Source organism: Tachysurus vachellii, chromosome 4, assembly GCF_030014155.1.
Source record: "Tachysurus vachellii isolate PV-2020 chromosome 4, HZAU_Pvac_v1, whole genome shotgun sequence".
Taxonomy (NCBI): Eukaryota; Metazoa; Chordata; class Actinopteri; order Siluriformes; family Bagridae; genus Tachysurus; species Tachysurus vachellii.
This window is the reverse complement of record NC_083463.1, coordinates 24,019,933-24,080,880: the sequence shown is the minus strand read 5'-3', so window position 1 is coordinate 24,080,880 and position 60,948 is coordinate 24,019,933. Positions and strand designations below refer to the sequence as shown.

Sequence of the window (60,948 nt, the reverse complement as noted above, 5' to 3'; positions counted from 1 at the left end):
ACACGTGGTCACTTCATGTGTTTTCTCTGATCAGATAGCTATCTGATTTGTTAAAACTGTTCCATTTACATTAGGCCACATAAATGTATCTTGGCGAATCAGATATCAATCCGATCTTTCTACTCCCGCCAAAAATGCAAATATATTTACCTCAATTCCGGGGTAATTGAAATGGAACACACTTTAGTATATGCGGTTTTCATAATGCAATCAAAAAGAAGACGAAAAAATTGTTACGAAGGTTATGCTACAAAAAACAGCATTTACTGTTTGCTGCATTTTCGCTGGGGGCAGCAGTGCATTTTAAGACCTAAAGAGACACCTGGGTGAAAGATCACGTGCGAGTGACGTACGTCCGTTTGGGAGGAGTATAGCGCTGACGCATGTGGCTTGAACAACCACATTCATTTACACCTGTCCAGTTTCATCTGAAATGTGTCCCAGACCACCTCCTGAAGTGGTTTGAATGATTGGCATTTAGACCTGGTCTTTTTACGATCAGATAGCTATCCGATCACAGAAAACTCATGAAGTGACCAGGTGTAAATAGCCCCATTGTTTCATGTGAAACAATGACATGTGAAGTGGAGATGAGTGGTGCTCCTGTGGGCGAGCCTTAGTGTCAGCTTTGGCTTTGCAACTATTCCACCGAGTCTTTCTTTTAGCCTCAAAATCCACAGTTGAAAAGCAGCAGAAAACCATACCCATGGAGTGTTGGGCAGCATAATGCTCTTTTCAGGAGAGACTGGGGATCTTTTCAAGATAGAGGGAATCATGGATAACTCCTAATATCAATCTATTTTTAAGAAAAAATTGAACTTTCTACTGTCAACCTGCCAATGACCCAAAGTACAAATACTGCACTATAGTCAGAAAAGGAATGGTTTCAAAAGAAGTAGAAGAAAGTTTTTGGAAAGCCCCTTCAGAACTATATTTCTGATGCACAGAAGGTGCACAGGAAATCCCCTCACAGAGAAATAAACATAGTATTCAGACACTTCCTTTTTTTAAAAAAAAAATTTATGCCTAGTGCATGTCAAAAAATTTTTTAATTTGTAGAACATAAAAAAGTATGTATTCATAAGCATAAAAATGAGCTGGGACATTCATAAGCATTGTGGTTCAATTTTGGCACATTCCTCTTGTTAAATCATGTTCTCCAATTATTAAGAGCATGTTGTGAAATCTTTCATGGCATACCTGTCTGGAGATGATTACGTGCTGTATTCTTCTACCAGTCAACTGATTGCCTCTTTAAACACCCATCCCAGTCAGACAAATAGTGACAAGAGTCTTGTCATTAAAAATAATTCAGTCACAGCGATTAAAGTTGAAGCAACACATTTTGTTCCATTATATAATCAAATGGAAAGGCATAAAATTTCTCAGGAACAAACTTATTAAGCAACACTCAAATGGACAAAGCTACAGAGTCATAGTTCACACAGTAAACATTCCCTTCCAGTAAATTTGTTTTAAAAATATGCAGATAAAAAGTTTACAAAACTACAACTAACCATTTCAAGACATATGGAATATTCCAGACAGGGCATAGACGTTTACCATGCAAAGAAACATCTATTTTTAACTGGTTGGTTTGTGGCTTCTCTACTCAAATCAACATTGCTCCCAGGGCTAACTTAAGATAAACTGGCAGAATTATCATTTATCCCCAATTGAAAATCAGGGTACAATCCATTAACTTTAGTGGCTGTCAGAGTATCTTTTGGACCCAGAAATCTAAATTTCTAGTGGAGAAGCTGCAGTCTTTGGAACTACAGTTGTTAGTCTAGCTAGACTGGCTAATGTTATCTAAATTAGTATTACAATACTACATGATAAAAGGACAATAAAACAACCAAAACTGATATGAATAAGAAGAAAATGAAAAGAAAATTTGTAGCTGATGTTAAATTTAATTTGTGAGCAGATGGTAAACTATTGACTATACAATGAATTAATGACTGTTGCTGAAATGTGCTCCTCATTTTCACAGCTTAGATGTCAAAATCAAATTGCACAGGTCTCTGCACTGATTGGGCAGAACTGCATACATTCACTTAATACACAAATGTACCAAATGCCAACCATCTATTTTTATCAGTTTGTTATATCTACTACAAATGGCTTAGGTCAGAAAAATGTCATAATTAGTTATCTATACATAATGATGTTTAAAAAAATACAAAAACAAAATATATGTAAAAAAAACACATTTTTTTAAGGAAGAAAACCTATCACTGTATCTCACTTGAATTCACTGAGCTCCTAAGAGCAACCCATTTTGTAGAAGTAGTCTGCATCTCTAGGTGCTTGATTTTATACCCTTGTGGCCATGGAAGTGATTGGAACACCTGAATTCAATGATTTTGAGGGATGTGTCAAAACTTTTGCCAATGTAGTGTCTGTAAATGCATTCATATTTAAATCATAATTGTGCAATACTAGACATGGTGTTGTGTAGTATATTCAATTTTAATCATTTCAAACATGCTGTGACTACTGAGTAAAATATTATATATATATATATATATATATATATATATATATATATATATATATATATATATATATATATATATATATATATATATATATATATATATATATTTTTTTTTTTTTTAAATATTATTTATTAGTATTTTTAGGGGTGTGTGTGTGCCCTGTGTTGGGTTGGCACTCCGTCCAGGTTGTATTCTGCCTTGATGCCCGATGACGCCTGAGATAGGCACAGGCTCCCCGTGACCCGAGGTAGTTCGGATAAGCGGTAGAAAATGAGTGATAGAGAGTATATTTAGTGCCCCTTTTCAACATTTGTAGTAGTTAACCTTCAGATTTGGAATATTAAGCTCATTCATTGTATATGTTTATAATAATAATTGGATGGATTATAGGTCATTAGATATAGTGTAAATCTTCATAAATATATTATGTACAAATAAAATAAACATCTAGAGGCAACAAGGTGACCAGATTCATTTCACTTCATCTAGTTTCTTATCACTTCATTTTTTGGAATCATGGTGCATTTCTTTGCTCAAAGTTAAATTACATGACTATGCTGGACATATTATGAACCTACTGTAGTCTGAGATTTCTCATTTCAAGCATTGCAATTTTCACTTCTATCTGTCAAGTTTATTATGTATAATTTTACATAATAGTATAATAGGAAACACTAGATACAATTTCACTTATACGTTTCCCTTCTTCAATTCTCTTCGGAAAGTTTCCTGTGCCCAGAGTGTTATAAAAGTGTCTTTCCCTGACCTACAACATTTAAACATTTTCTATTCTTATTATTATTTAATGTATAGTCTCTCTCTCACACTCTCTCTCTCTCGCTCTCTAACGAGATGTCCTAGCCACAACATGCCTATATTTCTTAAACAAATGACACTATAGCAGGTTAATAGTGTCAAACATCATGTAAGCAAATACTGGTAGTAGAGAAAGTTTCCTTTGTTGAATTTGATAGACATATTAGCACCAGAAGAGGGCCATATTCTGCCATTATTGCAGCAGGTTCAGACTATTTCTTATTCTGTATCAAATGTCAAATGAATTTCATGGATATGGACATGGATATAAATGGAGAAGAACCTTGTGAAAATGAGAAATTCTTCATTCATGAACAATTTCTTACCGGATGCAATGGTAATAGCATCTAGGATTGTGCATTAATGTGAATGTTTATGCAAGTAATGGAAATACTATAATCATATAAAACAAATACATATATAATTATTTCAATAAATACATAATTTCATAAATTTAAATAGAATATATTACATAATAAATAATAATAATAATAAAATAGTACCAAATAATCTACATAAAATTTAAAATGAATTAGTCTTAAAATGTGCTCAAAATGTGCAGATTGTAATGCCTTAGAAAGCATTCATCTGTGTTATATCTTTCAACCGCACATATGTTGCACCCTCTAGCATTCAAGCACACACTGTAGAGTTTTTACATTATTTGCATATGAATAGAACAGGACAGTTGTGAATTGGTACATAAACTTCAAACCATCCACCTAAAAGCAAAGCCAAAGAAAAACAAGAAAATTTGTTTCAATACAGAAATAATACACTTCAGATTTTGCCCAAGAGTCTCTTTTGTGTATTTAGATTTAAATATAGTTAAGACAGCAGATATTTTATACTTTTATGTTTAAGGACAAAGTATAGAAATGATTATGGTCTAAAGTGTACATGTGTGACAACATGCACAACAGGAGATAGGAATGCAGTGAGCAAGGGTATGGGTTGTGAGAAGCATTTGATGCCCTGCCTCTTTTCTCTTTGTCCTGTAAAAGGCAGTTCTTGGAATCGGGTGTCGTTTCTGCTTCTCGAAGCCTTACAGTTTAGTCAGAGTCATGCTATCAGGAGCAAACAGACATCTGCTTATGCACAAAGAGACATATGCTGCTAGAAAGATTAACATGGGCAAGTTTTCCTTTCAGAGGTAACCTTGGTCTGGAATAGGACACTCTGAGTCTGGTAAGACAAATGTTCTATCATTACTAATGCCAGTAACGTTCTTAATTATGTATTCATTTCTTGTTCATGTGTCAAAATCTTGTTCCCATTCTTTAGAGAGTAAATAGTTAGTGTCTAAATAGCAAACACCATAAATGTGCATTTAAGCCTTCATTGCTTATTGTATCACTATATTGTAATGTTGGTATGTTGAGTGTAAAATTTCCCATTCTGCAATGCTCATCAGTTTTGCCAAAATAAGCACAAATTTCTGTTTTAATGTTTCCTTCATGCCAGAAAGTTAGAATGCAGAGATATTCATTGAAAGCTTAGATTATTGATTTTTCTTTAACTTTCTTAACTGAAGAATGATGCAAAAGTGCAATATTTTTGGAAATTATCACAGAGAAAGCTGTTTAAATGATGCCAGTGCAGATTTATTGATTTATTTCTAAGAAATATTTTACTGACAGCTTAATTTGAATTCATACAATTAAAACAAATGTGTTGAAAATAGTTACACAGGTCTTATTTCCTACAGATATTCTGAGTGTACTCAGTGACATCACATATTGAGTTAAACTCAATACACTCAAAAAACACAGCACACCATGTGTTGCTATAGTAAACCCATCAGTGTTTTTCTATGTGTCTATCATAACAGTTTGTTACTGATAAATTTTATTATATTATAAGAAGTTTATTATAAATGATGTAACACAAAGAGCCACTTAAGCACACTGATTTAACATAAACAAATACATTTTAAACTTGCACATGCACTTGAAATTCAGCATTTTTAATTAAAACTTCATAAACCTTTAAAAAAAATCTTCACAAAAACATATCTATGTTAAGCACCATTGAAACAGTACTCCAAAGTCTGAAACAGTTTCCAACATATAAATTACAAACAAGGTAAATGTGCTCATGTTACAAATAGAAATATACTTATTATGAAGTAAAAATTTTCAAAACATTTAGAAAAAATAACCATCAAGGGCATATATTTCATGCACTGACCTAAGGTGATCTGCTCTCATTAACAAAATATATTCTCATTAACTATTTGTCAAAGACACAAAATTGTAGTCTGAAACTCTGAACCTATTAAAAATGTTATATCTAGGTGGACATACTGATACTATAATGATACAATATCTAAAGATTTATAATCCATCCAAGTCAGCAGCCAGCTTTGCCTTAAGGGGACCATGTTTTGCTGTAACCATATGCACTTTGCTAAGAGGTCCATAAATATATTTATAGTCATTATACTCAGGTAATTCTGTCAGGATAAAGAAACTTAAAATATTTGAGGTGATCTCAGTTATATAGTCATATATGTGTGTATGTATATATATATGTATATATAGTTGTGAGGTGGGGCTTCCATGGATTAGACTCGATTGGATTGAGAAAACGGGGAATCTGGAGGCCATATCAACCCCTCAAACTTATTGCTGTGCTCCACAAACCATTCCTGAACCATTTTTGTTTTGTGGAAGCGCGCATCAGTTCTGATGCTCACATGCCCATTGTTGGTGCTTTCGGTGGTGGACGGGGGTCAGCAATGGGCACCCTGATTTCTTCTCCAGATATTTACATTTACAGCATTTGGCAGATGCCCTTTTCCAGAGCAATGAACAAAAGTAATATATATTATTTGCATATCTTTCAAAAGTAAACTAGCCATAAGTCTAGCAAATTAAAGCTTGGGCAACTTATCCTTCAAACTGTAGCCACATTTACTTTACAGAATAGTGCATCAAATGTTCCTGGCTGTTTCAGAGGTTTTTAAATAAATTTGTCCAAATTGGGTTAATTGTCAATTTGCATGACAATTTGCATGAGTGACATGCATGCACTCTAATACAGATTTTTTTTAAATGACTTTTTGACAACATTGGCTGAGGTGAAATGTATCTACACATGAGATGGTGTGCGTGGCATAGTTCTATAAAATACAATTGGAAAAAAGCTTGTAAAAACACTTATGCAATGCAATGCACAGATATATAAATTTGTTGAACAATTGGAATATTTTGGAATAAAAAACATTCTACAATTGATGTAAATGAATAGAAATAGGCAAGATGAATAAATACTCCTCAATAGGAATGCTTGTTAAAAAAGAATAATCTAGTATATACAATAATTCAGTCAAAGGTTTGACAAATAACAAAGTATATATAAATATATATAATATATAATATTCTGAAATCTTATTAAAATTTAATATTTTACCTTTATTAATCTGAAAGTCCTGAAAAATTCTAACAGGTTATAAAAATTATTAGGCGACAAAACAACTCTAAAACTGAGGAAAAATCAGCACATTAGAATGATTTCTGAAGGATCATGTGACACTGAAGACTGGTGTAATGGCTGTTAAAAATTCAAATTCAATTTATTTGTATAGCACTTTTTACAATTCCCATTCTCAAAGCAGAAGTATGGAAACAGAAGAGAGAGAAAAAAAGAAATTTATATTTAATAACAATAATAAGAAAAAATAAGGATAAAAATAAATCAATGAATATATACAATTAAGTTTAAAATTAATTTAAAAATATTAACTTAAAATTTAAAATACTATATATCTATCCCTATCCCTAATGAGCAAGCCAGAGGCGACAGCAACAAGGAAAACCTCCCTGAGATGATATTAGGAAGAAACCTTGAGAGGAATAAGGCTCAGAAGGAAACCCATTCTCATTTGGGTGACACTGGACAGTAAATAATGTAAATGTAAATAATGTCCTTTCTACAACATTTTATAATAGTGCAACCGAGAGATCCTGAGGAACTAATGGGTCATTGCAAACTCTGAGTTCAGCATAAACCTGATTGCTTGATAAAGACTAGACCATACAGCTGACTGACACAACATGAAGGCATGAGAGTTTCTGGGCAGCTCCATCCACAACAATTCCCTGAGACACTGGCTGACCATGCAGATCAATCCCTGGCAGGGTGACCACCCAGCGACAAGACTCCAAACAGGTGTAGAACATCAGGATTGACAAAGTAGCTCCGTAAGAAGAGATGATCAGGCTAATGAGCTCGGGAGTGACAATTAAGTGCTTTATAGTTTAGTAATAGTATTTTATAATCAATGCAAAACTTAACTGGGAGCCAATGCAATGATGATAAGATGGGGTGATATGTTCATATTTTCTGGTTCTAGTTAAAATTCTAGTTGCTGCGTTTTGGACTAATTGTTTATGCTCCTACTGGAACATCCAGACAGTAAAGAATTACTGTACAATAATCCAACCTAGAGGTAAAAATGCATGAACTAGCATTTCTGTATCATGTAATGACATCATATTTCTTATCTTAGCAATATTTCTGAGAAGAAAGAAGGCTACACTTGTGATCTATGTGAGCTTCAAATGAGAGTCTCAAAATCACACCAAGGTCTTTTACTGCTGATGTAATAGAAAGACCATCCAGAGTTACTCTGTAATCAGAAATCTTACCTCTGGCTGCCTGTAGACCTAGTAAACGCACTTCTGTCTTGTCAGAGTTAAGCAGGAAGAAGTTAGTAAGCATCCACTAATGTCCTTCGCACATCTTCAATCTTATTAAGCTGGTGAGTCACATCTGACTTAGCTGAAACATATAGCTGCATGTCATCAGCATAACAGTGGAAGCCAATACCATGTTTACGAATAATTGCACCAAGGGGTAGCATATATAGGGAGAAAAGCAATGGATCTAAAACAGAACCTTGCGGAACCCCGAACATTACCTTAGTTTGTTTAGAGTAGTCACCATTTAGATCTAGGAACTGATATCGATCTGTCAAATAAGACCCGATCCTGGAGAAGGCTGTCCCTTTAACAGCAACAACATGTTCTAGCCTATCAAGTAGAATAGCATGGTCAATGGTATCAAAAACTGCACTAAGATCAAGCAATACCGGCAGAAACAAAACCCTGATCAGAGGCCAGTAACAGGTCATTTACAACTTTAACCAGCACTGTCTCTTTGCTATGATGAGGCCTAAATCCTGACTGATACATTTCATGAATATTATTCCAATGTAGGTACTGTATGAGCATAACTGCTGAGTGACAATCTTTTCTAGGATCTTGGAGATAAAGGGGAGGTTTGATATACAGTATGCCTATAGTTGGCTTGGGTCGAGGTCAGGTTTTTTAATCAATGGTTTGATAATCGCTATCTTAAAAGATTTCGGCACATAGCCAGTGCTAAGGGAATAATTTATTATCTTTAGAATGGGTTGGATAGCTACTGGTAGTAGTCTGTTTTAAGAAACACGTGGGTAGGGGATCCAGTATGCAGGATGATAATTTTGAAGAGGAAATCAGTGAAAATAAGTCAGTCTGTTGAAGGGGATTAAAACGGTCTAATTACTGATCAAAAACAGAAATATTATCTATGGCATTATCTATCAATTTGTTTGGTATTAAATAATTGGTCTGAATTTTCTGCCTGATGTTATCAATTTTTCCATTGAAATAATTCATAAAGTCATTACGTGCTACAAAAAGAAGGTGTTTTTATTCCTATTTAATTTTGCTACAGTATAAAATATAAATTAGGATCATTTTTGTTATCTTCAATAAGTCTTGAAAAATACGCGGATCTAGCAGCACTAAGATTTTTTTTTTTTGTAGCTATGAAGGCTTTCCTTCCATGCTAATCAAAATACTGTTAATTTACTTTGATGCCATTTATGTTCTACTTTCCTAGCTGATTGTTTTAAAGTTTGTGTGTTTTCATTGAACCAGGGTGCTAGTTTTTTCTCTCTAATTACTTTCTTTTTAAGTGGAGTTACAATATCTAGGGTGTAGCAAAACACTGACTCTAAATTCTCAGTCACCTGATCGAGTGGGGTCAGATGGTGATCCAATCATGGATGATAATTCTGGGAGACTGTATGTAAATGTCTCTGCAGTAGTAGATGTAAATGCACATTTAACATGGTGACGTGGCAAATTGCAAAATCGTGTAATTTAAATGAAATGAGATAATGGTCAGAGATAGCTTCTGATTGAGGCACTGTGACTATATATTCTATATTTAATCCAAGAGTTAGACCAAGATCAAGAGTGAGAGCTCCATTATGAGTGGGTCCTATTACATACTGGTTAACCCCTACTGAATCTAAGATGGAAACAACTGCTGTTCTTAGAGGATCTTCTAACTTATCAAAATGAATATTAAAGTCTCCAGCAATTACTGCTTTGTCTAAAGAAACAACTAGGTTTGAAATTCCATCCATCCATCCATCCATCTTCTACCGCTTATCCGGGGCCGGGTCGCGGGGGCAGCAGTCTGAGCAGGGACACCCAGACTTCCCTCTCCCCAGACACTTCCTCCAGCTCCTCCGGGGGAATACCGAGGCGTTCCCAGGCCAGCCGAGAGACATAGTCCCTCCAGCGTGTCCTAGGTCTTCCCCGGGGCCTCCTTCCGGTTGGACATGCCCGGAACACCTCCCCAGGGAGGCGTCCAGGAGGCATCCGGAACAGATGCCCGAGCCACCTCAGCTGACTCCTCTCGATGTGGAGGAGCAGCGGCTCTACTCTGAGCTCCTCCCGAGTGACCGAGCTCCTCACCCTATCTCTAAGGGAGCGCCCAGCCACCCTGCGGAGGAAACTCATTTCGGCCGCCTGTATCCGGGATCTTGTCCTTTCGGTCATGACCCAAAGCTCATGACCATAGGTAAGGGTAGGAACGTAGATCGACTGGTAAATAGAGAGCTTCGCCTTGCGGCTCAGCTTTTTCTTCACCACAACAGACCGGTATATCGACCGCATCACTGCAGAAGATACACCGATCCGCCTGTCGATCTCCCGCTCCATCCTTCCCTCACTCGTGAACAAGACCCCAAGATACTTAAACTCCTCCACTTGAGGCAGGAGCTTTCCACCAACCCGAAGGGGACAAGCCACCCTTTTCCGGCTGAGAACCATGGCCTCGGACTTGGAGGTGCTGATTCTCATCCCTGCCGCTTCACACTCGGCTGCAAACCGTCCCAGTGCACGCTGAAGGTCCTGATTTGAAGAAGCCAACAGGACAACATCATCTGCAAAAAGCAGAGACGAAATCCCGTGGTCCCCAAACCGGACTCCCTCCGGCCCCTGACTGCGCCTAGAAATCCTGTCCATATAAATAATGAACAGGACCGGTGACAAAGGGCAGCCCTGCCGGAGTCCAACATGCACCGGGAACAAGTCTGACTTACTGCCGGCAATGCGAACCAAACTCCTGCTCCGGTCATATAGGGACCGAACAGCCCTTAGCAAAGGGCCCCGGACCCCATACTCCCAGAGCACCCCCCACAGATCACCACGAGGGACACAGTCGAATGCCTTCTCCAGATCCACAAAGCACATGTGGACTGGTTGGGCAAACTCCCATGAACCCTCCAGCAACCTGGTGAGGGTATAGAGATGGTCCAGTGTTCCACGACCGGGACGAAACCCACATTGTTCCTCCTGAATCCGAGGTTCGACTATCGGCCGAATTCTCCTCTCCAGTACCCTGGCATAGACTTTTCCGGGGAGGCTGAGGAGTGTGATCCCCCTGTAGTTGGAACACACCCTCCGGTCCCCCTTCTTAAACAGAGGGACCACCACCCCAGTCTGCCAGTCCAGAGGCACTGTCCCCAGCCGCCACGCGATGTTGCAGAGGCGTGTCAACCAAGACAGCCCCACAACATCCAGAGACTTGAGGTACTCAGGGCGGATCTCATCCACCCCCGGTGCCTTGCCACTGAGGAGCTTCTCAACCACCTCAGTGACCTCAGCTTGGGGGATCGATGAGTCCTCAACTGAGCCCTCTGCCTCTGCTTCCTCAGTGGAAGACATGTCGGTGGGGTTGAGGAGATCCTCGAAGTACTCCTTCCACCGTCCGAGAATGTCCCCAGTCGAAGTCAGCAGATTCCCACTCTCACTGTAAACAGTGTGAGCAGGGCACTGCTTCCCCTTCCTGAGGCGCCGGACGGTTTGCCAGAATTTCTTCGAGGCCAACCTTTAGTCCTTCTCCATGGCCTCACCGAACTCTTCCCAGACCCGAGTTTTTGCCTCTGCAACCACCTGGGCTGAAGCTCGCTTGGCCCTCCGGTACCTATCAGCTGCCTCCGGAGTCCCCCGAGCCAACCAGGCTCGATAGGACTCCTTCTTCAGCTTGACGGCATCCCTTACTTCCGGTGTCCACCACCGGGTTCGGGGATTGCCGCCACGACAGGCACCAGAGACCTTACGGCCACAGCTCCGCGTGGCCGCGTCGACAATGGAGGTGGAGAACATGGTCCACTCAGACTCAACGTCTCCAACCTCCCTCGGGATCTGGTTGAAGCTCTGCCGGAGGTGGGAGTTGAAGATCTCTCTGACCGGAGACTCTGCCAAACGTTCCCAGCGGACCCTCACAGTACGTTTGGGTCTGCCAAGTCTGTCCAACTTCCTCCCCGGCCATCGGATCCAATTCACCACCAGGTGGTGATCAGTTGACAGCTCCGCCCCTCTCTTTACCCGAGTGTCCAAGACATACGGCCGGAGGTCAGATGAAACAACCACAAAGTCGATCATCGACCTCCGACCTAGGGTGTCCTGATGCCATGTGTACTGATGGACACCCTTATGCTTGAACATGGTGTTCATTATGGACAAACTGTGACTAGCACAGAAGTCCAATAACAGAACACCACTCGGGTTCAGGTCGGGGGGGCCGTTCCTCCCAATCACGCCCCTCCAGGTGTCACTGTCGCTGCCCACGTGAGCGTTGAAGTCCCCCAGTAGAATGACGGAGTCCCCGGTCGGAGCACTTTCCAGCACCCCTCCCAGAGACTCCAAGAAGGTCGGGTACTCTACACTGCCATTTGGCCCGTAAGCACAAATAACAGTGAGAGACCTCTCCCCGACCCGAAGGCGTAGGGAAACGACCCTCTCGTTCACCGGGGTGAACTCCAACACATGGCTGCTGAGCTGGGGGGCTATAAGCAAGCCCACACCAGCCCGCCGCCTCTCACCGCGGGCAACTCCAGAGTAGTAGAGAGCCCAGCCTCTCTCAAGGAGTTGGGTTCCAGAGCCCAAGCCGTGCGTGGAGGTGAGCCCAACTATATCTAGTCGGTATCTCTCGACCTCCCGCACCAGCTCAGGCTCCTTCCCCCCCAGCGAGGTGACATTCCATGTCCCTAGAGCCAGATTCCGTGTCCGGGGATTGGGTCGCCGAGGCTCCCGCCTTCGACTGCCACCCAATCCACATTGCACCAGCCCCTTACGGTTTCTCCTGCAGGTGGTGGGCCCACAGGAGATCGGCCCCACGTCACTCTTTCGGGCTGTGCCCGGCCGGGCCCCATGGGGTAAGACCCGGCCACCAGGCGCTCGCATGCGAGCCCCAACCCCGGGCCTGGCTCCAGGGTGGGGCCCCGGTTGCGCCATACCGGGCGACGTCACGGACCTTGTTTTATTCTTCTTCATAAAGGGCTCTTGAACCGCTCTTTGTCTGGCCTGTCACCCAGGACCTGTTTGCCTTGGGAGACCCTACCAGGGGCAAAAAGCCCCAGACAACATAGCTCCTAGGATCATTCAGGCACGCAAACCCCTCCACCACAATAAGGTGGCGGTTCAAGGAGGGGAAATTAAATTTCAGGCGGTTCAAGGTTTGAAATTAAATCTGCAAATTCACAGAGGAATTCAGAATATGGCTCAGGAGGTCTGTAAATAACAATTAGAGGAACTGACTCAGTACACTTAGTTTGGTGGCTATATATGTTATGTTAGTATGCAGAACTTCGAATGAGTTGAAAACATGTCTAGATTCTTGCTTAATGCCTACCTTATCATCAGGAATAACTGCGACACCTCCTCCCTGCGACACCTCCTCCCTACAAACTACCACCTGTTTGTAGTTTTTTGTTTAGCTAGGGAAACAGACACAGTCTCTATATTGTGACGACTCAGTGCAGCTAGTAGACGGTCAGATTAGCCAGCTTGTCTGCTCCCTGTCCCTGGCTCTGGATTGTCACCAATTAACTTAAACTATGTGCTATAAGCACCACCTGGACATCCAGCAGTTCAGTGACCATAACCTGCTGTAAGCTACACCGCCACGCCGCATTGGGTTGGGCCAGAGCATACTACGGCATTTGCTAATTCCCTCAGAACCAGGAGTTAAATAGAGGTGCAGATGCACAAAGGCACCTAAAGGGGATTCTAGAAGCAATTCTTGATTCAATCTAGTATATGTAAGAATATGTCTAGAATATGTAATTCAGTAATGCTACAGCATATATACAAAAACCTAATATATGGTTTATATATGGTCTTTTTCATTTTATCCATACAGTAGCTGACTCTGAAATTGAATACAGTTACAGTTTTTACATATTTTATCAAGCTTCAACAACTGGAAACATATTTTAAATGGATAATATGCAAAAATAATATGCTAGTTGTATGATGAAAATAAATAAATAAATAAATAAATAAATAAATAAATATATATATATATATATATATATATATATATATATATATATATATATGTCATGTACAGTTGTCACAAGGTTACATATATCAAGTTATATAAAATTCATCAACGTTAAAACCAGTTATACCACTTAAAACCAGAATAAGGTGTTAACATTAGATTATGACAAGTAAATTATAAGTTGATCTCTCTAATAGCAACATGAAAGAAAATGTTTTAAAACAGCCTGTTTTTTAGACATCAAATTGATCATGTATGTATCTTATATATAAAATATCTGGAATATCTGCTTGTTGTGAGGGGTCTTGTGAAAGCACCTTATTTTATATATATATAGTACAGTATATAATGTTTGTCTACATTACAGGGGTTTGGGGGATGTCAGTGAAGTTGCGTTTTGATTGGCCAGCAAAATATGGCATGGTGCAGAGAAGTTGCTCCTTCACTGGAGTTAACACACTGACCAACAGACATAGGTAAGTCTTATGTCTTTATAACCTCCAAATGGTTTCCAGCAAGCTGTTGGTGCTTTATGCACTAGTATGGGTATATTGTTATGTGAGTGTTTGTAGTGAGGTGGGCTTTTTTCAATATGTCATGTACAGTTGTCACAAGGTTACATATATCAAGTTATATAAAATTCATCAACGTTAAAACCAGTTATACCACTTAAAACCAGAATAAGGTGTTAACATTAGATTATGACAAGTAAATTATAAGTTGATCTCTCTAATAGCAACATGAAAGAAAATGTTTTAAAACAGCCTGTTTTTTAGACATCAAATTGATCATGTATGTATCTTATATATAAAATATCTGGAATATCTGCTTGTTGTGAGGGGTCTTGTGAAAGCACCTTAATAGATGTATTTGATGTACAGTATAGCAACTGTAATAATGGGAGATCACATTAAATTATGTTTAAGGCGATGTGCATAGTATGATTAAATTTCCTCTTGGTATGATAGAATTAGCATAGAGAATTTAATTGACTGAAGAAGAATGACTCATTGATGTTGTGTACGTAGTGAGACGTTTTGATAGGGCATTCAAATCCAGAGAGAGCTACAAGAGTACAGATATTTTGTTGCAGATTTCAGAGACAAATGAGATAGTACAAATGGTTACATATTGAACTCTTTTTCTTTTTTCTTGTCTCCCTTTCCCATCCCGTCTTTCCCCAAACACTCCATAGGTTATCTTATGCTCGTACTTCTCTTCGCACCAAAGGCCTGCCAGGAAAATCTACAAGAATCCTTTCTTCTACTCAGGTGGTTGGCAGTATTTGGGGACAGCAACCTGAGCAGGTGGACAGAGTTTTCCAGGCTTTACAGAAGGGGCTCAAGTATGAACTAATTGTTTTATTGTTATACACAGCTAGTGTGTTGATATTCTGCCTAAAATAGTAAATAAAAATTGAATGTAATATAAAGGAAATCCATTATAATAATTAATAGCTTTTGGAAATGAAATAAGCTTTTGGCTCATAGGGAGTATCTTGAAGGTCACAAAACAGAGCTGGAATTCCTCTTATCCCAGCAAAGAGACTCTACAAGGAATTCAAGACTGGTAAGACCATTAGCTCCATATTCCTTGCTGACTAGCTGTTCATAAAAATATGAACAGTTGACCACAACCTGTTAGGATTATGATTGTAAATGTAATTATAGGTTGCATTAGCAAAATTAAGCAAAATATATATGATTTGAAGGTTTTTTATTTTATCTTTTAGGCTTTTTTCTATGACTTAGAGAAGGTGAGTTTTTCTTTAGTTCTGCACACTTTATTTCTTTATTTATCTTTTTTATTTATATTTGAAGTTTGGGTAAACTGGATAAATGTCTTTTCCCCCTACAACAGGATATAAGAGCCTTGGAAAGATACATACGGAGACTGGAGTTTCAAATTAGTAAGGTAAAACTTTTATTTTTAGCCCGCAGCTAAGTATTTATTACATGTGTGGTGAGATCCATGCATAAATACATTAGGATTAAAGTGAAGTTCATTAACAGAGGTTTTTCAAGACACATACATTATGTGAGAGGATGAAGATAATTTGGCTCGGGTGAAGTTTTAGGTGTATATATCTTTCCATTCACACTAAAGGGCAAATGCAATCAAGCAAGAAGGGATTCAAATAATACAAATGTTATTATTTAAGGCAATTTACCAACAACCAACAAAAACATGTTTATTGAGTACAGAAAAATGGTATTCAGTGTTCTCTGTAACAAGTGGATTGTTAGTTTTCCAGTCATGTTCCCAAGGGGACAGATTTGAGTGATGCACGAATACTGCTTTAATCGTCCATTCTGTATAGTTTGATAAAACAGAACAGAATGAAACATTCTCCAGTTTAAGCTACTATAGATAAAATAATATAAAACACAAAGAGATAAAAGTAAGAAAAGCACACCTGACCATTAAAAAAATTATTACCTATTATCATGTCATACCAGCAACATAATTTTCATCAATCCTCATGGATGTAACCTCAGGATTTCTTATTTTTAATAAAGCTAGTGTTTGCTGTAAAAATTTCCAGGTCTGCATTGTGTATATTATTGTCTTACACATACAGGTGGAAGGGTTATATGAGACATATTGTATCCAGTGGAGATTATGCCAAGGAGCTGTTAATATGAAACGAGCATTTTCACTCTCCCCATCTTCACGGGAATCACGAGAGAGCCTGCTGGAGCTGAACCGCAACCACAGACACATCTTAGAGGTATGTGTGACAGTCACACACACACACAAACACACACACAAATAATACTAATAATATTTCTACAATATCAACTAACTTTTTGAATGGATGAGCTCTTCCTGCTTCTCTGGCCAATATAAATAAAGCTTGGCCATTGCACCAGTAATTCTATTTTCAAATTGAATTTTACATAGTTCAGTTGCAGGCTAGCTTAAATTTTTCGCTTAAAGTTTCTTGAGTTGGTAATTTCTTGTTTCATTCTTTTCTTTTTTTTCCTCTCTCTCACCTGGATCATGATTGATTAGTTAATGGAACATATAGCCCAAAGTAACAGTGTGCTTTGTATTTTACTATGTATTTATATTTTAATGCTGTTGGCTTGCAACTCTATATAAATTGTCTTCCTAGCTGAAATAGACACATGAGTGTGATATCTAACTTCACATAACATATCACTGTTGCAAATGTTAATATACTCAACACTTTGAAGATATTCCTGATCAGCCCGTGGTTCCTGTCAGCCTGTGGTTACTTCATAGCTATCAAGATTATTATTAGTTGTGCAATTACTTGTTGATACAAGATGAAGGCACAGCACCATAGTAAATTTTAATAAACTGCTGATGTTTATAGAATATGTGTTCAATGGAAGGAGAATTGGAGATCCTACTGGGAGAGTTGCAAATAAAAATGAAAGGTATAAATCACCAATTTATGGTTAGATATATGATACTTACCCTACATTCTGCCACTTTGTGTAATAAATCCTTTTCCTGGCAGGTTTGATTGGTTTTGCTCGTCTCTGCCCAGGGGATCAATATGAGGTAAATATGACTTGTGTAGTATCCCCACTGCACTTATATGGATATACAATGCCATTTGGCACCCATTATGAAAACAAGCAATTAATCTCTAAAAAACTTCACATCTAATATATAATATTTTGGGTTTAGATATACAGGTGCACTGCATATTTTATTTATGAAAACATAAAAAATTAAATCCTTCCCACAAACACATACTACTGTATACTGAAGAGATGAAGAGAACATGAGTTCCAGACATTTGGTATGCTGTATCTAGGCAAAGTATCACTGATCCACCCCTATATTTTAGAGTTGGTGCAAAGTACTTTATGTAGACTCATTTTGCTGTCAATGCTAATGGTGTGCAGACCAAAAAACAATTGCTTTACTGGGTCACAATGCGTGATACCATTTGTAGTTCAAAGGACAGTTGTTGACTTTCAGGCTTGTGGGATGCGCTCTGGAAGGGCTTCTTTCTCTGAATACTTTCAAATAGCTTGTTTTTATGAAAGTGTCTTCACATCCTCCTTATTTTGTGGGTGACACTGTGTTCAATACATAACAATTGCATTTGTGTTTCGTACTATTGAACCTTTCTGTTTAGTAGGTGATATGTATTGTTAATTTTAATTGTTTATGTAAATAAATAGTTTATAGTTTTTTTTAAATATACATTACTAAATTTGTGCAGGTCAAATAATCATCCAACTCTTTTGTGAGGTTTCTGAGTTCTGTTTTTATTGACAACGGTTTATATTCAGTGAGGTTGTTGAGACTGAGAACAAAACAAAAATAATATACTTTTATAATGAATAATGATATTTGAATGATAATTTAATTGCATTTATTCACAATATTGTTTAGGATGTTAATAACTTTGACACATTATTTTGTGGTAAATAATAGTTCTAGTCATCCTGGTGGAATATGGTAAATTAGTAGAATAGTTGTATACACATATACAAACCAAACCACTCTCACTATGTAGGTATTAATACGATTGGGACAACAGCGATGGAGAATCAGAGGGCGGATACAGACTGATGACCAACAGCTATGGAATGAAGAGCAAATGGTTTTCCTCCCTCATATTCACGAGAGCTTTGAGATCAAGGTGATTTATGCGTACCCACACACCTGTTCAAACAGAACTGTCTCTAAAGGCTCTGATGACAGAATAGTCCCTTATATGCCATTTATGATAGCTGCATCAGGTATTACATGACCATAGGCAGGTTTCAGCTACTTCTGAAGAAATGTTAACAAAATTTAAAAGGACATTTTTTCACTTGTAATATAATGATATAGATTTTTTATTGCATGCAATTTCCATTAAGAAATTCCAATAAACGTAAAATACATTTCAAGAACAAACAGCTTAAAAGAAAACAACAGGAAAATGCACTTCTGCAGTTTCAGGTTTAAGGAGCGCAGGGCAGGATATAATCATATTATTTGCTGTGCAATCAGGAACTGTGCAAAAACTCAGCTGGATGGTGCATTTTAAAAGTGATTCTTCAGTACATTTTGATATAATCCTTTAAAAATTGGTTGTGATTATAATAACCATAGAAGTTATTTGTAAAGCATTTAAGATTTTACACATGACACTGTAGGTTTATTTAATCTCTTTCTGTCAAAAGCTTCCTTGCATACCTATTAAATATTTTTAACAGATGTTAAAATATTTACACTTAATAAAATATACTTATATAAAATAAATATTTATACTTGTCTAATGTTTAATGTCTAATGTTTAAATTTGACTAATGATAGTTTAGACAAGCATGCAGTGATAGAAATTATTTTATGGTAATGAACTCAAGTTAATGTACGGAAGCGTATTGCATTCACTTGAGGAAAAAAAATCTACTCTGTTTTTCTGAATTAACGACTTAATTATCTCAAAATTATGAGAGAATTTTTCAGGAAAAAATTTTTTTTGCTCTGTTTTTCTGAATTAACGACTTAATTATCTCAAAATTATGAGATAATGCTTCACGGATATAAGATGATGCATCTGAAATGCATTCAGGCTGGCTATGTGGTGACACAAGAGACAATCAGGCAATTGTTGAAAATACTGGATCCCCATGGAGTGCAACTGAGGCGCCGGAATCGTCTTCGGCGACGTTTGTATCATAATCCAGGCCGAACTTTTTATGGCATGTTGATTCATATGATAAACTCAAACCATATGGGATCTGCATCAATGGTGTAATCGACTGGTTTTCACGAATGGTGATACGGCTACCGTGAAGTATACCATATCGGTTCAACTGATCCTGGAGAAACACAGCAACGTCAAGCAGATCAGAATGTTCTTTTCGTCTGAACAGTAAAATAAACAGTAAAGTAAAATAAAACCGGATTAAACTTGAAAGGCGGGACATGTTTACTTCCATGCAATCCACATTAAGTCGTTAATTCAGAAAAACAGACCAAAAAAATTTTTATTCATGAAAAATTCTCATAATTTTGAGATAATTAAGTCGTTAATTCAGAAAAACAGAGCAAAAAAATTTTTTTCCTGAAAAATTCTCATAATTTTGAGATAATTAAGTCGTTAATTCAGAAAACAGTAGATTTTTTTTTCCTCAAGTGAATGCAATACGCTTCCGTATTAATGTGATAATGAGTTGAGTGTGTGTGAGATTTGAAAGGGGTTGAAGGGGGTGTGGCATCCTAATGGCTTGTGAAAATGATCTCCTATTTTTTGTGAAGAAAAATAGTCTTTTGGCATATTTTGAGTGATAATTGTATTAGTGTACTCTGATGTTATGAAGAGAAGCAGGTGAGGACAGGTTTGCAGGTCTAGTAATATATGATCAGCAAAAACATCACTGGATTGTGGCACTGTAATATCAAGAATATCATGTAGGGATGATATGATCCTACTGTACATTATAGATTTTTTTTTACAGAGGTTCATAACACAAGCACAATTACAGTTGAAAATTAATGGAGCTCATTATCATTTTCTTGCCACATTCAGGTATTAGCTATAGTTGGAAAGTAACCTTTTTAGGGCTTTATCTTCTGGTACCTGGAGCAAATGCTTCCATAATAACCAGACAAATAGAGTTGTGCTTACAATTCTAGGAGAACTGCATTTTTATTCAGTGGACCACTCTTGCATTTCTTAATGACTTTCAACCCTTTGAAATCCTAGGGTGCATCCCAGATTGCAAATAATAGGGCTTTCAATTTTTTCTCTCAATTCCAGCTATCACAAACATACAAATACATTACAAAATGCAAATACACACAACAACTGTTGAGCCGCACTTTACTATGTGGAATATAAGTCTCCATCCAGTCCTGTGAAGTATTGGCCCAAGTACTAATTTTGCAACAATCAAAATGTCTGTTGATGTCTGTTGCATCAAAATTTACCTTTGTGCCACAATATTATATTTTCCCCCAAATGTTATGGAATGTAGATTTATTTATTGTTTTTTTGCTAATGTTCAAGGAGTGAATAGTAATGCAAGATGTGAGATGTAATGCATTGTATGTGTTGGCTTGTTGAGTGGCTTCAACAAATGTGCTTGGTTTGGTCTCAATGATGCCATGCAAAGGTCCCAGCCAGAAAGTGACTGACAAACTGCTTCAGTTCAAAGCGCTTCTCTGACTGCATTGGGTGAGGTTTCGGGCAGTGACTGCAGTCAGAGAGTTTTGGGTTAACATAAAGGGCTGTTCCCTTTCTTCCAATGCTACGAAACATGACTGCAAGCAATACCTCTCTGGAGCCCAGACCAACCCTGCACAAACACAGCTCTTCTGACAGCTGAATAATCCAGCTGGCTCTCTGGTGGCACACTACAGGTTTCCCTCTCTAGTAAGAAAAGTTTGGATGCAGAGCCACTCATCTATCTTCTATCTTCTAACCAAAGATGTCCATGTATGCCTCAGAATTATTCTGGAGATCAGGTGACAAGGGACAGGGAACTTCCCGGTGGAGTTATGGGAGAGGAGGAAGTGGTCTAGAGGCTTTCTAACAATCCATGGCCTGCTGGTCTGTGATTTGTAATTTCTTTACCATAACCAATTATTTCACTGAAAGTATAACCAAAATAAATGAATATAGCCCAGACCTTATATTTAACCCCTGTTTGTGATTGCAGAATAGAAATGCTTAGTGATCAACATCATACACCACACATCTTGGCATGCGTTGCAAAGTAACATAACCATCATATGATGATATGTGTCCTTTAGGTAACAGAGGTAAAGAACCTGAGCTCCAACTTAGTTGGAATGGTGACATGTAAATGTGCAGACTTCTACAGTGCACATCCACAAATGATGATTGTTGACATTACGGAACTGGCAACCATCAAACTCCAACTGGAAGTGGTCTGGAAGTAAGTAGTACATCCTTTGTAAAATATTTTCTTAACTCAGTATATTTTGCAGGCCAGATGGAGGGAATTTTCAGGTCTAATTAAAACCTTACATCCAGCATCACATGCTGTCAACTGGAGAAATAAAGAAATATTTCATGGCTATACTATTTTTGCAGTGTACAATTTACAGTTACAATTTATATGATTTCTTTAATACAGCTAAAATCCCAGGTGATAGCAGTTGATATTTGACATTATCTCTTTAAATTCTGAAGTCACTTGCCTAAGACTGCAAACTGTAAGCTATTGTAATTTTGTTCTGAGCTTGTTTTGCCCTTAGAGTGTTTAGACAATGGTTACCACAGTGGCACAAAAAGTTTCTATTGCCTTACTCAGTCTTACTTTATATGCAGTCCTTTTGACAGTGGCATGGTAAAGTATCTCATGTCATCTGCCAGTCGACAGTCTACCAACAGCAGGAAAATACCGGTGAGCAACTATGCACCTCCTAACACTCCCACCTTCTCAGTCATATACTTTTAAGTGAAATGTGAACTTGAAAAAAGGCCATGCATCTATTATTTGACAGTCTATGCTGCACCAGTTTCAAAACACAGATGGCTCTTTCTCCATTGGCTCACATGAATCCCGGGGTGTGTTTCTGCTTAATTACCTGACTGAATCTGCCCAGGCAGTCTCTCCTTTGGTCTATGAAAGGGCCAGTCATCCTCCAATCTTCCCTGACATTTCCATGGATTGTCAGTCAGTGTATGATGACCTTTTACAGACACCCCTTCCAAAGGTAGAATTCATGCAAAAATCAATTAGAAAAAACATAGTATTCTAAACACTGCATGATCTTCTAATTTTCAATTTGCAATCTACAGGGTGATAAAATTGATGATATGTCTTCGGAGCCCAAGAACGGCTCTCCTGTTCGAGGTGACAGCAAGCGGGACTCTTTAACTCTTTTTCCATGTTACAGCACTCCTGACATTCTTCAAAAAAATGGTGTGGTGGCCACCAATCAGGAATTGGAACCAGTGAAGGCAAAAGTGGCTACAAATAATCACATAGACAAAGTTGAAAAAGGGGTAGAAGAAAAGCAAAAGGTCCTAGTGATGGGTGTAGGGAATTCCCAAAAAAGAGCAGTGGCCATGAAGGTTGGACTGTTGCAAGCACAGATTACTACTATCTTACAGGAGATGAGTTTTATCAAGGAGATAAAGCATCTAAATCTACAAATACAGCAGCTTAACCAGGTCTTAAAGGTGAATCAGGTCTTAAAAGTGTTACCACCAACTCTAAAATGAAGTTTAATCATTTATCATCCATTTGTATTGAATTTATTCTTTCTATGTTTTAGAGGAACATCTACATTCTTCAGACCTCCTCTAGAGAGGCACTAGATGTTGAGGAAGAGGAAGTTCTGGGCAGTTTTGACTTTTTGTCCTTTGATTTCAACACAGAAGACACCAACTCCTGCATGAGTAGCAGCAGGCTCATGGACACTAGGTACAGTAGACTAGAGATTATTTACTAATGGTAGAATTTAGTTGGTCAGTCACTGAATGTAGAAGATGGCATCTGTATCTGATTTAAAAAAAAAAAAAAGAGACATATACATACAAGGGGCATAAAAAGTGCAAAGTAAATTCAATTAAATGTTATTTGTATAGCAGATTTAACAATAGACCATTTTACTCACTGAGAAGGTATGTGGAAGGAACATCCTTCATTAGAAAGCTAACACTTATTAAAGTAATGCAATTACTAATGATGGAGGAAGAATGACATCCTGCAACTAAAACCCAAGCTGAATGTTTGCATTAATTAGTGTTCACAAAGTAACTTCTTGTCTGAATGTAAGCTAAATATTAGATATAAATAATATTCATTCATTCATCTTCTACCGCTTATCCGAACTACCTCGGGTCACGGGGAGCCTGTGCCTATCTCAGGCGTCATCGGGCATCAAGGCAGGATACACCCTGGACGGAGTGCCAACCCATCGCAGGGCACACACACTCTCATTCACTCACACAATCACACACTAGGGACAATTTTCCAGAGATGCCAATCAACCTACCATGCATGTCTTTGGACCGGGGGAGGAAACTGGAGTACCCGGAGGAAACCCCCGAGGCACGGGGAGAACATGCAAACTCCACACACACAAGGTGGAGGCGGGAATCGAACCCCGACCCTGGAGGTGTGAGGCGAACGCGCTAACCACTAAGCCACCGTGCCCCCTATATATAAATAATATTATTTAATATAAATTTTTATCCTTTGCTTGTTGTCTTTAGAAAGCAAAAGCATACTTTGAAAACCTTAACTGTAAAAGAAAAGTGCAACATGAAAGTAAAAAGTAAAACAAATGAAAAATGGCAATTTGACAAATGAAAAAAGAATTTTTTTTTATATATATTTGTAAATATTGCTGACTCAATAGTAATACCGTATTAATAATTTCAGTTTTACTTTTTTTCAGGTTCAAAGGGAACACTGTGACAAGCCAAGAGGCTATTTCAGAACTGTCGTCAGAACAGCAACATACAGGACACATGGCCAAAAGAACAGACAATGAGGACAGACGTCCACTCAGCACTGGGGAATACACTCTGGATCTAACCTTAGAGATCCACCTCAGCATCTGTATTGCACTACTGAGAGTAAGAAAACATAATATGCCACATATTTGAAATATCTTTTCCAATTGCTTGGGTCAGTTTTATTACAGTATTGTGCCATGTATGTATGCCGCATGCATGCCGTAAACCATAGGGAATACAACAGGACATATAGTGTCGCTTAAATGTTTGTGAACCCTTTTCTATTTCTGTGAAGCATTTCTATATTTCTGCATAAATATGACTCAAAAGATCATCAGGTTTTCACGTCCCAAAAGCAAACAAGGAGAACCCAGTCAAACAAATATATTCTACTTGGTAATTTTTTTATTCAGGAAAATGTTCCAATATTATACATCTGTAAGAGGCAAAAGTATGTGAATCTCTAGTTTTAGTAATTAATTTTAAGTTCAAATTAGATTCCATCTGATTTCAGTCAATGAGATGATAATCAGGTCTCCACGAGTGTCCTATTTTATTGAAAGAACAGAGATATATCAAAGACTGATGTTCATGATGTGTTTGTTCAAGGGGATCACTGCAAAAACAATGGAGATTTCTGAGGACTTCAGAAAAAGTTATTGTTGCTCATCAGACAGCAAAAGTTTACAAAATCCTCTCTTAAAAGTTTGGACCCTGATATAGATTCTGTACAAATGGAGGAAGATTAGTAGTACATTCCCAGTGGTTGTCTGAAAACGGCGGTGTTCAGGCCCAAATCCGCTAAAATAAAGCTAGCTAAAAACACAATTAAACATGACAAACATCACAAACAAGACCAGGAAACACTGGAAAAAAGAAAAGAAACCAAAACTTAAAAGACAAGACAGAGCACACAAAAACAATACAAAGAAGAGGATTCCACGCTGCCAAAGGCAATGTGGCACGGATTAATAGGAGACAATTAGACACATGAGGAACAGGTGTGCTGAGGCCTGAAGGAATTAGACAGACCAGGGTGGGGCAGAGATGTGAACACAAAACCTAAACACAAAAAAACACATGGTACCAGCAAAAAGTCCGGGCTAGATCATGACAGAAGTGGTCATCCAATAAATAAAATATCCAAAATCAAAACATGTAATAGTCTGTTGAGGCAAGAAAGGAATACAGGGTAACATCTAAGTAACTGAGGGCCTCTTTTACTTTGGCTTATGATAATGATCATGAGTCTGCCATCAGGTGAACACTGAACAACCTGTAGATGAAAGTGATGTGACTGCAGAATTCTTTTAGTTGTGTGATGTTTGAGGGATGTCTTGAATGCACAGTCCATTTCAAATCACCCGACATAATCTCAACAGGATTTAGATCTGGGCTTTGACTTGACCATTCCAGAATTCTCTATTTTTTGCTTTTCAGTGAGTTATTGGTGGATTTACTACTATGTTTTGGGTCATAGATATGTTCCAAGTTAGGCTTAAGCTTAAATTTTTTTGACAGATGGTCTCATGTTCCTCAAGCACCTTATGATACAATGTAGAAATCATAGTGGATTCTATGATTATGAGCTGGCCATGTCCTGCTGCAGCAAAGCATTTCCAAACCATAACACTTCCACCTCCATGTTTCACAGTTGGTATGAGGTTATTTTGCTGAAATGCTGTATTCAGTTTATGCCAAGCATGCCCTCTGTTATGGTCTCCAAATAATTAAAATTTATACTAATTCTTCGAAAGCTCATTATTTCAGAAGTCTTGGCCTTTAAATGTGTGTTCTTTGGCAAACGTCCTGCCCTCATGTTTTGTTAAAGTTTTCCTACATCTACCATGACAATTAAAGTTGTGCAGTCTTTTTCTGATTGTAGATTCATCTACTTGGACATCAACTATAGTAAGAGCTTGCTATAAGTCCCATGGCATCATTAAGCATCTTGCGGTCTGCTCTTGGGGTGAATTTGCTTGGACGGCCTGATCTGGCCATGGTGGCAGTTGTTTTAAATGTTAAATGTTGTGTTAAATGTTGTTTGTGAGGGTGTCCTTACTTTTTCCTCACAAGAAATTGGATTTTTTAAAATTACATTTTATAGATCATTTAACAAAGACATTTCTTTGGTTTTATTTGTTTAGTTAATTTACTAGAATCTTCCAGTATTGTTAAAATAAAGATCAACTGCCCATATGTTTCACTATGGTAAAAAGCCACAGGCTTTCATGGAATGTCCTAATTTTTTCACATAATTGTGTATATATGTATATATATAGCTTCTATGAGTTGCTTGGCATGAGTTGTTTAGCTATTAATCCAATTTTAGTCAATGCATTGTCTTACAGGAACTGAGGGGGACTAATTTGGAGTACATGCAACAGTACATCCTGAAAGAAATATCACATCAAACTGATGTACTTAAAATAATTGCTTCTTTTACACAGAGCAAGACTCCTGATGTATCAGCAACAGAATGTAAGTGCCTAAATGAATAACATCTAATTGCTTACAATAATTGTGTGTTGTACAATGGTGGTTTTGCTCCTTTTAACCTTTTAATTAAGCAGTAATCAATATAAAATAGATCGTTTTATAGTCAATTAACATTCGACACAAAAAAGTTATCACTGTAAACACAAAATGGTAGCATCCTGTGAATATATACACCAATCAAATATGACATTATACTCACAAACCGGTGAAGTGAAGAAAACTGATTATCTCATTACATTAGCACCTATGAATGCATGGGATATATATTAGGAAGCAAGTGACCAGTCAGTTCTGGAAGTTGATGTGCTGGGCACAGGAAAATTGGGCAAATGTAAGGATCTGAGCCTTACACTTTGACCAAGGCCAAAATTGTGATGGTGAGAGGACTGGATATTTCTTGTCTGGTATTTGTGGCATGCAGTGGTGAGTATGTACCAAAATCCAGTCTGTGGATGCTTCATGTCACAATTTAGTGAGGATTTCCTGCTCATGTATTGGTGCCAGTTACTACAACACATCTTTAAGCCTTCCGGAGTCCATGCCTCCAATCTAACAGATTACATATCGCTAACATACAGTACACTGCTCAAAAGTGGCATCAAGTTAATAGCCAGAATTTCCAAAGCCTGAAATCACTTCCAGCATGTGAATCAACAAACAAGATTAATGTTAGCTGTTATCGATCAGCTACTGTAATTTATTGGTGTAGATTACCTCTGTTTATTAAGTAATAGAAGATGAAACATGGTGGAATTAACATGTTATCAAGAAATAACAGTGAATTATATAAAGGCTTATTTGTTCATAATATACTATTAAAATTTTATTTTAAAATCCTAGTAGGTTCACTTTCATAAAAACAATCTATTAAATTATAATTAATTATTATTATTGTTATTATTATTATTATTATTATTAATTGTTATATATTATTATCTATATTTTCTTTAGTGTGGTCTGGGGCACCAAAGCTGAGAAATGTTATGATGTTGTGGGATGAGTGCTGTGAAAGTGCTCCAGCATTTTGTTGCACTGCTGACTCATTTCTCAGGATACTACGCAAGAGGTTCATTCACAATGTGAAAGCCAAATTACCAGGCCAGGCTGATACAGGTTTCTATTCTATTCTATTGTGTTCTGTTCTATTCTCTTGAATTATTATAAAATTAATTCACCAACCTATTTCTCCTAGTCTTTGCTCAGTTGTTGCAGCAGGTCCAGTCCCCCTCTGTGATGGTCCCACTCTCAGCATTTACAATAGACCTAGTGTCTATATTTCAGTTACATGTGTACCTCAAGCATTGGAAGGTCACCAACTTTGGAGAGCATATCTCTCAAATATCCAGAGAAGGTAAGTTCACAATGTAGCTCAACACCAAATAGATGCTACAAATAATGTAAGCAGAAATAAATCTTAAATAAATCTTTGAAGAAATAAATGACAAAATAATAATAAATGAAACTTTCATTGAAGACCAAACTTTAAATCGTAGTATTCTGCTATTGTTCATGTTAATGTTAACTGACTATATTTCACAAGATCCTGTAGCATCAATGATTAGAAGACAATGTTCCACCTACAGTATGACACCCCCAGACCTCCTTGTCATAGAGATGTTTCTGAATGTCCTTAAATGACAGCAAGATTTTAGTGATGTATCCAGGTATAAGGAAGACACACGAAGTCCAGGTGCACATTGCTCTGTACTGAATAAAGAGCCTGAATGTTTACCTAAATAAGAAATTATAGTATCCTTCTACAGATAGTAATTGAGACAGGACACTGTAAACTTCTTTGGCATGGGGAGAGGGAAATGTTGAAGATGTCAGTGAAGACATTCACTACTGTAGCTGTTCTGCACATTTCCTGAGCACCCTGCCAGAAATGTTGTTTGGTCCAGCAGTCTTCCGTGGCTTAACTCTGCATAGAGTTCTCCTCACATCAACCGTGGATAGACAGAGTACCTGATCTTTGGGGGGAGGGATGGTGTTCCATGTTGCTATGCTGTTCTGCACCTCAAACTGAGCATAGAAGTCATTCAGTGCATCTGGGTGAAAGGCATCACTCTCACAGGCAGTTGAAGCTGTCTTGTAGTTTGTGATCACCTGTATGCCTTTCCACATACGCCGGGTGTCTCTGCTGTCCTGGAAGTGGCTGTGGATTGTCTGGGCATGTGCGCGCTTTGCTTAACTGATGGCTTGGGACAGTTTGGCCCTTGCTGTCCTTAGGGCCGCGATGTCCCCTGCTCTAAAGTCTTGGTCTCGAAACTTCAGCTGTCACTTTAGCAGCCATCCACAGCTTCTGGTTGGAGTGAGAGGCGATGGTATTGGAGCGGGTCACACATCAATGCACTTGCCAATGTAGCTGGTCACTGATGCCATGTACTACTCCAAGTTGAAGGAATCGCCGTTGGTTGCAGCCTCCCTGAAGATGTTCCAGTCAGTGCACTCAAAGCAGTCCTGAAGAGGGGAGGTGGCTCCTGCTGGCCAGGTTTTCACCTGCTTCAGAACCGGTTTAGAGTGTCTGATGAGTGGTCTGTATGCTGGAATGAGTATAACAGAGATGTGGTCTAAGTAGCTGAGGTCAGGGTGGTGCTCCGAACGATGGGAATGTTTGTGCAAGCAAGATCCAGCATGTATTCCCCTCTCGCTGTAAAGTCCAGATACTGATAGAATTTACAGAGTACTGATTTGAGATTTGCATGTGTAGCAGAGCGGTAGGGGGAAGAGTGTAACAATTCTAGGTTATATAAAGATTTAAGATGCCACAAAAGGCCGCTAAGGGCACAACATTCGACTACGCCACCCGGAACAGTCCCACAAGGACACAGGTTCATTACCTAATGATGATGAGCAAGAGACGAGGGCAAGAGAATAACACAGTAGACCTTTATTTTTACAGTTTGTGCAGGATTAAGATTTTCAAAAAGAATGTCAAATCTTCAGTCACTTGTAACACAAAATCAAATACACAAAACAGAAAACAACATACTTTAAATGACTAGACCTTTCAAGAGAAAGAGGAGATAACACCTGACCCAGCTACAGCACAGTGTCAAGCCATGCCACTCACACGTGTGGAAGGTACACATCAAACACAGCACCCAATGTAAAAGCCACCCTCAATGGCAGGCCCGGCTCCAGATATGAGATGAAAGGTGGGCCAAGTGATATTCCTGGTGGGCCGGTCGGATTGGGGGTGGGTGGGGGGTCTTTAATGCTTTAATCTCTCATGTCTATAGTTTTAATACCATATATTTAAGACAATTGTTAGGGTTGTTTGTTATTGTTGTGTTTGTGTTTTCTTCATTTTTAATATTTTTTTGTACATATTTTGGAACTATTTAGTAACTTTATATATAAAAAAGGTTAACATGTTTATTTTTACATTCCCTCTTTTTGCATTTGTAATATTTTTTTGACCCCTTAACAGATCTTGTATCAATTAAGTAACTTTAGATTTGATAAATGGGGCAATAAGCACATCCGTTTACCTCAAAGGTTGCGTGAAGGTGAATGAATGAGCTAAGTCTGTCTGTCTGTCTGTCTAGAAGGGGAAAAAAGGGGGTTGGGCAGAAATTAGAAAATAATGTATCTCGAGCTGAATTGAATATCGCACCAATTTTGTGATTGGCTGTTATGTGGTGTGGGGCCAGGGTGGGCCAAGCCTCTGATTGGGTGGGCCAGGCCCACTCTGGCCCCCCCGTGGAGCCGGGCCTGCTCAATAGGTACAGCAATCATTTCCTCCCCCTCAAAGACGACCCACCCAACACAGTAAATAAAAAAAAAAAAAACTAAGACATCCACTAAGTGACTCGCTGTTGAACGCCTCAGCAGAGGGAAGAATGAACATAAAACAAACACAGAGCTGCGACTAAAATACTGGTACATGGTGTGAAGCCCCGTTGTGCCGAGTTGGAGTCAGAGCGACCCGCAACAGTATTCTCAGAGGCAAAACAGCAGCGCAGTCATACCCATGGACTTAACCCTCTCATCCCTCAGAAAGTGGTCGGACAACCAGATCAACCTGCAGCGATTAGCAGTTATAACTCACACTAAATGCTATCATCTTCACTAGATTGACTTTTCTGGTTCACAAACTGGATGCCAACGCACACTGAGATAGCAGAACGCCCACGCCAACAACAGCGGGACAATATTGTCCTGGGGATTACATGAATGGGGTCCCACAAGAGGGCGGTGCCAGCAATGACGCATAGGCAGGTAACCCGAAACCTGCCTTTATATAATTTATTCACTTATCACGTGACCGAACAAGCAAATTATCTCGCTCACTCTGCTACACATGATTGAAATCTCCGTCGATAATAAACAGTCCGTCGGGGTGAACATTCTGCAGATCACTAATAGCCCTATAGAGTTCACATAGAGCCTCTTTAGCATTAGCACTGTGGGGAATGTACACTCCGACAATGAAAACCTTGGTGAATTCCCATGGTACTGTAAATTAATGGCCAACATCTAACAGTCACAAACTCCACTAACGATAAGCAGTAGCTAGAAACAAGCACAGTTCTTGCACCATTCTGTGTTGATGTAAACACACACACCACCACCACAAGCTTTACCACAATGAGCTACATTTCTGTTGGCACGAAATGAGGTAAGCTGTCTAGCTGAATGTCTGTAACTCTGTGGCTGAGCCATGTCTATGAAAATAAAGATGCAGCAGTTTCTAAACTCTCGCCGTGTATTGCTTTTGAGTTGGATGCAGTATAGTTATTGTCCAGGGAGCAATCATTTGAAAGAATAGACGGGAGAGCCGGCTGGCTAGGGTTTGTTTTCACCCAAGCATGGACACCCGTCCGCTTACCACGCTTCCTTGAGCACAGCTTTTTGTCCTCTCTCCTGGTCACTGGTACTAGGTGACACTGAGGACTGGAGGCCTGGACTCCGTAGCAAGCCGTGGTTGCGAAGCCTTTACAACACATCATTGTGCAGGTTGATTGTTGCACAATTTCTGTACTGTGTTAACGTCTGGCTGTTGTATACATGAACAATCCTGTCTCAGGTGTCCATGTACTAAGAACAGTCAGGCTAAAAAGGTAAATAACACCATCTTGGATCCAGAGTGGCTGCTGCCTGCTACTGCCATGCGGCCATCTTGGAAACCTAATTATGGAGTATGGACTGGTAGCCATGCTGATTTAGAATTCCTTGCACGTGATGCAGATTGCCCACTCTCCCATTGAGAAAGCATCTCCAGAACATCACATTTCCACCACCATGCTTTACTGATGTTGTTAGGCATCCATACCTGAGCTCTGTATCTGAAATATTCTTAGATTAAATCCAAACACCTCAAACTTGGACTCATCAATTCATAAGAATTGGTTCTAGTCATCTAAAGTTCACGGTTTGTGCATCTTAACCCACTGTAACCATTTCTTCTAATTTCCAACATTAGTAGGGTTCAGAAGTACTTGTCTTCTTGAGCTGATGTGCACGTGGGGATTCCACTGCATCTTCTGTCCTGATTGGATCCAGTTTCTTGGCTTGTAGATACTAACCTTCCTTTATCAAGACAAGTATAGACTGATAGGTCTAAAAGATTTGAAGGATCTGCATCATGTGCAAGAAATTCTCAATCATCATGGATACCACTCCATACTGAAGAGGCCTTCTGGGCAAAAACTGACTAGGGATAACTTTAAATGGCAGCAAGACAATAACCCCAAGTAGTTTTCCTATGGGGGGGCACGGTGGCTTAGTGGTTAGCACGTTCGCCTCACACCTCCAGGGTTGGGGGTTCGATTCCCACCTCCGCCTTGTGTGTGTGGAGTTTGCATGTTCTCCCCGTGCCTCGGGGGTTTCCTCCGGGTACTCCGGTTTCCTTCCCCGGTTCAAAGACATGCATGGTAGGTTGATTGGCATCTCTGGAAAATTGTCCGTAGTGTGTGATTGCGTGAGTGAATGAGAGTGCGTGTGTGTGTGTGTGTGTGTGTGCCCTGCGATGGGTTGGCATTCCATCCAGGGTGTATCCTGCCTTGATGCCCGATGACGCCTGAGATGACGCCCCCGTGACCCGAGGTAGTTCGGATAAGCGGTAGAAAATGAGTGAGTGAGTGAGTTTTCCTATGGGTGTAAGATTTATCTGGAGAAGACAGCAGCTGCTGGAATACTCTCGAGGCTGGCTTGGCCAACTTAATCACTATATCTTAGAAGATATGGAGAAGTGTTGATGACCCACATAATTAAGCTAGTGGTGGAAGCAAGGCTAAGAAAGGAAGTGGATATTTGTGAGCAGCAGTATGGCTTCATGCCAAGAAAGAGCACTACTGGTGTAACTTTTGCTCTGAGAATGTTAATGGAGAAGTAACAGAGATGGTCAGGAGGAGCTGCACTGCATCTTTGTGGATTTAGAGAAATATTATGACAGGGTACTGAGAGAGGAGCTTTGGTACCATATAAGGATGTCAGAAGTGGCAGAGAAGTATGTTAGGGTAGTTCAGGATATGCATGAGAGGAGTATGACAGCAGTGAGACGTGCTGCAGGTCAGACAGAGGAGTTCAAGGTGGTAGGGCTACAAGGATCAGCTTCGAGTCCCTTCTTTTTTGCTATGGTGTTGGACATGTTTGCGGATGACGTGTTTGAACAAGGTGAGAAGTAGAACAAGTGAGGTTATAGGGGTCTGGTGAAGAGGCAAGTGCAGGCGGGTTGAAGTGGGTGGAGAAAGGTGTCAGGAGTGTTGTGTGACAGAAGAGTGTCAGCAAGAATCAAAGGAAAGATGTACAAGACAGTGGTAAGGCCAGTTATGCTGTATGGTTTAGAGACTGTAGCAGTAAGGAAAAGGCATGAGGCAGAGATGGAGATAGCAGAGATGAGGATGTTTAGGTTTTCTTTAGGAGTGACGAGGATCAACAGAATTAGGAATGAGCACATCAAAGGGTCAGCTTATGTTGGAGAGGTCAAAAAGAATAGATTGAGAGGGTTTGGGCATGTGCAGAGAAGGTAGTGTGGTTATATTGGTAGAAGAACTTTGTAGATGGAGCTGCCAGGTAAGAGGTCAAGAGGAAGGACAAAGAGATGATATATGGATGTATTGAAAGAGTACATGACGTTAACTGATATAAGAGTAAAGAATGCCAAGTATAGAGTTAAGTGAAAACAGATGATTCGCTGTGGTGACCCCTAACGCCGAAAGTAGAAGAATGTGTAGTTTGATGTCCAAATAAATTGATTCCGTTTTAAATGAACGCTAACAAAATAAAATGCAAAAAAACCAAAGGTCTCTGGATATTTCTGAATACACCTGTATATACCCATACTCAAACAACTGTCATATTTCATATTTTTGGTATGTTATTTCTGGTATTTACAAATCATCAAAACATAAATATGTACAGGAAAATCTTAAGTGTTTTTCTTTATCTGTTTTAGTGTATTTGGTATCATGTCTAGAGACCCCAAAGAGGAGGAAGGTCCTCAAGAAGCTGAAGGGAAGGATGATCTCAGAACTACAACCAATGGAGCAATCCCTACATCTCTTGGCCAAGTTACTTACAGATAATAGTCAAAAGGTTGCGATTTCAGCTGCTTCCTGCCTCTCTAGGGCCTCAGTCTATAAGTCCTTCAGGTTAAAGGTATGCAATAAGTGACTCACTTTAATGTAAATATGTTCTAAAGTATTCATATTGGTTTATATTTCAAGGTAAAAATATAAATCTAATTATTTCACCTTGGGTTAGGCCCTGGTTCACTATACATGGCTGTTGAAAGACAATGACATTCAAGTGCAGCAGCAGGCATGTTTGGCACTAAAATGCTTAAAGGTAACCATTTTCATTTCAACTAAAGTCTGTAACAACAATTCTAATAGTTTATTAAAATTCTGTAAAGATACAGAAATTTGATCTGAATAGATGATCTAAATTGTCAGCAATTACAATATCTAGAAACAACTTCATCAGCAAAATGTTTCTGAAACTGTACAAACAAACTAAACTCAAAATCTACGTAAATATTACACCTGTCCATGTAGCTATATAATTACCCTCTCAGTATCATAATGTGGAAGAAGAAAAATGCATAAAATCCCGCTGAAACAGGTCAAGAGCTGAAAGAAAACAGACAAGCTCAAATGCACCTTACTTCTAAACTCCACATGTCCTTTGATTTATTGAGAAGAATCAGTGTAAATCAATACAATCCTGTTCTGACTGATCACCTTTATCCTGTTATGAAATTTGTTTATCCTGTTGGGGTGGCTAATTTACTTTATTTATTAATGACTGAGATGTTACACCTACAAAAATGGTTTACAAAAAAGTTGGGTTTGAAATCAGTAAAGATTAAAATCTGTGATCTATGTCCTAGGCCTTTGAAAGTGCTGAGCAGGTGGCTGAACTGTGGCACTCCACAGATGAAGAGTTAAGGAATGCAGCCAGAGAGACCATTCTTTCATTTGGTAACCTTTTAACCTGATGCTAGAAGTACACACTGTTTTTAAAGAAGAATCACAAACTAAAGTGGCAATGTATTCTATGCATTCTGATTGAGATGCTCTATCAAGATCAAATGTGAATTGTAAATATTTAGGAAAATCCAACTTAGCTTTAGAATATTTTATATAAAGATGTAATCCTTCATTATTTTTTTTTTTACTTATAAAAAAAAAAAAAAAGATAATACCTTATCTACACTCACAAAACACTTTATTAGGAAAATCTTTACATCGGTTTATTTGTGCAATTTTCTAAACAGCTAATTATTTGGCAGCAGTACAATACATAAAATCATGCAGATATGGGCCAGAAATTTGATGTTTACATGAAGCATCCGAATGCAGGCTGGTTTGAGTATTTCTGTTGGTCCCCTGAAATTTTCACACAAAGAGTCTCTAGAGTTTACTCAATGGTACAATAAAGAAAAACTGAGCGGCAGACATATGTTGATGTAAGAGGTAAATGGAGAACCACCAGACTAATTTGAGCCGAGGCTACAGTAACTTTGAGGCTACAGTAACTCTGATAACTACTCAGATGTAAAATTGTGGTGAACAGAAAAGCATCTCAGAATACATCAACAATAATGTTGAGGCAGATGGGCTACAACAGCAGAACACTATGTTGTTTTCTTCTTCTGTCAGACAAATAAAGAAAGCTGAGTCTGTAAAAACATATCCTAGTCTGACGAATCTTGATTTCTGCTGAGGCTCATATATGGTAGAATCAGAATTTGGTGCCAACAGCATGAATCCATTGACCAGGCTGGTGGAAGTGATGTAATGGTGTGGGTAATGTTTTCCTGAATGTTTTCATAATTATTGGGCCCAATGATACCAATCAATTATTACTTGCCACAGCAAATTTAAGTTTTGTAACAGACCATGTGCATCCCTTACAGCCACAATACACCTATATTATGATGGCTACTTACAGGATGAAAATGGTTTCATTAACATAATCAGTTCACTGTTTAATATTTTCAATGTTTAATATTAACTATAATGTTAATATATATGTTTAATATAGTATCAATGGTTAATATAAACTATTCTGACATTTTATTGCAGGGACAAAAGGTCACAAAGCTTTCCAGAGAATGGACCAGATACAAGCTGAGCTACAAGAGGAAGTTTATAAAAACCTAAAAACAGAAATAACAATCTTCTAGTGATCACACTAATTCAGCTAATTCTTTTGCTACTGATCAGAAAATATAAGGAGACAAAAACTAGTAGAATCCCTCACAGTAGCAACTCCAGAAAAGAAACCAAAAACTAAGCTTGCATGCAAAAATCTTTAGCATTGATGTAAAGCAAAATGAAGTATGTAGACATATAGCAGGACACTGCTTAATAGTGCCTTGAAATATTATAAACTGTGTGATCCATGTTTAATCAGTTTTGATCTATATTTACATTGCTTACATTAATAGTGTCAACAATTGCAAATGTGTGTAAAAAAAACAAAAAACAAAAAAAAAACAAACAAAAAAAAAACATGGCAATGGCAAAAAAATTTACTTTTAAAACTTTGTGTTTAGTCACAGGGACATGATTCTGGTCCAGCTGAAAAGAAATAAATACATCTGGGTGTTCCTTTAAATACATATTAATCTAAATAAAGATATTATTATATATTTGTTAGCAGCTGTGAGATAAAATAATATTTTTGTTAGCAGAAAGATGTCTTGTTTTCTGTTGCATTCTTAGTTCTTTTGAATATTTTATATATTTTTATTTAAATGTTGGCTATTTGCAAAAAGTTAACATGTGTACTTTACTTTATTGTGTCACTCTTTGTCTACTGTAGCCTAAAATTGTAACATTTTCTTTTAAGCAGAATTAATTTTTATGACCAGAATTACAGTATACTCATTAGGTAAACTAAATTGCTCCCACACACTGTAATGAGCACCAGCACAAATACAACTTTTCATTCATTCATTTTCTACCGCTTATCCGAACTACCTCGGGTCACGGGGAGCCTGTGCCTATCTCAGGCGTCATCGGGCATCAAGGCAGGATACACCCTGGATGGAGTGCCAACCCATCACAGGGCACACACACACTCATTCACTCACACACTACGGACAATTTTCCAGAGATGCCAATCAACCTACCATGCATGTCTTTGGACCGGGGAGGAAACCGGAGTACCCGGAGGAAACCCCCGAGGCACGGGGAGAACATGCAAACCACACACACAAGGCGGAGGCGGGAATCGAACCCCGACCCTGGAGGTGTGAGGCGAACGTGCTAACCACTAAGCCACCGTGCCCCAACAAATACAACTTGAAACATAAAATAGATATTTTCAATTCATGAAATTTATGGGATATATGTATATATACAGGGAGTGCAGAATTATTAGGGAAGTTGTATTTTTGAGGATTAATTTTATTATTGAACAACAACCATGTTCTCAATGAACCCAAAAAACTCATTAATAGCAAAGCTGAATATTTTTGGAAGTAGTTTTTAGTTTGTTTGTAGTTTTAGCTATTTTAGGAGGATATCTGTGTGTGCAGGTGACTATTACTGTGCATAATTATTAGGCAACTTAACAAAAAACAAATATATACCCATTTCAATTATTTATTTTCACCAGTGAAACCAATATTACATCTCAACATTCACAAATATACATTTCTGACATTCAAAAACAAAACAAAAACAAATCAGTGACCAATATAGCCACCTTTCTTTGCAAGGACACTCAAAAGCCTGCCATCCATGGATTCTGTCAGTGTTTTGATCTGTTCACCGTCAACATTGCGTGCAGCAGCAACCACAGCCTCCCAGACACTCTTCAGAGAGGTGTACTGTTTTCCCTCCTTGTAAATCTCACATTTGATGATGGACCACAGGTTCTCTATGGGGTTCAGATCAGGTGAACAAGGAGGCCATGTCATTAGTTTTTCTTCTTTTAGACCCTTTCTTGCCAGCCACGCTGTGGAGTACTTGGACGCGTGTGATGGAGCATTGTCCTGCATGAAAATCATGTTTTTCTTGAAGGATGCAGACTTCTTCCTGTACCACTGCTTGAAGAAGGTGTCTTCCAGAAACTGGCAGTAGGACTGGGAGTTGAGCTTGACCCCATCCTCAACCCGAAAAGGCCCCACAAGCTCATCTTTGATGATACCAGCCCAAACCAGTACTCCACCTCCACCTTGCTGGCGTCTCAGTCGGACTGGAGCTCTCTGCCCTTTACCGATCCAGCCACGAGCCCATCCATCTGGCCCATCAAGACTCACTCTCATTTCATCAGTCCATAAAACCTTAGAAAAATCAGTCTTCAGATATTTCTTGGCCCAGTCTTGACGTTTCAGCTTGTGTGTCTTGTTCAGTGGTGGTCGTTTTTCAGCCTTTCTTACCTTGGCCATGTCTCTGAGTATTGCACACCTTGTGCTTTTGGGCACTCCAGTGATGTTGCAGCTCTGAAATATGGCAAAACTGGTGGCAAGTGGCATCTTGGCAGCTGCACGCTTGACTTTTCTCAGTTCATGGGCAGTTATTTTGCGCCTTGGTTTTTCCACACGCTTCTTGCGACCCTGTTGACTATTTTGAATGAAACGCTTGATTGTTCGATGATCACGCTTCAGAAGCTTGGCAATTTTAAGAGTGCTGCATCCCTCTGCAAGATATCTCACTATTTTTGACTTTTCGGAGCCTGTCAAGTCCTTCTTTTGACCCATTTTGCCAAAGGAAAGGAAGTTGCCTAATAATTATGCACACCTGATATAGGGTGTAGATGTCATTAGACCACACCCCTTCTCATTACAGAGATGCACATCACCTAATATGCTTAATTGGTTGTAGGCTTTCGAGCCTATACAGCTTGGAGTAAGACAACATGCATAAAGAGGATGATGTGGTCAAAATACTCATTTGCCTAATAATTCTGCACTCCCTGTATGGATGTTTAATATATATTAAAACACGTTTGGGTTAAGCTACAAATATATCATTGGGATTAATTTAGAAATATTTGTCAAAGGTCCAAAAAAAAAAAAAAAAAAGGTTGTATTTGACAATTCTGTTGCAACATGCAAAATTTCTATCCAGCCATGGTTATTTTTGTTGAGAGAGCAAAAATAAACAGTATATTTGCACATATTGTGCCTGAAATGTCAGTTACTCAGTTAAATTCTTAATTATATATTCATGCTTGTTGATTCATACCTATGCTGATATTTCTTATAACAGCACTCTTGTATGTGATATGGCTTAATTCCTAAGAACAAACTTGAAAGATGTGGAGCTGAATTACAGTAAACATGAAATAAATGGGAACTGAGGTGAAAAAATTGTTGGACCTGCACAAAAACAAAATGTCAGGTGATTATGATACTATAATTCTAAAAACTTTGTTTGGAGTTAATATATTTAAAAAGCCCACAAACACTTTAAATTAAAATGAAGACTTCCAGTGACTCAAGACAGGTAGGACATCAAGATGAATTTCATTACATTACCTAGGTTGGGATGAAGAGCAGTTCAGTTTTGCAGAGATTTCAGCTGATGAGCTGCCATTTTCGATGAGATTTTACTAGAAAAAAGAAGTGTCTGAGGGACGAAAGGATGAGTGGAGTGTCATCTGCATAGCAGTGGCATGAAAACACATAAAAGAAAATGACCTCACCAAGAGACTGAGAGGGAGAACAGGCAGCTTTTAAATGTCAGGGAGAAAGGGTGTAGATGATGGAGAAGAAAGAAGCTTGTCAGAGAATGGCTGATGTCCCTGAAGACAGCAAGTTTGGTGCTGACAGTAGGAAAGGCAGAGATGAGCATGTTCATTACTTCAAGGTGACCATGAAGGTGGTAAATGACCATGTTAAGAGGTTGATTGGAAAGGTAAATGTAACTGGATGAGATTTGAAAGCTGAGATTTATCTGCTGAACAGTGACAACAGCAAAGGCAACAGCAAACTGAGACAACAGCACACCTGTATCATGACAACCAACATTGCTAGTTGTGGAGGGTTTATTAGGTTACTTGTAGTTCAGCCTCTGGTTTGTGAATGAGAGCTTCTGTATCTGTGACAAGAGATATAGGCTTGAGGCATACATCTGAAGTGAGGTCAACGAGTTTATGTAGGGCTAAGGGGGAACTGGTAACACTAACAAAAAACAGGAACAAACAGCACTACACTTAAAACTATCAAAATATATGCTTCCACCAGTATCTATAGCATGTAACTTTGACCATTATGTTGCTATGCAGCCCAATATGCAGCAGGTTGCAATTCTCTCATAGCCAGCCACACACACACACATGTATATACACATATATACATATACAGTTGTGCTCAGAAGTTTCCATACATTGGGAGAATTTGCAAGATGTATCCCACTTTTTAACAAAAACATGAGTGAGAAGGCAAAAATAAATGTATTTTATTTCTTATTAGGATTCAAGTTGATATGTAAGTCATAACGGAATGGCACAATCAATCAAAATACAACAATAAAAAAAATAAGAAAATAATCCCTGTTCAAAGTTTGCATACCTTTAGTTTTAATATTGTTTATTGCCCCATTTACTGAGGTCAGGAGATTGTAATGGTCACTCCAAAACCTTCATCTTTTTCTGCTGTAGCCAGTGAAGGGTCAACCTTGCCTTGTGCTTCGGATCATTGTCATGTTGGAACATCCAAGAGCATCCCATGGGCAGTTTTTGTGCTGTAGAATGCAAATTGTTTACCAGTATTTTCTGATTACATGCTGCATTTATCTTGCCATCATTTTTTACTGACTTCCCTGTTCCACTGGTGCTCACACAGCCCCAAAACAGGTTTTTCTTTGCAACAGAACAATTCATCTGGCAGAAGTATCAACAGAACCTCTTATTTTCCACCTCTCTATAAGAGTTTGAACAGAACTTACTGGCATTTTCAAGTTTTGAGATAACTTTTATCTGCTTTATTAAGTTCAACTACCTCATTATGCAGGTCCATTAGGAGTTCTTTTGTCTTCCCCATGGTGCAGTACCCAGACAAGTCAGAGCATCACCTCATGAGCTAAGAACCTCACTGAGTATTTATACACAGGCACTAATTACAATGAGTCGCAGGAAAACTCCATTTAATAGCCATTTAAAGCTCTGTGTGTCAATCCTTGAGTATATAATGTGGCCAAACATTCAAGAATATGTTAACTTTTCATCAGGATTGTTTAGCTGATTTCAGTCATTATTAGGTTTTAAAAATGAAAACACTTTTATTCAAATATATTTTTGTATAGTCACTGTCAGGCGGAAACCTAGTATGTCCAAATTTGGTCAATTTCATATTTTTTCACATATCGATGCTATTGGTCAGTCCCCACATGGGTCTGTTATTTTTGTTACATGGGTAAGTTATTAACCAATCTAAAGTCTTGAAAATAGTTTGAGCGCAAATCTCATAACTCCATTGGACACTTCAAGTGTCCACCTCTTCCTCACTCCGCGGGAGAGCTTTGCGGCATATTTCTCCTCAAGAAGAGTCGCAACGATTCAACACGTCTTCTGAGGTAAATGTCTTCAAAACACTGGGCTCAAAGAAAAAAAAAAATCCCCCGCTAGTTCTGGTGCTCATCTGAGGACAGGAATTTAGCGCAAGACAATCCACTGCAACGCGGACTAAACCCTGTGCACTGCAGATAAGGTACTTAATCTAGCTTTAGGACTTAGATGAGGTCTGTTCACATTTCAGGTCAATTTTATGTTGAAACAGAAAATGAAGATATCAACGTTAATATTGGATATACTGTATTTTCCGCACTATAAAGCGCACCGAATTATAAGGTGCAGTCTCAATTACGGGGTCTATTTCTGTACTTAACCCATACATAAGGCACACCGTATTATAAGGCGCATGCTAAAACATACGGTCTACAAAAAAAGGTAAGGGAAGCAAAACAGTGAGTTTAGTTGAACTTTATTCTACTATTTAACAATACACACATTATTATGTTGGCTTTGTAGAAGCCAACCCTATTTCAGCTTAGACAAAAATTTATAAAATTTAATGCGGCCTAGGGCTTTTGAGCCACATGCACCAAATTCGGATATGTTGTAGACCCTGGTCTGAAGTTTGTTGCTATTACTTTTCTAAGCGATCCGAGTACCGGTAAAAAATAAAAAAACTTTTTACAACATGGACATGTGACACATCAAAACACAACACAATGAGGGGAACTTCCTCACGTGTATTCTGATGATGTCACGTGATGTCACGTGAAAATCAAAAATTGGCACAACATGAATATGTGACATATCAAAACACTAAAGCCCAATGAAAAGAACTTCCTCAGGAGTATTCGGATGACGTCACATGCTCGTCTCCACTTGCCTCCAAATGTTTTGGCACCCTATCTTTCTGTCCACTTGCCTCCAAAAGTAACACTGACCCTTGTCCACTCGCCTCCAAAAAGCACCAGCCTTTGCTAATACTTGCCTCGTCAAAGCCAACATCAAAGTTTGTCGCAACGAACTTTACAAATCTAGTTTATTAATCAATCTTCATCCACAAATCCATCAAAGTCCTCATCTACTGTGTATACTTAACTTGGCGCAGTTCATTTTCCTGCTTCCTCCACTTCCGAACCATGGATTCATTGATGTTGAATTATTTCGCAGCTGCTCTATTCCCGTTTACAACCGCGTAACTGATAGCCTGTAGTTTGAATTGTGCCTCGTAAGCATGTCTCTTCAGTGGTGCCATTTTCGGCGTTCCTTAGACAAACAAATGTTGTCTTCTTCTGATTTTTATTGGCAGATGGCAAACCAACTTAAGGTGCATTTACCGCCACCTACTGGACTGGAGTGTGGAGCGCATAATGGTTAGGAAGAAACAAATGTTTTGCAACATACCGGTAGTATACCTACTGGAGGCGTGGTGGAGGTAAGCGTACGTACTGTACATATTACGTAATGTTCTCTGATTGGTTTCGCTGCCAGCGTACATAGTGTACGTATTACATCCCTGTGTCAGCGGGAAATGGTCCGACAGTCAATCAAGCGGAGCGCTTACCAAAGTCGCACAACATTTTTACAGATTTTTGGAACTCAGTGCACACAAGGCGCACCGGACTATTAGTTGCACGGCCGATTTTTGAGAAAATTTAAGACTTTTAGGTGCGCTGTATAGTGCGGATCTACCCCAAAAATTCCTAATTACTACACTGTTACTTTAAGAGCTTAAACTTGCTATACCATTAGCATTCCTATCATCATCACAGAGAAACCAGAGTCTAATTAGGGAAACGCTGGGTACAAGGGAGGGATACATCCTGAAGGCAATATCAGTCCATTGTGTTACCCAATACTAATAATCTTCAGTAACTACTTTATTCTGGACCTGGAGCCTCTTTCACATGATCAGAGAAATGATTATAATGGAGCCCAGTATCACAGGTTATAAACAATTTGATTAAATAATGTCATTTGAAGTATCCTACTTTTATATGACAAAATTATTTAGGTTAGTTAATCACATTAATGTTATTTTTGCAAATAATAACAGAACTTGATTACATGCATGATTCAATATCCCCTTTTGACCTTGACACGTACACACAATTGTCATTGCTATTTTTTTTTTTTTTTTTTTAGGTATTTTTGTTTGTGTGTATTGTTGGTATAACAGTATACAACACATTTTGCAGCAGCTCACTTTTGCACACTGCATACAATTGGCTTTGCACATATTTCCATCATGTCCATCCCCGAAACATCTCCAAAACTGTCTTCACTGGACGTTTAAATGCAATTTGTCCCATGGTGCCCACTGTTCAGTATGAGGAAGCATTCATACTTGTACTCAAAAAGATTCTACTGTGTTTGGGCATTATATTTTAATAACTGATAATCATCTTTTTAAAACCTTCCAGTACTAATTTAACAAGCAGCAGGATTTAAGTGTGCTTTCATTCAAAATTAAAAAATGGAAGGACTCAAAAGAAAGCAATGTAGTTATTCCTTATTTGGTCAAACAAACAAACAAAAAAAAATCTAACGCATATTGTCTCGTGTTTTAGCTGTCTTGACTGAGTAAGATTTCAGTGACAATGAACAAGCATAGAGCAAATATGGTCAACCCAAACTCTAGATGCCCCTTTATGTGCCTCTCATCATTGTTCCAGCATCTATAGTCAGAAACTCAAAGTTTGTTATTACAGACAATTAAATCATTCTGAATTTTATTGAATTAAAAGCTGCAACAGCATTTGAACAAACTGAGCTGCCCACAAGTACAGCTCGTTATTTTAAATACTCTTAAGCTCTAGAAAGCCCAGTTTGTACATTCACCAACACTGAAGTCATCTCAGACCCTGGTACTTAAACTGATTGACACAAGAACACAGGTATATGATAAAACTCAAACATGCTTGCTCAGAAACTTTTGGTATCCAGGTAAATAAAGGAAACTCAGGACGAAAAATTAAAACAAGAACCCTATAAGCAGCCCATGGGCCAATATTTGTAATCTCTTGAACTGAAAAAGTAACAGCAGATGTTAGTTTGTGTGATAAAAGTATGACTTCAGTGAGGCTCTCATCTTCTGCAAACGTCTCAGCATTACTCATTAGATATTTATTAATTAAAAGTCAAAGTCAGACATTGTCCAAGCTTTGTCCAAGAAGCATTTAGGATTTCTTGAAAACCTGGAGTCTAGGTGCCGACAATGCTGGGATCATGTGCAGAGTCTGGCAGTGGAGAGTCATAGCAGTGGTAAAGGAAGCAATTCCCCCAGCAGCTGTAGCAGATGAGAAACAATGCTGCGAGGAACACTAAGGCACAAATGGTGCATGGCTTCCTTTCCAACAGGAAGCTAAGCAAGTAGAAACCCATGAACATAGAGTGGTTAAACCACAGAGCTGGGTTCAGTGGCTTTGGAATCAGCAGGACTGGAAGTAACCACTGGAGGCAGTACATTGTCTCTGTTGTTGCTGGAGGTGGTCAGGTTTCAAAACAGATATCCAAAGCAAAGGCTGGCTGTGTTGTACAACCACCAACTGCTGGTGGAGCTCAGTGTTGTAGTCGAGAAATTACGTCAGGCCTTTAAGAGAATAAGAAGATTTAAAAGCAATTAATTATACAAGACTTGGATATTATTAAAGATGATGTATTCAGCATGACAGTATACAATTAAATCTCAACTAGTTCTTAGTTATGCATCAAAATACAAAAGTATCATCTTTTGAGTCATCACAACAGTGTGCAGCAATATGCATCACACATAGTATGAGCAGAAAATAAAGACAGAGCCAGGTAGGCAAAAAGATGCAGGGTGAAATAGTAAGGTATACCAGATCCACTATTTAGATCATTTTTGTTTATTAGCTCTAATCACCACCAATCTGTCCTTTTGCTTGGTTTGTATCACATTCGGGGCTGGTAACTGTTAAAGCTTCACAAAAATACATATATTTGTATGAAAGTCAAAATTCTGGTAACATTTTCTGTTTATTTTCTATGCCGTTACCATACAACGCTCAAAAGGTATCTGAAATTTGACCATCACATATGAGACACTGTGACACCTTGCAAGATATTACCAAAAAAAAAAAAAAAAAAAAACAACAATATTACTTTAGTATTTCTCAAAACAAATACAGTGTACACTGCCTTTTGAAATACTGAACTACATTACTACACAAGTAGGTAGTTCACACATGTTGTGGAAATGTCCTTAAAATTCCTCAAGATCCAGTTAGCTTTATTGTCATTCCGCTACATGTTGAAACATGCAGTGGAACGAGATGTAGTGTCTCACAGGTCAGCGGTGCAACATACATACAGACATAAAAACATAAAACAAAACAACAACGAGGCAGTGGGAAGGTACGGACTATGTCATCAGTACAAACAATACACTCGAGAAATAAATATAAATATGTGGACTATACAATGCTTCCCTTGATATTGTACATGTGAAACAGGAGGCATTCAATGTCAAGCAGCTGGTAGCGGGCTAGTGCAAGATGCAATGTGCAACACGAGCATGTAAACATGTGTATTGTCTGTGGGTTTTGTACACCTTTTTCGTAACAGCATATCAATGCAGTAAAACAGGCCTAAAACCTTTAAGGATTAAGTTTTTTTTAAAAATTGAGTGATATGGGTTCTCAACTGTACAATGTTCACATTCACCAATTAGGAAAAATGGCAGCCATCTCCTAAAAGTATACCATCTCCTAAAAGTAGTCTCTGGTTTAATGCCTTGGTGTGGTTACTGGTCTGCATCACAGCTTTCATATTATCAATTGTTCTTGCAAAACATGCTCCGTTTCAGACCAAACTATCAGTCTGAAACCCCCTAAACATACTGAGGCAGAAGCAAAGAGCAGCTGACTTGTCCAAGAAAAGTTCATCCTTACCATGAAAAAAAAGCTGGGCACACACAAACAGACCTGTACTTATTAACTTGGGTCTATAGTTTATATATGTAACCACCTTCATCAAATGTTATATATACACACTTATACACATATAGGTGTGTGCAATATAAAAGTGAAGTTTTTAAATTGGCTGTGATCAACAGTTTCAAGAAGGGGTATAAATAGACTCAATGTTTATACAAGATGTTATCATTTGAAAATTTCCTGATTGACAAGGAGATGACAGCATTTTGCACAGATAGCTTGCTTTAATAGCACTTCTCTATACATTTATAAGCCTCTTAAGTGTGTCGGTGAAGTCCATGGCCAGGTCATGTCCATAACGTGTCAGAGGTTATGTTTATGCTACACAAATAGCATTGAAGCAAAAAAATCCAACAATTCCAAAATAAAATTCTAAAATTAAAGCGCACATCATATAAAGCATGGTCCTGCTACTTTGTTTCTGTGAAAGGTAACATAAGCTAATATACTCACAACCACGAGCAAACCTAAGAAAACAAATGGTCACTCGATGATGATATTTATGATGTGTAAAAAATTTATGATGTGAAAAAAAATAAAAATGAAAACCTGAGAGACTATCTTCCGTAATCGTTTCTGCTGTAATGCTCTGCATGTTTACACTTTTTAATAGAGAGGCATCTCTAAAGTGCACGAAGAAGCCAACTGATTTAGGCATGGAACAGATGCCCTTTGAGTCACTCACGCCACATATAGGCCAAGCTCAGGTTTTGACAGCTCCAGTAAATAATATATACACCGTAGTATATAAAGTACTGCAATTTTGACATTCAGAGTAATTTTAGGTGTCAACAAATGTGCTTTGAACATTGATTTCCCAAACAGATTATATGTGTATTTCATATGTTCAGCGAGTTCAAATGTCACATCGAAAACGCTGGAATTACTCGTCACCTTCTTTCTGTGACATAATGTGCTAAAAGGTCCAGTATGCTGTTGGGTAAGTCTGCTGGGTTCTTAAGTACTATTCAGTTATCATTGTCTCATACATATAATCTCAGATAACACTTGCATTTTGGGGGGGCGGGGGGACTTGTATGATGTCTATTAACATACAAGTCATACAAACTTCACTTGTATGTCAAGTTTCATACATGACAAAAGTTTCAAGTAATGTTCACATCAAGCTTCATGTCTTTAACTGAGTCACGGTTGTTGGTGCCAGATGGTGTCAGTTTGAGTTTTTCCCCAGATCTCCTGGGATTTTCACACAAGTCTTTAGAGCTACACAGAGTTGTGTGGAAAAACAAGAAACATCATTTGAGCGCAGGGTCTGCAGACTTAAAAATCTTGTTGAAAGAGATTGGAGAAGAACTAGTTTCACACAATTCGTTTAATGTTTAGCTGGATGGGCTACAACAGCAGAAGACTAATATGTGTATCTGCATATTATTTTGCAACATCCTGCCAACTCCCATGTTGGTTCCCAGTGGCTTTTAATTTCAGCTGTGTTAGGAGTACATGCTGATTGTTGTTTATATTTTCAGTTGGTGTCTTCCATTTCTTTCATGAAAATAGGATATCACTATTAATTTAATTTGAGCCAATGCAACATAGTAAGCAATTATGGTAATATGGCAAAGTTAAGTAACATGTGTGTTCTGAGATTCTTTTCTGATGTCCTCTCACCAACAGGGCAAGTGCCTCTGGCTTAACCACAGTGCTAAAAGTCCTGCTTCTTTTTTTGAGGTATCGGTCAGGTGTTTATCACATGTCCAGAGAAAACATTTACATTTTGCTGTGAAATATTTCTAATATACCACTTTATATATGCACATTAGAATAATAAATAAAAGATTGCTGAAACTAATTGAAAAAATGTCCAGCATGTTATTAAACCTGGAAGAATAGTGGTGGACCATCATCTTTGAGGAAGAAATGTGGTCAAGAAAATGATACGAATAATCACTTAAATGTTTGATGAAATCAAAACATAAAAAAAAAAAAAACAGTAGAACTCACAGCTATGTTTAATTGTTATTAAGAAAACCACTTATTAGTGAGGTTAATATAAAAAAAAAAAAAAAAAGGCTTCAAATGGTCTGATGAGTCCAGATTTATCCCACTTTTTGAATGACCAGATTTTTGGATAAATGGATTTTTCCTTCCTGATGGTACATGTATATTCCATGATCCCAATTCCAGGCTCAAATTGTGAAAGAGTGGTTCAGGAAGCATAACGTCGCTGTCGGGCGGAAACCTCGTATGTCCAAATTTTGTCAATTTCATATTTTTTCACATATCGATGCAATTGGTCAGTCCCCACGCGGGTCTTATTTTTACAATATTATTTCTAATATACCACTTTATATATGCACACTAGAATAATAAATAAAAGATTGCTGAAACTAATTGAAAAAATGTCCAGCATGTTATTAAACCTGGAAGAATAGTGGTGGACCATCATCTTTGAGGAAGAAATGTGGTCAACAAAATGATACGAATAATCACTTAACTGTCCACCTCTTCCTCACTCCACGGGAGAGCTTCGCGGCATATTTCTCCTCAAGAAGAGTCGCAACAAATCAACACGTCTTCTGAGGTAAATGTCTTCAAAACACTGGGCTCAAAGAAAAAAAAATAGCCCGCTAGATCTGGTGCTCGTCTGAGGACAGGAATTTAGCGCAAGACAATCCACTGCAAAGCGGACTAAACCCTGGGCATTGCAGATAAGGTATGCCGTTTTTTTTAATTTCCTGAAAAATAACGGTTTTGGAGATACGAGGATAATATTCACACATGGATTGGCCATGACAGAGTATAGACCTTAACACAGCAGTGTCTGATCTTATCCGGAAAGGGCCGGTGTGGGTGCAGGTTTTCATTCCAACCAAGCAGAAGCCACACCTGATTCCACCGGTTTAATCAGCTGTTCTTGGCTTTTAGTAGACTCTGGTGTGGCTTCTGCTCGGTTGGAATGAAAACTTGCACCATACCGGCCCTTTCCAGATAAGATTGGACACCGCTGCTTTAACCCCGTTGAGAGTTTTTGGGATGTGCTGGAGAAGACGACTCTCCCATAGTCAATCCAACATCTTGGCAATAAACTAAAGCAACTCTGTAGATAAATGTTGGGCCACTGCAGATGCGCATTAACGATTCCATGGCGAATTTGTGGTTCAATCAATCAAAGAAAAGGCAGTTAAATTGAAATATTAGTGCATAGGTTTTTTAGGATTAGTGTGCCTTGTAATTGCAAAATAAAACGTTTACCCTTTTACAGCCTTCTAGTGCTTAACGACGCCAACTCCATGCGGCAAAGTTGAACTATTGTAGCTTTTAAGGCGGAACGAAAACTCCGAATCAGAAACAAACTTCAGCTTCGTTCGTTAACGGTTTACTAGCTAAAGTAAAAACGGGTTAGTTTCCAAAAAGTGTTTAAGCCGTTATAATACAGCGCGTTAATACACTACAGGGTGTATTTTTAGAAACTATGTTGTGCTATATTTAGCCATCGGCCTTGTATTTACGTGAACTTGCTATAGCTAGTTTGAAGCCTGGACGTCTCTTTAGCGCATTTCAACCGTTAAACAAAGTGTCAGAAACTCACCTACAAAATGTTGACCGAAACGCACATCGTTTGTTATACAGAGAGAACAAATAAACAGCACGCGTTCAAACACAGTTAGGAACAGAGTAATGTTTCACTGATTAGCTTACGGAAGCTTAGCTTAAGTTAAACCAGGTTAATATGAAATAGTTGGCTTACTTTAAACCAGCCTAGAAAAAATAACTTAACTCGTGTATGCCATATTGTTATTAATTTCATCAGTGATTTGCGGGTATTTTCCTGTTTTCTGAACAGTTAATTATAACAGCAGGCTCAATATGTCTGTCGTCGGATAGCTGGTTAGCACGTTACATCAGGAGTAACTAGCTAACGTCAGGCGTACTTTGACGAGCCAGAAAGGACAAAACTATAAAAATATATATATATGTATATATATCAAAAACAATTTACCACGGTTCATAAACAACATACCTGCCATTCTTCGTAATAAACAGTGAGCTTTCACCCACACGAACTCCACAGCTTCTCACATAAGGTTATTTGGATTTAGCGAACAGTCAAGGACCCCATACGTGTCGTGTTCTGCAAAATGCCTGATTCTAATTCGCTCCATCATACACACGCAATCGCTGCATGGTTCTGAGGCCGAATGCAGCTCACTGTGTAGATTAGAAGATCCGCCCACATCAGCCATTTGTTCGTCATTCCAAGTAAAATGGAAGTAAAATGAGTGTGAAAGTCTGATTAAAACAAAATTAAGCTGTACTCAGTATTTAAAACTAGGATCAAAACAATGTTAATTTGCAATCAGTATCTGAGAATTAAGTTGATTTTTAAAAACAAACTGAGCTCTTGCCACAGTTATATATAAAAAATTAAAAGAATATGAGATAACAATTGTGGTGAGAGATGAAGGTGTGATCAAAAGTTAAAGATGTGTTGTTTTGAACCTGGATCACAACTGTGTTGATTCAGATGATCTGCAGATGTCCAGGCTTAGATGTGCCTCAATGAATGCAATAAGATTTATTTATTTTCTGCATTTATTTTTAGGTCTAATTAGAAAAAGTCGAAATATAGTTTGTTAAAACCTTTCAGTGGAGCTGCTTTATAGGAATAACACGACTTAATTCATGTGACATAATGAAAGTATGTGTCATAAGCATTAAACCAGGATCTTGACCCCTGGAATCTTGGGATAGAAACAACACCACCTCACAGATATTCTGAAATGACTGATGGATATTATGTCATTATGTTGGCTTTGTAGAAGCCAACATTCTGTTTTCCTATTTCAGCTTAGACAAAAATTTATACAATTTAATGCGGCCTAGGGCTTTCGAGCCACATGCACCAAATTCGGATATGTTGTAGACCCTGGTCTGAAGTTTGTTGCTATTACTTTTCTAAGCGATCTGAGTACCGGTACTTCCGGTACTGGGTCTCAAAGTGGCCTTTTTTCACATAGACTCCCATTATAAAATTTGGAGGTTTATAACTTGGCAAGCTTTCAAACTATCTACACCAAACTCGGCCAGCTCCTTTAGGGTGATACTCTGAACAAACTTTTAAATTGGTGTACCGACTGGCCTTGTGCCGCAGTCCCACCCCCAAAATATGCAAAATCAAAAAACTTTTTACAACATGGACATGTGACATATCAAAACACTCAGAACAATGAGGGGAACTTCCTCACATGTATTCTGATGATGTCACTTGATTCATTCATCTTCTACCGCTTATCCGAACTACCTCGGGTCACGGGGAGCCTCTGCCTATCTCAGGCGTCATTGGTCATCAAGGCAGGATACACCCTGGACGGAGTGCCAACCCATCGCAGGGCAAACACACACACTCATTCACTCATGCAATCACACACTATGGACAATTTTCCAGAGATGCCAATCAACTACCATGCATGTCTTTGGACCGGGGGAGGAAACCAGAGTACCCGGAGGAAACCCCCGAGGCACGGGGAGAACATGCAAACTCCACACACACAAGGTGGAGGCGGGAATCGAACCCCTACCTTGGAGGTGTGAGGCGAACGTGCTAACCACTAAGCCACCGATGTCACGTGATGTCACGTGAAAATAAAAAATTTTGCACAACATGGGCATGTGACATATCAAAACACTCAGCACAATGAGAGGAACTGCCTCGCGGGTATTCTGATGACGTCACGTGATGTCACGTGAAAATCAAAAATTAGCACAACATGAACATGTGACATATCAAAACACTCAGCCCAATGAGGGGAACTTCCTCAGGATTATCTGGATGACGTCACATGCTCGTCTCCACTTGCCTCCAAATGTTTTGGCACATTATCCTTCTGTCCACTTGCCTCCAAAAGTAACACTGACCCTTATGTCCACTCGCCTCCAAAAAGCACCGGCCTTTGCGAATACTTACCTCGTCAAAGCCAACATCAAAGTCTGTTGCGATGAACTTTACAAATCTAGTTTAAATTGTGTTTTTACGAAACATCAGACTGGGAAAATAGAATGTTAGAATGATATTTTAACTTCGTTTAATGTGTTCATATAATTTTAGAAAATGATGTTGATTCGATATTGAAGAATGAAGGTCTAAACCAATAAAACATGCTATACATGAAAATATGCTTTGCCAAAACTCAAATAAAAAGGTATTTTATAGTTTTTGTCTTGTATAGTCTGTTTTGTCTTGTCTTGTATAGTCTGTTTTGTCTTGTATAGTCCAAGCTAAATGCATAGTATAATGTTATTTACATACTATTTATATACTATATATATATATATATATATATATATATATATATATATATATATATATATATATATATATATATATATATATGTTATGTACTTTTGAGAGTCACAAACAGCTGGAACCAAATTCCTTGTGTGTGTGAGCCAATAATCCTGATTTTGATATTTAAAATCATTTACCTCAGATAGCAAATTTTTTTTTTTAGTTTTTTAAACATTGTACCTTCAGTATTTACAAAGAAAAAAAATCTGTATATTAAATGCAATGCAAATGCTAAATCAAATGCAAAATAAATTATGCATATGACATTAATATTAAAATAGGCCACTATATAAACACACAAAGATAATATTGAAAAGGTGCAATTTAGATATCCTAACAAATAGAACACAGTTTTAATACTAAATTACAAATTGTATCATCAGTTTGTAAATTGTATAATCAATATGAAAAATGCAAAACTGATAAAATGCATAAACATATCTATGAGATTAACAAGAACAGATTTGAAATCATGGCCTCTGCAAATCACTGGAAAATCTGAAGGTGTGATTTTAATTTTTGTGTCTCAAAACAAGCCTGGTGTGGCTTATTTATCATTTTTACACCAGGTCAATATTTTCTTTTTAAGAATGTATGAATTTCATCCCATCTAACCATGTTAGCCACCCAGGAAAAAAATTATAAATGGCTCAAACATAAAAGGCCTTTGACCCAAAGGTGAGTTAAGAAACATTGCATTATGATTTTCTAAATTATCTAAATTCTTTGTGAAATTAAATTTAAAAACAATCAAGCAGAAAATGACAAAAAAAGCTACTTATATCTACTACTACTACTAATACTTATTACTGTTTCACATTTATCTTAGAAATAAACTATAAGCACAAGAGCTTATGGTGATCTGTTTATGTTTATCCGCCGAGTAGCAGATGAATTAATTATAGGAGAAGCGACGGGGTGTGTTTTAAAAACGGAAAAGCAAAATTGTATGAACTTTTACAGCGTCGTGCTGAAATTAATTGAACGGTACCTGCTAATATTAGACAATAGGTGCACTATCAGTACTCAAGAATTCGATGTTTTTGAAAGCATTACGAATAACACGCCATGTCCGCTCCCCCCCCTTTATTTCAAAGCATTTGGTTGAGACCGAAGGGCGGATCACGTCCTTAACGGCACCGCTGACTCGCTGTCGGAATTATTGTTAACGTTAAAAATGATACCTGTTTAATTGCGGCTTTGAATGAACTGAATTGTTGCTTTTTAACGCATATTATATATAATATGTCGGATTGCACACGGTCACTTCTTCTCTGAGGTTTTCCTGGCAACACGCAGAATCCGTAACAATGCTACAGTAGGTGATTGGCGCTCATCAGCACCTGAAGGTAGGTGAAACACTCCATACATCACTGGCGTCAATTTCGCCCGTGTTGCAGCTTTCCTTCGTTGTCTGCTGAAAACATCATAATGGTATTTATGTACTGAAATTTCAGTTGTGCACAAATGCGGAAAGGGAAGGTTAGTGGCCAGAACAAGGTCAAAGTGCCTTGTAAATGCTCCATGAATAAATCTCCTAGTACAACAAATGTAAAAGAGCCAATGGATTCTATAGACCATGTGCGTTTTTACACATGGATGAGATCTAATTGAAGAGTAAGTTAAAGTTACACTAGCAATCTTGTCAGTAACAGCAAGCCGTAGCCGTATCAAACTCTAGTCAGTAACAGCAAGCCGTAGACACTGGTATACTATCCATGGTGTATTCCACCCTGTTAATTGTTTCTAGGATAGAATCTACACACACACACACACACACACACACACTGCTCAAAAAAAAATAAAGGGAACACTTAAGCAACACATCCTAGAATGAAATAGTCTTATTAAATACTTTGTTCTTTACATAGTTGAATGTGCTGACAAAATCACACAAATTATCAATGAAAATAAAATTTATTAACCCATGGAGGTCTGGATTTGGAGTCACACTCAAAATTGAAGTGGAAAAACACACTACAGGCTGATCCAACTTTGATATAATGTCCTTAAAACAAGTCAAAATGAGGCTCAGTAGTTTGTGTGGCCTCCACGTGCCTATATGACCTCCCTACAACGCCTGGGCATGCTCCTGATGAGGTGTCGGATGGTCTCCTGTGGGATCTCCTCCCAGACCTGGACTAAAGCATCCGCCAACTCCTGGACAGTCTGTTGTGCAACGTGGCGTTGGTGAATGGAGCGAGACATGATGTCCCAGATGTGCTCAATTGGATTCAGACTCTGTCACGTCTGTCACATGTGCTCAGTGTGAACCTGCTTTCATCTGTGAAGAGCACAGGGCACCAGAGGCGAATTTGCCAATCTTGGTGTTCTCTGGCAAATGCCAAACGTCCTGTCCAGTGTTGGGCTGTAAGTACAACCCCCACCTGTGGACGTCGGGCCCTCATACCACCTTCACGGAGTCTGTTTCTAACCGTTTGAGCAGACACATGCAAATTTGTGGCCTGCTGGAGGTAGTTTTGCAGGGCTCTGGCAGTGCTCTTGCACAAAGGCGGAGGTAGCAGTCCTGCTGCTGGGTTGTTGCCCTCCCACGGCTTCTTCTACGTCTCCTGATGTACTGGCCTGTCTCCTGGTAGCACCTCCATGCTCTGGACACTATGATGACAGACACAGCAAACCTTCTTGCCACAGCTTGCATTGATGTGCCATCCTGGATGAGCTGCACTACCTGAGCCACTTGTGTGGGTTGTAGACTCTGTCTCTTGCTACCACTAGAGTGAAGGCACTGCCAGCATTCAAAAGTGACCGAAACTTCAGGCAGAAAGCATGTGGTCACTACCTGCAGAACCACTCCTTTATTGGGGGTGTCTTGCTAATTGCCTATAATTTCCACCTGTTGTCTATTCCATTTGCACAACAACATGTGAAACTGATTGTCAGTCAGTGTTGCTTCCTGAATGGGCAGTTTGATTTCACAGAAGTGTGATTGACTTGGAGTTACATTGTGTTGTTTAAGTGTTCCCTTTATTTTTTTGAGCAGTGTAATATATATATATATATATATATATATATATATATATATATATATATATATATATGGGCAGTGACAATTTGAATCAATGTCCCTTCATTTTCACAGGTTCAGAAATAAATGGAGAAACAAATATTGACTAACATATGTATAAACATGCATTATAATCCCTTACAGTCAAAACAATTTAGTTTTGTGAAAAGCATACTCTATTAAGTTGAAGTCAAGTTAACATTGTATTTCTTTTCCACGGTTTGGTTTCACATAATATTTTGGATCATGATCCATCTGTACTATAAATATATTTTGGATCATAGTCCATCTGCACTCTGAATATGAGCAGAAAGTATAGCTCTGTTCACGTCAGAATTCATCATGGTACTTCTGTCATTAATAATCACCACTGACCAAGCTCCATTGCCAGTTATTCATGCACATTCATAAATCTGTCTCATCTGACCGATTATGTTTTTTCCTTCTCCATATTCTTTTTCCCTTTTTTCTTGGTATGGTTAAAGAACAGCTGTCTAGAACAACTTGTTTTAAAACTTGTAATTCTTATTAGATGTTTTAGAAGTGTATTCTAAGTCTACTTCTATTAATATGTCTATCCTGGTCTTTCTGTTCTTGAGTGTTACCAGTGGTTTGCATCATGAAACCATTTCTTGGTTATAGACAGACTATAGATAGACTATTATTGTCATGGCTGGATGCTTTTCTTCTCCAAGTAAAGAATCCAATTTAGTTTTCTTTTGTGGTCTTCCAGGCCTTTTTGTATTACTGAGCTCACCATTGTATTCCTTATTTTTCAGAATGTACCATATTGTTGATTTGGCCACTTTTCTATCTTTCCGATTGGTCTGTAATTTTATTCAGGCTAATGATGGCCTTCATCACTTGCATTGACATCTCTTTTGGTGTCGATTAAGAATTTCTGAATACAAATGCAAATTCAACACTTCTATCTCCTTAATTTGAAGGAGATAAATTTCTTTTGAACATGTGAATACGGAGGGACAATGTAAAACAATTCTGCAACTCGTAAATGGCTAATACTATCTTAAATACAGATTTCTGTTTTGTAATAGGATGAAATCAAGATAAGACATATCAGATATTTTCCAGCCTCAATGTAAAATTACAACATATGCAAATTAAGTGACAAATACATACTAAGTACAAATGAAAAACAATCAAACATTTTAGGGATAAATAAAAAAATTGGATTAACCTGGTAGCAAAAGTATGCATATACTTTTATAATTGTGGTGTGTCTGTCTTCAGAATGAACCATTCATCCTCAACCCACTTGTCTATTAGACAACTATGGAACAAAAAATAGCCTGAACATAAAAGCTTGTTCATTCTAGGCATCCAGCTAGTAATGTGTCCACCCCTGCATTTTTAGTAATTTGATACATTTTAAATACAAGTACTCTGAACAGTGCACCCATAAACTGTATAGCAATCTGCTTAACTCTTGTTGCTTTTAATTGTGTTGCATAAATAATTTGACTTCTTGTTTCCAGCCACAACGATCCCTTTGTTTAATCATGAGCATCCAATCTGAGTGTGGATGGAGTGTGTGAATTGTGTAGAGCTCCATGAGCTCAGGCCCTCGGGACATGGCATCGAAAACACTTCTTTCTGTAATGAGGAAGAGGAAACCAGGGTATGTGGTGTTAATTCCAGGACAACAAGTCAACATTTCCCCTCTGACAGTGGCGGTGGAACTAGCTCTCAGATTCTTCAAGGAGATGTTTACTCGGATGAAGAACAAGAACCAGTATATGAAGAGCATTCTGTTGATTACAGCTTCATGTTGGCATTGGTTTTTCTCATAAGTGGAATTGTTTTAGTTGTCATTGCCTACATCATTCCACGGGAGGCTCAAATAAATCCAGACCAGGTTACAGCACGCCAGATGGAAAAGTTGGAGATGTACTATGCGCAGCTCAGCTCTCACCTTGATAAGTGCATCATTGCTGGACTTGGCTTACTCACTCTAGGTGGGATGCTCTTGTCAGTTCTGTTAATGATTTCTCTATGCAAAGGTGAACTTTATCACCGCAAAAAATTTGGCATTTTAAGGAGATCTATGAAGTCCTATGGCTCAATAAACATGAGGATGGGACAGTTAGCATCTGGAAATGGAAGTGAACCTATCACGGAGTGTTATTCAAGCACAGACACTTAGGATGCACTTAGTGCTGAAGAAAATCTAAGGCAACCTCAGTAGCACAAGCCCAAACAGTGCCTGCCACTCAAATAGCCGATTCCCAAATGGCTCCTTACTTCTATAGACTGTAAGTACACAATGAACAAATGAACATGAAGAGACACTTTAATGATATAAAAGGTACCATATATTTGAATCTTAGCTGGGATTATATAAGATCAACCTGTAAAAGAATACAAGAACACTGAATATATAAAACAGTCCAAGGGTGCCATGACCTACTGCGATAAAATTTTTCCCTTCTTCTACCAAACAAAATGCAGCATATGAAAGTATATATTAACTATAATAACTTGTAAATAATTTTATACAGGTTTGTTAAATTAGATTTCTGAAAGATAGCAGTCTGAAACCCCTCACAACATTGCCTTAACCATTATAATCTGTCGATTAGGCCATCCTTAAAAAATATTCTTGTTTGCTGTAACCCGACCGACCCTGTCAATTTAGGACCAACTCAAATGTATTTTTTTTTTTGCTTTAAGTCCGACCGACTTGACGGTTGTAAATTTGCGTTAAAAAATGTTTCTCTTTTTACAACAGAAATGTGAATGGTGTGTTTGACTGAAGGCACAGGTTGAAGACCCAGTCAGTGACATCACAATATGCTAATTTGTTTAAATTCATACCTACGCAATCACCATCACCAAAATTGTACTTGTAAAAAAAAAAAAATAGACCTACCTACCGACCCCTTTTTTTTTTTCTCTCCTTTCTTTCTTTTACTGTTACTGCAAACCAAAATATTTTAAGGATGGCCTTACACTTATGAATTAGGATAGGACATTAAGAATAGGCAATTTAGAAATTGTTGCGTTTTATTTTGTTGTAGTGAAGCCTCAAATTTATACAGCAGAGCATAACTGATACACAGATTTTATATGCAAGAAATACATAAATGACAGCATAGAAGCATATATTCTGAAAAGTCACAATATTCACATTTATTATACAAGTTTAATATACATATAGAAAAGTACATTCTGAAAGAATACAGTTGTGAATAGTTATATAGTACTACTTAACATTATGGGCACTTAAATAATCGAGAAGTAGCTGTTTGGCATTATGTGCAAGGGATACACAAAACTGAGTCTATAATAGATTATAATTATGACATTTGAGACAGGTATACATAGCACACACAAAATATAGATATATTGAGCATTTTCTGTTTAATTCTGGCCAAGTTTGAGTTTTTAAGAAAGTAGGCACAAAATTGGTACAATCAAGAGCAGAAGAAATTAGAAGATTATACTTATCTATCTATATATCTATATATCTATATATACACACACACTCTGATGTGTAGATAGATGTATAGAGAAATTGCAAGTCTAGGTTGCAGTTTATACTTGTGGTCAAGGTTTAAGAAGCACAGAGTTTTAAAAGGACTCTTTATCATGTGCATTAATAAACTGACTAATTGGAATTCAAACCTACAAACAGAAATATCACTCATTAAATTGCACAGCATATCCTTTTTTTTAAAGTTCAGAAACTAAACCTTTATTATAATGTATGTTATTAATGTTTTTGTTATCTTTATTAGAATGTAGAGTGATTAACAAAGCATTCTGTGCGATGCCACTGCCAGAACACCATAAAGGATGCTCAGGAATTTAGGACAATAATATGATAGAAATCCTGACATCCACTGATTTATTTCCTGGGATAAAATTTTTAAGCAAAAAATGTTGTCTTTTCTTTTAAGCTCATCTTTTAAAGTATATGATGCACTCTGATATGAGATCCTGTTTCTCCTTTGCAGTTGAAGAAGAGACTACAGCATTTTTTCCATTGTCCTTTGAGCTAGGGATGTGATATGTTACCTATATGTTGGTATGATGTGATAATGATAATATTAAAGAACAACACCAGTTGAAAATATAAGAAAATTTTATATATACATTGTTATATATACAAATTCCTCAGTAATGTACTACTTATAAATCTGTTAAAAAATCTTCTTGCCTTTCCACTGACCAAATAGTTCAATAGATGCATTGCCACTGTTACATTTGTTGTCACTGTTACATCTTTGATGTTATACTATTTAAAGAAAATGTAAAATACAAAGCAGATACAATGAAATAATTAAAATCATATTGTATTGTATAGGTATCAGACTATATATGTTCCACATTTAATATTAAATTTGCTCAAGTACAGTAATGCCACATTTAAGAAATAAGTCAGTAGTCTTCCCACTAAAAAGAAATCATGGTAATTTGGACAGTCTGTGTTGGTCTGAAAAGGGATTCCAACCATTTATATTCAAAAACATCATCCCATTTCATATTTTCTTTATGGCACACTGATCGACTCCAAATAAACATGTGAATATACATATAATTAATATCAAACTTTATACATAGTAGAGAAACATTAAAATATATATTATAAAACTATTTAACCAGACTATAATATAAACATGATTTTTTGTTTGTATTTCCAAGACAACTTTAATGTTCATAAGATGACATTTTAACACATTGTGTGGTGTACTTTAGAGATTATACTGTAATAATAAATCAAGAATATAAAACCAATGTTTGTGTAGTAATTACATTGCTGTTTGTTTGTTTCTAATAATTGAACAAATATTTGTTTGTCAATAAATTGATATGCATTTGAATGTTCCTATTATTTCCTACAC

At 38.0% G+C, this 60,948-nt stretch overlaps 3 protein-coding genes across 4 annotated transcripts; 2 read left to right on the top strand and 1 right to left on the bottom strand.

The window, feature by feature from the left end:
- Nucleotides 1–4,351: 4,351 nt before the first annotated feature.
- On the top strand, nucleotides 4,352–39,456 carry ripor3 (RIPOR family member 3). 2 transcript variants are annotated; one of them, XM_060868430.1, is made up of 23 exons: nucleotides 4,352–4,508; nucleotides 14,323–14,431; nucleotides 15,151–15,300; nucleotides 15,446–15,524; nucleotides 15,688–15,711; nucleotides 15,816–15,869; nucleotides 16,537–16,686; nucleotides 17,299–17,362; nucleotides 17,446–17,489; nucleotides 18,460–18,585; nucleotides 21,693–21,838; nucleotides 22,234–22,309; nucleotides 22,410–22,622; nucleotides 22,708–23,091; nucleotides 23,187–23,335; nucleotides 24,315–24,495; nucleotides 26,727–26,856; nucleotides 27,826–27,987; nucleotides 28,067–28,225; nucleotides 34,277–34,479; nucleotides 34,585–34,668; nucleotides 35,213–35,303; nucleotides 36,411–39,456. In XM_060868430.1, exons 2-23 carry the CDS (start codon nucleotides 14,334–14,336, stop codon nucleotides 36,509–36,511), a joined length of 2,868 nt encoding a protein of 955 aa, XP_060724413.1. In that variant the 5' UTR covers nucleotides 4,352–4,508; nucleotides 14,323–14,333; the 3' UTR covers nucleotides 36,512–39,456. The 2 variants fall into 2 exon arrangements, with proteins under 2 accessions (XP_060724413.1, XP_060724414.1); XM_060868431.1 differs by lacking the exons at nucleotides 22,234–22,309; nucleotides 22,410–22,622 and having other exon boundaries at nucleotides 22,806–23,091.
- A 5,048-nt stretch (nucleotides 39,457–44,504) lies between these two features.
- On the bottom strand, nucleotides 44,505–50,904 carry blcap (bladder cancer associated protein). Its single transcript, XM_060868429.1, has 2 exons — nucleotides 50,734–50,904; nucleotides 44,505–45,385 (listed from the first exon to the last, which is right to left on the bottom strand). Exon 2 carries the CDS (start codon nucleotides 45,259–45,261, stop codon nucleotides 44,998–45,000), a length of 264 nt encoding a protein of 87 aa, XP_060724412.1. The 5' UTR covers nucleotides 45,262–45,385; nucleotides 50,734–50,904; the 3' UTR covers nucleotides 44,505–44,997.
- Nucleotides 50,905–54,243: 3,339 nt separating this feature from the next.
- tmem74b (transmembrane protein 74B) lies at nucleotides 54,244–59,309 on the top strand. The gene is made up of 2 exons (XM_060867148.1): nucleotides 54,244–54,407; nucleotides 57,580–59,309. Exon 2 carries the CDS (start codon nucleotides 57,627–57,629, stop codon nucleotides 58,245–58,247), a length of 621 nt encoding a protein of 206 aa, XP_060723131.1. The 5' UTR covers nucleotides 54,244–54,407; nucleotides 57,580–57,626; the 3' UTR covers nucleotides 58,248–59,309.
- Nucleotides 59,310–60,948: the final 1,639 nt, after the last annotated feature.

What these genes read in the sequence shown, in the direction of transcription:
- blcap (XM_060868429.1), bottom strand. Translation starts at nt 45,261, where the DNA reads ATGTACTGCCTCCAGTGGTTACTTCCAGTCCTGCTGATTCCAAAGCCA.
- tmem74b (XM_060867148.1), top strand. Translation starts at nt 57,627, where the DNA reads ATGGAGTGTGTGAATTGTGTAGAGCTCCATGAGCTCAGGCCCTCGGGA.
- ripor3 (XM_060868430.1), top strand. Translation starts at nt 14,334, where the DNA reads ATGTCAGTGAAGTTGCGTTTTGATTGGCCAGCAAAATATGGCATGGTG. An exon ending in ACCACAGACACATCTTAGAG is followed by an intron (nt 16,687 to 17,298) that starts GTATGTGTGACA and finishes TGATGTTTATAG; the next exon opens with AATATGTGTTCAATGGAAGG. An exon ending in TCTGTATTGCACTACTGAGA is followed by an intron (nt 24,496 to 26,726) that starts GTAAGAAAACAT and finishes ATTGTCTTACAG; the next exon opens with GAACTGAGGGGGACTAATTT.